At 43.4% G+C, this 72,089-nt stretch overlaps 1 long non-coding RNA gene across 1 annotated transcript; it reads left to right on the forward strand.

The window, feature by feature from the left end:
* Positions 1-13,751: 13,751 nt before the first annotated feature.
* Positions 13,752-16,889, forward strand: LOC144827761 (uncharacterized). The gene is made up of 6 exons (XR_013610351.1): positions 13,752-13,857; positions 15,102-15,217; positions 15,309-15,402; positions 15,494-15,613; positions 16,146-16,216; positions 16,675-16,889. It is a non-coding gene; the product is annotated as an uncharacterized LOC144827761 (long non-coding RNA).
* Positions 16,890-72,089: the final 55,200 nt, after the last annotated feature.

Here is a 72,089-nt window from a genome sequence, read left to right on the forward strand (position 1 = left end):
TGATTACAAATTCAGCGGTCCACAGGCTCATCTCAACCAGCAGGGGATCGTGGATTCCACAGTAGTAACATGGCGGTGGGAGGCACTAACATGCTAGCGGTACCACTGCAGCACCGCCAAGCATTTTAGGAGTTTGCTCACCGCTATGGTTTTCATGCTGGTGAGGCTTCCATGAAAACTGTGGCAGTGAGGAAAAGGCCCACCCCCTTATCTGCACGGCATGGACTGAACAGTCCATGCCGTGCAGGAATGGCCTTTGGCATTTCCATTGCAGTGACTTCTTAATGGGCACATTTGTGGGACTGCCAAAGCACCACCTGCAGACATGAGGAAAATCGTAATCTGGCAGGCGGGGTCAGTACGGCATAGGTTGTGTGAGAACAGGACGCTGGCATTGCAGCCCTCTCCCACACTGCCAAAGTCGTAATTATGCCCTTAATCAGTAGTATGAAATCCTTAATTTGCTCAGCGCTGAAATGCCCTATTTAGCTCTTTTAGGTAGATAAAAGCGATGGAGAAGAATGGTTGAATCAATCAGAAGCACTGGTAGGTACTGTGCATTTCACTCCATTGTCTTTTAGTTAATCTGTGGCATCACGAAAAATGCTATACTGTACCCATATCAGTCTTGATCTTGTTCCAGTAGTAAAAGTCCAGTCCAAACAACTATATTGCATCCATTCTAAAGGGGTACATAAGTAGCGCAGACAAGGTCAGTCCAATAGGAACAGTCCAATCTGAACAACTCAAAAATATTCCCTTTAAAGGGGAACAAAAGTAACCCAGGGAGGGTCGGTCTTGTTAGGACTCATCAGTGAAGTACAGTTTGAGTGGTTAATGGGGTAATGAGCAATTAAACCAGGTTGGGCATATTCATACCAATCATGGCAACTCTTCAGAAAGTATAAACATGAAGTATGGAAACGTCAACATTTATCTGAAGCACTGGATATTGCTCCAGGCACAATACATATTACTTTATTTTTAGCTTGTGTGTACCATAAGGGAAATAGACAAACCATATGCATATCAGTCCCAGTCCTGCTTCAGTAAGAGCAGTCCAGGAAAACTGCCAGGCCATGTCGCAAGCAAACCCACTAGGTTGAACCTAAGTCCATGTGGAACAGTGAGGAGCCAGATACCCATGTCTGGTTACATCAACACCACCTATGGTGATTAAGTTAGCAAGAAAAAGGGATAGATGAAAATGCTTGAATCTGAGCCACAGGTAAGGACTGTAGGCACATTCCAAAGCATTGTTTTTTTACTCATTGGTGCCATACCTGAGTGTAATCATTCATATGCAAATCAAGTTTATTTCTGCTCTAACGGGATATGTCCATTTTGAACTAATAGGCACATCCACCCATTACTGGGATAAGAAACAAGGCTTTGAGATCTCCTTGTATGATCACATACTGCATGCATGAATGAAAATAATTTTAAACAATATGGAAAATTGATGATGGGCAGTGGAAATTGAAATCCACTTGATATGAGTAGGTAACCTTATACTACAATTTGCATTAAATAATAACAGCTTCACTCCAAAAATAATGCAGTGGCTTCAAACTGATGGAACCAAGATTTAAGCCTGATAGGTTGCTAAAAATCAACATACTCATTTGGATCTTCCTGGAAAAACACAATTGAATAATTATCCATATATCCAATATTCAAGAAGGGGAGACATCTGTGCACATCAAAGGCACAACTGGGTATAAATACTGGACCTCTGATACCACCAACTCAGTACACTTCTGGACCTTCAGATACTCTGACAGGAAGAAGGACTGCTGTGCTTCTGCAAAGAGTACTACTCTGCTGGACTGATACTCTGCTGGACTGCTGGACTCCTGCTTTGCTGTGCTTACCCACTGCTCTCTTGCCTGTGTGAGAAGGACTGGACCTGTATCTCTTGCACCCAGAACCCAGAGTAACTCCAGGGGCTAGTTGCCTGGCCTCCTGATCTGAAGCCTCAAGAACACAACAGGTTTCCAACATCCTGGTATCTGCACCTGGACTCTGTTATCTGTGAGTCTACCTTATCTAGTGGTGCCACCCCAGTCCTGGACCCTTGGGAGTGGGCCTAAGGTGCTTACCAGTGGAACAAATGCGTCTTCTCTGCTGAGCGGCACATCCCGAGCCAAACTGACACATCTCCTTTGCTGAGCAGTGCATCCTCCAGCAGAAATTACATATCACTGCTGCTGTGTGGATTGGACCTAGTGCAGAAGGCCTGCATCACCCTTGCAACAAATGTTTCTCAGAATGCTTGGCAAATCTCCAGCTCAGGTACTCGCATTCCTCATCAATGGCAGTCCCGAGGAAGATGCCGTACTCTGCATTGCAGACTAACAACGCTTCAGAACCAATGCATCACCAGCTGTGTGCCACATCCCTGATGCCAGGACTTTGCATTGTAATCCCCGTGGATGGGATCCTCAACATCGACACAACAGGACCTTGCACTGCAGCCTTACCACATCTCGGAACCAACGCATGTCATTGGCTGCCTTGTGCTGCTTCGACCTGGATCCACGCAACATTCTGCAACCAGGATTTAAGGTACTTTTTTCAACTGGCCTGACTGGGTTCTTCTAGCCAGCCCGCACTCCATCACAGTCGGCCTAAACTTGTGACTTTGACCTGGTTTGGCACGACCAGATATCCCTTGTTGGCACTTTCTGCTTTATGGTGCTATTGCACCTTAAAACTTTAAAATTTAATATCTCCAGATTTACTGATTAGAGTTTAGTTGTTTTAGTCTTGTTTATTTTCTTACAAATTCTGTTGAGATTAAGATGAATTCATTTTAAATAGTGCTTCTTTTATTTCACAGCCCGTAGTAGCATAGTGTATGAATACAATTGCACTGTACAAAAGAAAAACCTCTTATTCAGAGATATTGTGTTTCTGTAAGCACAAATGAATATTTAGTCAGGTACATTTCTATGATGAGTAGTGGGTTTAATAATATGAACAACAAACAACCTAACTCTGTGATAAGGACATAAGGACATAAGACAAAGTATACTTGCATTTCAATGCCAGAATCATTAAATGTTTGAGATAAAAAATTATTATTATATGCAGCTAGTTAACTCCTTTCATTCATTGGAATGGTGATTCTGGTTAAAATGTGTTAACAATCGAAAGACAGGACTCCAAACAGACAGCAAATATCTACAATTTGTGTGATCATTCCTAAAACGTCTCTGTTGGCTGATATAGGTTTGCAACATACACTATACACTATACACATTCTTAGGATGCCTTCACCTGGTATTTTATGAATATAATTTGGAGATAAGTCCCACAGTACATATTTACTTGTAGCCCTGAGAAAGATATCCTTAATCCATTTCGAACCTAATTCTTTGAGTTATAAATTGGTTAGCCTTTGTTTACAAAAATGTATGTTTTAGTAGGGAAGAAAATAATCTGAAACACTTTAGAGAACTAAATGCTATAATTTCATGAGTTTATGTTTCAGGGTGTCAATGGCAAATTGATATGAGTAAGTGATAATGAAGACTTTGAAGATGCAGGAGAAATAATTTCACCTTAGCCTTTATATAGATGGACAGTTGACTCTCTAACCAACAGTTCCTGGAAACCAAATACACATTTCGTCTCTGTGTATATCCAATCTAGCATCAGCACTGAATTATGATGTGACACACTATCTGGAGGCCCCATGTTTTGATGATTCTGTTTATTGCAAATACTGTAAATGTGGGGTTGATAGCATTTACCAAATGCTGTATACTTCTGTATGTAATTGACACAATCGACCCAGTCTCTAGCACCTTTCCCATTATTTAAGGCATTAGGAAACCACCCAGGTGTAGGAGTCACATTTTCTCCCTCATAGCTCACAGAGATACATTAGAAGGATAGCATTTTATGAACTACAATTAACAAAAGGATCTCTGTTAAAGAATTAACCCTCCTACCTATTTTTATTTTTGCAGAGTTTTATATAGCGCGAACTAGAACCTAACCGAATCAGTTATCAGAGCGCTTTACATAGCACCAGTTACGTTACATGAGGACGGACACACATTCATTTTTAGGCACGGGGAGATTAAGTGATTTGCCCAGAATCACAGGGGGTTTTTGGCGTCGTTACCGAGACTCGAACCGAGTTCGCCAGGTCCGAGGTCGAGCGCCTTAGCCGTTAGGCCAACCCCTCTCCCCTACCTGTCTACATAAAATCTGTAATTAGCATGTTACACAATGTGCGTTGCAAGGTACATATTGACCCTCTATGCTACCCTTAGTCAAAATTGTGATCAGACGAAGCACTGATCTCTTCAGTAAATGCATTAGCCACCAGAGTTATCTCACCATGTAATACTCCCTGAGATTTACTGAACACACAAAGAAGCCTGCAGCAGGTGACTTAACCCCATAAGATATTTTAAAATGCAGGCATTAGGACCAATTAAGCCAAAACAGATTTACTGTCATATTTATCCTTGTTGCTAATTGCTTTGTGCACAGTAAAAAAAAATGCATAATTTGAGGCCCAGATTCACAAAAATTGTGCATCAGGGTTGCGTATTTTTTATGGCATAGCCCCAACACAAACTCTAGTTTGGGATTAGGAAACTCAGACAAATGTCGATTTTAGTTGCTTTGTAAAAAAAATGGGGAAAGTTACTCAAGGGAGCACACAGCACTGCCTTGAGTTACCTTCCAACAGGTAAGTATCATATGGGTAGTGCCTGGGCTCTCTGGTGCATCCGCCCGTTTTTTTTTTAATGAATAGCCATATTTACAAAGACTTGTAAACAAGGATTTACACCAAAATGGTTTACCTATCTGAGGCTGGAGTAATGACAACATTTTTTTTATTTCTCCTTATTGTTTCCTCCTTGCATGTGTTCTGCATTCTCCTACACACATACAGAGAGGATATAGCCTTAAAGGATATTTCTTTTAGATGAAGGCATCCCTTCCTGCACACAAACTATTTTGACAACAATGCTGGCACCCTTGTGCCATGACACAATGGTGGCTGCATAGGCGCTAGGCAATCACAAGTGCACCGGTGTTAGGAGAGAGCAGAACTGCTCAGTGTCTGAAAATAGGCTGCAATTCTTCTCTTGTTTTTACATAGTGCAACAACTTCATGCATAAATGCAAGTCACTTGACATGTTCACCTTATGTGGCCTAGATTTTTTTTATAAATGGGACAACATTCTAGTTGATGAAATTACACAAACGTTATTTCCATATCACTCTTAGCTTAGCCCCAGTTCAGCACTCCACTCATTGCTGTATGTTTGTGAAAGTGCATAGATCGATGTATGTATGTTACACTTCTCAACTTGAACCAATCATTTCATGTTTGGCCGGGACCACAGATTGATGTGCACTTATTTGCCAACTTGTGAAAAACGTGTGCTTGCTTTTTCTGTCATCCTTGCTGCACCTGTGTATTTTTCAATTCAAATATTCACTATCTCGCATAATCCTGTTTACTCTGCCATGTCTCAAATATTTCAATTTGTGCAGAAGTATCTAAATCTCTCAAACCACAACATACATTTATTTCCAAACATTCAAAAGAATGTGCTTTATTTGCCAATTCTAATCACCTATTGCTGTAGCTGTTTTCCTTGAAAGGAAGATACGTTGCTTTTTTATAGCTCTGGAATTTTGAGAGCTCTTGATATGGTCATGTTAAAGTTTGCCAAGTTGTTGCAATGCCTGGTGTGACTTGTCCTGTTCTGTGCCTTACTCACACCTACCTACTGCAGAGGTGCTGCAGAGTTTGTGATGAACTGCATTATAACACAATGTGTCCCAGTATTACCAAAGCTTCCCTCCATTAACAATAAATCTGCCTCCCCAAAGCGGATCTATTACTCCCCAGAAATGCACAATCTTTTGTGTTAGGGGATGTAAACCCAAAACATTATTGCAGAAAAACAACCCCTCATTTCAAATATGTATACGCAGTGACCCTCATTATTTTCAGCTTCATTTACACATGTTGATCGATAGCCTTAACAGAGAATCTAATACATTAGATTTCCTATCTAGACATGTTCTTGTGTATCACAATTTATGCACTTGAATGTAAATAAATGTAAATGTGTTGGATTTGTAAAGCGCACAGCTGCCCATAAGCGTCCCGGCGCTGGAGACCGCTGGGGAACCCGTCCTGGCTTTCCTTGTGAGATGGTCCCTTCTGGGTATCTCCAAGGTGAAACCAGGCATCCCCGGCATCTGTGGGGGGCCGTTGTAGAGATGAGGCAAGCTTAATGACCAGACTTGCCGAGTGTGATCCCTGGTTAGAGTAGGCCCCAAGGCGAGAATTGTCAAGTCCGCTGACCCTGGTCCACGACCCTGCCGCGTCGGGAATTGAACCCTGGTCCCGGGCCGTTTTCTGCTTCCGGGTCTGCCGCCTCTAACCAGTGAGCCACACCACTCCACTTGAGTGAGATCATGACTGCTCCCCATAGTGTCTCCTGGTCCAGACCCAGCCTTTCCCATCTCCTTAGGGGAGGACCCCACCTTCCCACACCTCTTCCTGGGGCACACCTCCGCAGGGCCCGCCTCCCACCAGGATACCTACCTCGTTCACCCCCTACACCCATCACTAATTCCCCCAAGGGGCAATGCTAGCTTCATGCCAATTGCGCCTGCTTGTGTGATTGACCAGAATGACCAGATGCCAGAGATCGCTTGGAGCTCCCCTCAACACAAGCATGAGGCAACAGTTAAAAACTGGCCTTTCTGGGCAGTATGGCCCTGTGGGGACTTGTGCCTTAGACCAGGCTAAAAGATGCCCAAACCCTACCCTAGCACCAATGGGCTCAGCTGTGTTGCAAATGAAAGGAAGATTATACCAGGAGGAAGATCCAGGACAAATATGTCAGTATATGTACAATCCAAAAGTATACCTAAAACGCCCACAATGACCCACCATTCACCAGCTAAATGTCCCAAAATGATGCCACCAAGCAGGTGCCCCCAATAATCAGGTCCCCGCCAGCCACAACGCACCAGAACGAAATTCACGAGAAATCACCCACAATGTCCACAAATTAGTAGCCCCCACTGCTTCCACAGAAAAAAATGCTCCAAAATGCCAGTGATGTCACCTGCAATGACCGCCGCCCCTGCAGCAACAGTGATCCCCAGCCCAAGCCACTACCAAATACACCTTTACTCAGGTTAGGTGAGATGAGCTCCAACCTGCACGGCCCCCGGGCAGGAGAAGGCGCGCTGCTGCTGTACCAAAGTGCAGAGCACACTGGACCTAGAAAGGGAAAAGCACAGAAAAAAGAAAATCCCTCATTGTCCGCAGGGTAGGGAGCAGGCGGCATCCTTGCAAGGCAGAGATCAGAAGCAAAAGGACCCACTGTCTGCCCCTTTAATGTGTGGGGCCTGATGTGTGCGTTAGGATGCGTGGGCGGGAAGCACTTAAAGTGCTTTCGGGGGTCACGGCTTCACTGACTGCCAATGGCCAACAGCTTTAAGGTGCCGCCAACCTCCAATGCCAGCCCGGAGAGAACCGACATATGTGACGCTCCCCCGATATGGGGGAAGACTTTCCTATAACACAGGCAAGCTTTGCTGTTATAATGCTCTTAGATCTGGAAGACTGATGTAATTTAAAGTTATGCTATATATGAAATAAAGAACATGTGTGCTTAGAGGGGCTGGCTCCTTCAGGATGAGGTTAAAGGGAACAGGTGAGCCCATAGGTCAGTGTTACAGTAAACAAGTAGGCTTTCTCCAGTGTACCATGTTGGCAGTGTAACAACATGTCTAGGATGTGCACTGTTTTTATAAGTGAGCATTGTCTAATGTAGTTTCAGATTACTGGCCATAGTTTGTGGTGTCTTTCACCGTTCGTACATCTCCACACTTGTGTAGTTATTCTATGCAAACTATCAATATTTCCTTGCTAAGGTCACTATTTTCTTGAAAGTGCTTCTTGGGACTGTAATTGCATGTGCCTCTTTCTTGTGAGTTAACTTTATCATAATTTCCTTTTATCCTTATATATTGGATGGCTCAAACTTACTTTGATGTGGAGCTGATGCCTCTTACTGTGAAATGTATGGTCCACTCTTTGTGTGGGTATTCTGATGGTACTGATTCCAGGGCTATCTGTCCTTCAGGTGTGCTGGTGAACATGAGGGTGGTTTGGATGTAGTTATTCCAACAATAAGAACAAGAGACATGTTGGCTGCTAAGGAGGTGAGAACATTTTGGGGGCAGTGTGAAATTTGTAAAAACATGAATGCGGAGCTCAAAACTGTTTCTTTTGGTCCCATTTCTGAATCCCAAGGTTACCATTACTTATTTCTTTCACTACCCTACACTGGGATTGCCTTCATTTTTATCATCCCTTTGTATGCCATCATCATTGTTTTCCTATCTCTCTTTAATTTTCTTTTCTACCTTTCCTCTTTCTCTCTTGCTTGGTTTTCAGTTTGTTGGTGAAAAACGAGCCTCAATCTCCTAAATGAGTGCAGGTGTCCACCACTGACACATTAAGTGGTGGGTAAGGCTGGGTAACCTCACTTCGCATAGGAGAGCAGTCTTACCTCTGGAGAGCGCATGCAGCTAAAGCGATCAATTCTACATAGAAATGTGCTGCACATGGAATAGTACTCCCATTTTAGTGGTCTGATGATAAAGTTAGTTTAATAAATCCTTGGGTAAAGGAAGTTTTACTCCGATTGTTTTATGTATAGCATATGTCTTCTGTCTACATCAGGAATGTTTGTGCATATACTTTTTGTCTCTTGGTTTCATATTTCACTTCACAATCTCTGCAAACTCTCTGGATGGTTTCCAAACATGGCAAGGATAGAGCTCACTTTGTGGCCCATGCCTTGTCTGCTTATGTGCCTGACAAGTTCAGCACTGTTTTCTGCAGACACCAAGGTCTCACCCTAGACAATCTACCAACAATATAAATTCAGATGTTATTAATTCAACTCTGTGGTTCTAATTACATCAATTTTCCACAATGGTGAAAGTTTGATGTGGCAGGTCTATGATTCAAACAAATCTGCATGCTACACATAGGTTTCGGCAGAAGTAGACTTTTAACTCAGGCAGCTAAATGATCAGCTTCCAACCCTGTTAAATGTCGTACTTTGTGTATTTAAGGCCTTTAGGGATTTAAAAATCCCCCTAATTTTGTTCTCTTTATTTACTGATGTCAACCACTTGATTCTTTGGTGCAGAAATGTTCATCCTGTTTCATTTTACTACTTTTTCCTAGAATATTTTAAGATGTGGGTGTGAAGCTGAAGAAGTTCCACCACAGAGCATGTATTGGTAACTTATGCTTTCTAAGTAAGTGCTGTTTTTTTCAATATGCGCAAGTACCTTGGGAACATCTGCATGTATTTCCATCATGTAACAGCTACACTAATGGCTGCAGAAACGCCTTCCAAGCTGAACACAATTGTACAAGAGAGTAATTTTGCGGATGTGTAGTTTGTGGAAGTGTATGTACCTGAGCAGGAGATTCTATCTTAATTAAAAAAACACATATATGGTTTCAAAGGCTATCGTGGCAATGTTGGGAATGAGATTACACAACAATTTAAATCTGTTTTGAGGGAAATAAGCACACTACCAATGTTGGAAAGTGGATTATTAGTAGTGGTAAATATATATCTACCACTGACACTGAAGCCACTAACACAGTCTAGGGTTCAGAATAGGTCTCAGAAAATTATTCCCATGCTCAACCCTTGGTAGCTTGGCTGCAAGCAGGCAGGCCTAACTTCAGGGATAGGTATGTAAAGCATTTAAATACATCAAATCAGTAAATAATTTTGGCACATCATACAATAAAAATCCATCACCAATTTTTGAAGATAGGACATAGTTTTATCTTTAGAATGATACCAAAATGAAAAATCTCTCATGTAGAGAACCCGTGATAAGAATTTTCAAAGATTTTGCACTATGTAGCACATAAAAATCTATAGCGCCAATTGGGATATCTGGCCAAGCTAGGGCAGAACAAAGTCAAAGTTTCAGGCTGACCATGATGGAGCCCTGCGTGGCTACTCATGGAGGTAGGCAATGGTCACAGTTTTTAACTTCTGACAGAAAATCTTTTCTTTAGCTTTTTCTGTTGGGGTCCCTGAGGCTCTCCACCAGGCCAGGATCGATGAGGGTTGTCCGGCTTGCCTTTCAATGAGCTCCTGGTCAAACTTTGGAACTCAGAACTCTGGAGCTTTCCAGGGGGACAAACCAGGGATGCAGGCAAGCATGGGGTTGATGGTCGGTGGCATGAGTCTTGCGGTTGACCCTGTCAAGACTTTTACCTTTGGACTTAAAAACTTTGCAAGCTTTTTCTCCAGGAGTCACTTGATGGTCTTCACCAGGCTGGTTTCGGTAAGGTTAAGACAACTTGGGATTCAAAGAGCTACCGGTCAACATCTGGAAGTCGGACCTCTGGGGCTTTTCAGTGGGACAAATCTGTAGATCAGGCCAGCTCACAGTTGAGGGTTGTCAGCTTGATTGGCCAAGTCGAGTCGGTCCACTAATGGAGCTTTTTTCCAAAGTTGCTCCAAACTTATGGAACTTCTTCCTGAAGTTTCTCTGAGGGTACCAACATGTCCAAAACTTACTCCAAGGGTGTGAAAGCTCCAAGATTATCCTTGAAAGTTTGGGATTTCAGTTCCCACAATTCACTGGGACAAATCCCATACAAATGTACTGGAGTCACTCCAGGCTGGGGATTCTTGGTGGTGATGGGCCAAGTGTGCTATGTTAACTTGTAGCTTGTAGGGAGTTCACTCTTTATTCCTCTTGAAGCCAGCTAGGTCCACAGGGCTGTAGTTCCAGATTGCGCAACAGGCGCAGTCAGTCAGAGTGCAGCGCCTGGGTGCTGCAAATCAAACTTCCAGCATGGACCCTTCTTCTGTGAATTCAAGTAGCAGATCAGAGAGGCTCTGCCCCTCTCAGATACTTATTCAGTGTTTCCTGGGGTCAATCAGGAGGACATGCCTGTCCAATGAGGTGCAGGGCAACACCCCAGGTCATGACCATTCACTCCAAAGTGTGGCACAGCAGTCTCTGAGAAAACACTTTTTCTCCAAAATTCAATATGGCTGAAGTATCAGCAGAGAAACATGAGCTACCTAAACCAACCGCCAGGAAGTTTCTCTTCAATAACTCCTCTCCCTCATACATCTGCAAATTCCTTCCTTAAGTCTGCCATCTGACTAGGTTCAGAGTGTAAATGGGATGGATGGACTTGACTGTCTGTGCCTGTCTCCTTCTACCTCTGAAGCTGAAGCTTTATGACCCTTCCCCCTGCTCAGGCATTCCTATGGAGCAGGGCCCAATTACAAGAGACAGCCTTTTTTCCCTGGGCAGCCATGGACCGTGCAGCTAAGAGCATTGGGGCAAATAAAGTATTTATTTAATTTTCCCTCGTGGTCATCTGTCGAAATCCCCCCCTCCCCATCAGGCTCCACCACCCATCACTCTTACCTGCACGGGCCGCTGCTGTCCCTGGGTGCCCCTTAACAATTCATCAAAGTAGATTGCGTAATCTACTTAACTCTGATCAATCAGGGCAGACAACTATAAGGCTGAATTTCGTCTTACAGGCATGAAAGTCTAATAACTTATTTTCTGTACATTTTAGGATAAATTCTACAGCATATTGTTGGATTCATCGAATACCATTCTCCTAAGTCCTTGAATTATATTTTTTGGTTGTCCTTTGAGGTATTTATGGATTCATAAACTATTGCGATGTTAACCTATGTTGCTAAGGACCTAGAGTAGAGAAAATGAAATGTCCAATTTCTCCAGCCCCAGGGCCTATACAAATGGCTTTATAAGGACTCGGCTTATACCAACATATCCCCTACCCCTGGGACATCTAGGGGAAGACTGTAGGGGTTCTGAATATATAAAGATAATGTAGATCCTCACTCCACAGTGCTCTTAGCACAAAAGCCGATTTTGGGAAGCACTTTACTACAATGAGAGAAGTGAAAAATGAAATATCTCTATACCCATGGCATATAAAACCCCTTTTATAAGGACCTCCTTAGGGGTCTCTAACACCCCACCCCATGGACCCTGAGAGGAAACTCTGGGGTTGGGGGTACCTAATATGCTAGAATATTGTTGTTTTTCAATTTTGTAAGTGCCCCAAACACAAAAGTTGATTTTGGGCACGATTTACATTTTAAAAGCAGTCCTGCAACAAAGGGCTGCTTTTAAATTGACCTCAAGCTCTTAGCAATGCCCACATGCAAGTGCCGAAAGGGCTGGTGGCTTCTTAACTGCCATGACCTACAATATACTAGGGACGTAAAGGTAGTTTTAAACTTTTAATCCCACTGTCCTATTATGTATAAGGGCCTTATAGGAGGGGGCATGCCAATCATAGGGGTAAACTAACCCGTAGAGTACCCTAGACTGTGAAGGTGTTTTCCTTGTATTCGGGGCAGTCAGACTCAGTTACCACCAATACCAGTCAGCAGAAAATGGGGGTGCCCAGGATGTCTCTTCAACAATCAGTTACTTAAAGTGTCTGCGAAAGAGGTTTCAGCACCTTGAACTTGATAATGTCACCCTTACTAGACTGTCTTAGTATCGAACAATTGTATTCATTAATATTCATTCATAGTTCTCATGGACCCTCTTCTGCCTCTTTTGAATTCATTCCCATATGTGAACATCTTATGGATTCAATTATGTAAAATGACTCATTTATTACCCATTTCTTTTGGTTAAGCATCCTGTGGCAAATAGCATGGTCCATAATATCTGAATTAAACTATGTGCACAATATTCTGTTATAACTGTATCTAACACGGGGAATATTGTGCCATGCTCAGAATACCAAATGCAGCGTGCAAGTGCATTTGTTTTTGATAATGGTCAAAGTGTGCTAAAATTGTCGGAGTATATAATGGTGTTATGTTCGCTAGGTAAATGAATCTTTTCGTTTTGATATTCACTGTTGCGGTTTCTAGCATTTATATTGCATTGCATGAACTATGTTTTGTTTTTGCTGCGAAGTTTAGTGCGCCGATCTGACTTAGTGGCTGGTCCACTGTAATTAGTCCGACTTATGCACACTTATCCACATTTGGACTGGTAATTCCTTGAAACAGAGAACTAAATTCAAAGGCTTAAGTACTGATCCGAATTCCTTTTTTTAAATCTTGTAATGTTTTCAAATGTATTCACGATAGACCTGCTCAACGTATGTGCCCCAGGAAACATGAACGTTAGCAGCTACACGTGGGTAGGACCTCTTTGGAAACTGTGCATTGCATACTTTGCAGAGGAAAGCTATTATCATTAGACACATACATTCTGGGTTTGTAAGACCAGGTGCCCATAAATTCCAATACAATTAAATATCCTACGCTAAATCTGAAATGAATGTACTGCTGCGCAACCTCATTAATCCTGCAAGATATTCTTAAAAGTTCTTCTTGCCGATGTAGCGGCAGGTTTGACAGCCGGGCCTCTTCAGTGCTGCTTTTCAAACAATCAGCGCCGGGGCCGATAAAACAGCAGGCGCAGAAGCGCCCCGTTCTCCGCTGCAGCTCCCGCCTGTGTGTGGAATTAATTGGGGCTTTGCTGGCTGCTTTTGTGAATTGACAACAAGTGAGTGAGTCATGGCGGCGCTTCTGACCTCCTCACCTGGGCGGCCTCAGCGGACACCTGTCTCTCATAATTAAGATCTATTGCGCTATTTGCATATCCTGATTTGTATCTCGGACTGGCGGAAACAAAGAGAGACGTTTGTTGGAGTGAAATGATGGATAGAATTGGGCTTTTAGAGTCCAGCGAGCATTGACAGCTGCCTGTGCTTGAAGGAGGTAGCCAACTTGAAACACCGAAGTGCTTCTATTAAAAAAAAAAGTGTGTGATTGAAATTTGAAGGAATCACGTGTGTCTCTTGTGCAGATAATGTTATTTTCACGAGGCAAAAACCTCAAACAAGCTGCTGTACTTTAAACTGTTTGGATCGGTAACTATTTTATTTATTCATTTTTATTTCAAAAGTTTTATGTAGCGCTGGCTAGCACTGAGGAAGTTTAAAAAAATAGTGTTGAATTAAATGTGGGACGATTTTTAAAACCTATAGAGACTTCTAAGTGTACGGAATGGTTTTTTTTTTCTTCTCTAACTGCTATTCAACAGGTTGGGGCGGATTGTTACAGGAGCTGCATTTGATCAGAAAAGCTGCGGCGAAATGATGCAATCTGAATTATAAGTCTGTGCTTAATTCTGGAGCCGATTTAGACTGCAAATTAATTCAATTAAGTGCTGGCCTACAAATTACCACAAGGCAGAGTACCTGAACCGCGACTTAAGCGTTGTGAATGTAGGGTCGCCCGTTGTCTGCATGTCACCGGGACACCACTGTTCCATTTCTGAATTGAACTTAGCTTTCAGGTATCATTGTTATCAGATGTGGTGGTATAATTGGCTCACATAAAATGAACCAAGACTACAATTCCCAGAATGCACTGATATGTAAAAGCAAAGACCAGAAATAGAGATGTGATGTCCAGGTCACCCTATGTGTGTGGTAATACTGCAGAGCAACAACCATTGTTTTGAAGTACCTGCTGGTGCTATTTGGGGTCTATAGCCTTGGTGATAGTCTGGCCCATCCTGGGTGACAAAGCATGGCTGCCAAGTAGCACACATTGCGTTTCTGGACTTCGAGTTTCAATTGTAACCATAGCTGCCAAGTTTCTGAGGACCATGCGCGATGTGCTACACTAGTCCAGGCTTTTTTTTATTCTGGAACTTGTAGTCCGGTTTTACAATGACTACAAGTCCCATAATTCAAATAAAACATGGACTTGAGCAACACATCATGTATGTATTTGGGAAATGTGGCAGATCTCTATAACATTATTGGTGTGGGATCATATATCTCAGCTTTCAAAGTGCTGTAAATGAAAATTGGACAGACTGATCATGTAAAGCTTGACATGGGGTCACTTGGCAGCTATTTTGGCCCTACAGGAGTTAGAACACATGCCGGAATATCAGTTTTTATCATTACACTTACTGCGCTCACTAATACCCTCAATTTAACTTTCCCCAGACAGCCATCCATCTATTTGATCTTCATTTCGATCTGATAACCGCCGTTTTGAGCAGGGGGCTTGTTTAAAACCCAGAACACACCTGTCACCATTTACAGGATCGACCAAAAGACAGGTAACCGCCGTAAACTCAGTGTTACAACCGACAATACCAGACGCCTTTTCAATCATGCTTGTTTAAATAAAGATTATATATTCTATTTTAGGCAGTCACCAACTTACAGCCATTAGTACAACAGCCACTTTACTCGGAAGCTAATCGCTAATAGAAAAGGGTCTTCGCACTGCTTACTCGGCCAGGTAATTTATAATAAATTTTACTTTGAAGATCGCAACCATTAGAGTATTATCCTCTTAATTATTGATAGGATGCATTTTCATATTTCTTTAGAACATTCGCCTCATAACCTTGGCCCTGATCACGCTCTTTACCGGTGAACACCGGCGCTCGACTTTCCAGCACACGGCAATTACAGGATACAGAAAGGCCTTTTTCGAATATTTATCGCAGGTACACACGAGAGTCCCACCTCCTTTTTCTTCTCTTCTTATTTTGTTATCAGTCAGGATATTGTCCTCCCTTCATGACTCAGATACAAACAGTAATTACTGCAAGCACACAGACTGAAAAAAGCCATGACCTGCTCTTTTAGCATACTATGTAAGCATCAACGCCAACTTTTTCTACATTTGGGCTTCATAATATAGGGAACTATTGGCCCCCTGCCTCAATTTAGACACCATAGATCATAAGATTTCTCACCAAGCATGTCCATCCTTCGTGAGGCAAATTAAGTAATAGATCCTAGGTTCTCCTGTAGTTTTGGCTTTACAGCAATTAATAACGCTTCCTCTTTAAAATCGGTTGTCTGCTGCTAATATCGACATTGTGTTCCACAATAAGGCAGTAAATACATTCCTCCTACAAGTGCATTCCAGGTACCTTTGGCAAATCAGGGTCTATTAATTAAATTGTACCTCTTTTTTCTTAATAACAATACTGATACCGAGGTTGTTTTGCCTTTTTTCAAATATTTCAACAGACAGAGAGAGGCTTCTGTAACTAACTTCAGCTGAATTAATCACCAAGTTTGGCTTCCCTCGTGCTCACTAGGTAAGCCATTATCACTACTTGAATCACTTGTCACTAGATCTTTATCCTCCACTATTCCTATTTTAGTACACTCTGTTACCTACCTTAATGTACTCTAATAGGTCATTTTGGAAAACTTTTATACCCATCAGCAGGCCTTGATATTAATAAGTGCCCCTATATATCAGCACCAGTATCTGTCTTTTAGCGTCCTGTGTTATCACATTCCATTTTCCTTCTTCTCTCCTGGTTTCCTAAATATTTTATCTCTTCCTTTATTCTTTTCACTGTATGGTCAAATTCTAAATGTATTATGTAAATGTACACTTATGTTTTTTATTATTGTGTGTCTCAACAATACAAGTGGTACATCATATTTTGCTATCATCTCTGGCATATGAGTTCAAGAAACGAGTATAATGTTGTGCACTACCTAATATATAGACATTATTTTAATATGACTGTTTATCTATTCATAGCAATAAGAAGGTACTGTCCTGATGAAGACACACACGTGTCGAAACGCGTAGACGGACGAAATTCATTCCATGTACCACTGGGAATATATTTTTCTACTATTAGACATCATGTATAGTTCTTGTAAAAAAACTGTTTTATAATGGAATTTTTGTATATATTGTTTATATCAATAAATGCTTTCATGACTTTTTATCTTATGTATCAGATGTATTAAATTGTATCCTTCATGCTATTTTAGTGCCTTTTCATTTTTTACTTGAACCTTGCCAGTTTATTCTGTTTTGCCTGGGTGAGATTATTTGTCACATGGAATATCAGTTGACTCCATGTCACCATGACACAAGTAATGCATTCTCATACTTTTCCAGTACTAATAATGTTTTTAGGTATGTTAGTCTAAGTGTGGTAATTAAAAAGCCTAGAATATCTTGGGTTGTTTAATTAAGTCAGAAATGAAAACAGGTGTTCTGAAGACATCTCTCACCTGCTAGTACAAGTCACAGGGCTCTCAGTTTCAACTGATGCTGTGTTTGATCCACTGGCAGCAATCGCGGGGCAGCACTTGCAGCCTGTGGCGAACTTGCTGACAGCAGGACCCTTTACGGTGGTAGACAGAATTCACTCTAAGTTCAAGGCCGAGAATGGGCTCAGGAAGAGGAAGAGGGGCATCAGCACGTTTTCTCTTCTCAGTGGCTCTTTGGACACTTTTGCTGCTGCTGCTCCAATTGTTCTGGTAAATATATTTTTAGCAAGCCCATTCCTTTACCTAAGTAGTGTTAATCGTCAATCAAATGCTCACATCTGCATTTGAAAGGCTGTTTCTGCCTTCTCACTCACAGGGCTGTTTAACCCATGATTGCCTACTGAAAAGAAAAGCAGAAATTGAATATTATAGTGCTTACTTCCCACATCCTCCCCACAGAAACTGACATATAACTAGGTCCACAGAAATTTTACGTTTTCTGCGGCTGCAGCATTCCACATAAACATGGATTTTCCTCATTTTCCACACAATGAACCTTCTGTTGCATAATGGGAGTATTTCTTCCAAAAAGAAATGTTGTTTCTAGCTTAAGTTTTATTAAACAAAAAGTGCTAAATGTAAATCTGAGCACTGGTACATAATTTACACATTTTTACCAGTCACTTTTCAGTTACTTTGCTACTGGGGGGCAACTTTCTCCAGATACTTTGAATAATTGCTTAAATTACTTATTAAAGGAATAATATTGCTACAAATGGTGTCTCATTATGCCATATATATTCCTTTTCCTATATGTATAGTTTTGTTAACCACGCCGCATATAATACCACCCACAATTCCTGGCTTTTCATTCAACAGCATGTTGCACTGTGGTATTGTGAGAACCCCTTTCGCAGGGCCGCATGGCAAACATGAGATACTGGGACTAAATGTGAGGTTGAAGCCCAAGGACGTAGTTTAGACAGTGAAATTCGGTTGGGGGGAGGGATGAATCTCGAATTTCCAAACTAAAAAAGCAGTGGGCCACAGAGTGAATGTGTGAGTGACCAAGGTTCGGGATAGACTGTTCCCATATGGAGCAGGGTCAGTACTGATTTACATTAATTGGGACTCTGAGGATGATTTAGAGTTTGTGTTTGAATCTTTTTCTAAGTAGCAAAACCAGCAAACAGGTACAATACAAAGTACATGTATTACCACAAACACAGTCATGAAAAAAAGAAGAAGAGATAGAGGAGGAGACAAAAATGAAACAACAGACCAATCCCATCACAAGGCGGGTAAGCCACCCCCACGAATGCCGGGCAAGCCCCTTGACCAGACTGGAAGGGAACATACAGAGAGTAATGATGACAGCTACAAGGGGGAAAGGACGTGTGTGGGATAGCTGGGAGTGGGTCGGAGAGGGCTCATTTGGCCAAAAACAGAGAAGAAAAGGCATCACTTGGGGGAAGAAGGGGGCTATGTGAGCAATAGGAGAAAAGGGTTGTTTGAGGGAAAAAAGAGATATACCCCAGGCAGAATCATCCATAGTGAGAAAAGAGCAGTAAAAGGAAAGGAGAAATCAGGAAGGCAGCAGTAAGACTGTTGGGTAGCAGGGCGGAGAAAGTGGGGGCGTCAGGAAGGGGAGGTGGGGGGCAGGAGTGAGGGAGAAATGCCTATGGAAACCAGCTAACCAACAAGCCAGTGGTCCCAACAAGCAACAAACACAGCAAAAGGAACAACAACATAGGAATGCCCCTCAGCCTGGGTCAGGGAAACTGGTATCCTGCAGCTCCGCCCCATGAAGAAGGTCATTCAGCTGGTATATCAGGCACTCATGTGCAACCGTGGTCGCCACTCTCAAGTCAGCCCTCTTGGGTAGGGACAGATGGGGTGGACCACTGGCAGAGGATGGACAACTTAGCAGCAACGTAAAGGGAGCCCACCTAGTAAACCTTGTGTGCGTTAAGAGCCAGCATGACCCAAGTGTCCTGGAGGATCACCAGAGGAGCGGAGTGGAGTGGTGTGACCAAGCATGTCCTGCAGGAGACTATCCTCCCCTGCTCCAAAAGGGCATGAGGGCTGGAAAAGACCAAATGTTAAGAAGAATGACACAGTTTGGAGCCTGACAGCACCAGCAGTCTGACATAGGCACCCACCGCTTTCTGTGGAGCTTGGCAAGCGACCATTGCCAGTTCTGTAAGACCTTAAATTAACAAACAGAAATTTATCCTGGGCACCCGGGGCCCCAATTGTGGGCTGTCAGGAGGCACCAATATTCTGGGGAGTAGTCATGGAGAAAAGGTTCTTGCTAGTGGAGCAGAGCAACATCCATCCACTGACTGACCTTCAAAGGCACTAATGCATTGACTCACAGACCCACTCGGACACTCATGCACCCACTCACAAACCCACTCAGACACTCAAGCACCCACTCACAGATCCACATAGGCACTCCTGCAACCACTTACACAGCCATTTACACACCTATACAGTCACTCAACACCCACTCAGCGACCGATACAGGCACACTCATACCAACAAACTCACTCACATGCATTCAGAGACCCATACATCCACTCACACAACCACTCACCTCTACATCCAATCACACAGCCCCTTTCAAAGGTCACAATTAGGAGATAACATTTTTAAAAATGTTGAAATTCACAAAAAATGCAAAGGTTAGATGGAAGATATAGTTAAGAAATAGAATTGAAAAAATCTTAGAAACTCACAGAAAAACCCAAAGGTTAGAGGGATGTTATACTTAGGATCAGATTTCACTTGTACAAAACCACTGGAATTCAGCGGTTAAAGTTACCTGACCTAACTATAATGTACGCCTGTGCAATGTACTGCTTATGACCTCACATATTACATCATTCATAACATGGTCAGTGACATCAATGATGACATCATTCATGACATCGCTTATTACATCACTAAAGGCATCATCCACAGAAACAATCATACACCCACTGACACACTCATGCAACCTCTCATTTACCCAGTCACACACCAAAACAACCACTCACATACCCATTCACAGTCCCATACAACTGCTGACACATACACTCCCTCACTCATACAGCCACTCACACAGCCAATCACTCACCCATACACCACTTACGGACCCATACAGCCATTCACAAACCAAAAAACAACTCATACACTCATTTGCATACCCATACAACCACTCATACACCCACTCACTAACCCAAACAGCCACTCACACAGTCACTCACCCATACAGCTACTAACAGAGTTACTCACCCATACACCTACCTACTCATTCATTTATCATCCACAAAACCACTTACATACTCATTCACAAATCAATACAAACACTCATGCTTCCACTAACTCATCGATACAGCCATTCACAGAAATAATTACTGGGCAAAACAGCCACTCATGCATCCACTCACTTACCCATACTCCCAGTCAAACAGACACTCTTTTATGCATACATCTACTTACACACACAGTCACTCACCCATAAAGTCATTCACACAGCCACTCAGTCACCCATACAGCCACTCACAAACACACTCATCCACCCATACAGCTACTCACACAACCATCACAGTCACTGATACAGCCACTCTCACACACTCACCCACCAATACAGCCACTCACACATTCATTCACTCACCAACACAGCTACTCACATCCCCACTTATTCAACCATACTGCCACTCATGCACCCATACAGCCACTGAGACACCCACTCCCACAATCATTTTCTGACTAAGGGATTACGCACCTGCAGGTCAGCTATCATAGGCTGTTTGGACTCTACGGACACACAAATTAACTGTAAGATTGTAAAGTTTCTGCTTGCCTTTGAAACACGCTTGTTAAATAACTAATACCTCTAACACTGTACTGTGACTTTTTGAAACTTCATTTACTTTGTCCTTTTAAAATGATTATATGAATTGTATCTTGATGTAAATTTTGAAGATGTATTTTAACTAATTTAAAATTTTAATATTGTGTCACAAGTGCAAAGGAAATTCTGTTATGGTCACAGTGCCACTGAGATGACATATCTTAGAAACAGTATCACTCAATGTTCAATTACCTTTCAAAAAGAAAGGTAATTGAACATATGCAGTAACTTAATATATATCTTATTATATATCTTTATCTCTAAGAAACCTTTACAAAACACTTAGGGCCTGATTATGAGTTTCGACCACCGTCTTTCGAGATGACTGCAGGGCCCACGGTGTGGTTGCAGCAGTCTTGCAGTGGTGGGCAATGGTTTTCCACATCCATTGATGCCTGTGTGTACATTTTGACTGAACATGTGTTGAATGCACAGATATGCATATTACATGTGGAAAAATACCACCTACCCACTGACGGAGTCTGGCCCATATATGACCAGTCCAGGTAATGCATTTTTGGTACAAAATGGATTTACTTATATTTTGCCAAAAACAGGGTCGCATTCTGCAGGGTGAAGATGCTGCTGTGAAGAGGGAACCCAGAGAAAGGGATCCACAGTGAACTATGATGGGTAGAACAGGAGAGGGTATAGTATGTACCCCAAATCCTTTGCTTCCGCTGACTCAAAGTCGTCGGTCTCACCGCCATGGTCGGCTCATTGGAAAGCCAACTTCTATCTATCAGGAATGGTTCCCAGGGCTGCAAATTCGTGGGAAAGCCCACAAAAGGGGTCTGGGTGGAGATACTCTGACTCCATGGTTGAGAAATGGGGGTGTTAGTGATAAAAGTTATGTGTCCAAAATGTATTTTTTTAAATGTGCGCTGTATTCGCATCGATGACTCGAGTGCCAGTGCGGCCCCTGTGTACTGTCATGAGGACACTGTGACTATCAACGTCTTTACGAATATTGGTGGATATATAAAAATATATCAGTGAATCATTAATATGCATTGTTATAGAGATACTGAGATTGTGATAAATGTTTTTATAGAGTTATTTAGATAGTGAGTTATCTATTGTGATGGTTAGAATTACTTATATAGCTCTCATTTTTTAATGTTGTGGTGGCTATTGAAATTCTGCTTTTGTTTTCCGTTTTTGTGATTTGTCAGGGTGGATCACGATTAAAGACATCATCGTGATCTCCAGAGTCACTGCAAACATATAAAATAGGTGTTAGAGATAATTTTTATAGAAACTCTCCAGAAAAAATCATGAGTTTAGAGAATATTGTAGAAACTCCTACTGTGTAAAATACTGTAGTATGTGTTGATATATGTGATTTACACTTGATAGAAAAGGCGTGATGGTCACAGTTAACGAAGTTATTGCGACATTTCGAATAACCCCATCAACAGAAAATTGGTCTGAAAGATGGTTGTTAAAGAAACTTAATACAAAAATATGAGTTTAAACATGCTTTGAAAGAAGTATGTATATGGTGATAGGTGTAGTGCAATGTTCAGATTGGATTTTTTGACATATTATTTTTGGATGTGTTGGTGATCATTAAATGTCTGCTTTTGTTTTCCGTTTCCATGACATGTCTGCGGGGATCGTGACGTCATCTCCAATTTAAAAATTGTAAAGAAAAAAACAACATTTATTAATCCACTGAAGACAATACAAGCTTATAAAAATACCCCTTATAGAGCCATTTTAGTTAGGAATTGCAACTTTGAAACCTTAAAAATTAAATGAGAAAATCATAGGTTACATGGACGTTAGAGAAGGGAAGTAGAATTTGAAAAAACTAAGAAATTCACTGAAAAAAACAAAGGTTACAGGGATGTTATACTGAGGATTTAGCATTTAAAAAACCTTAGAAATTCACAGAAAAATACAAAGGTTACAGGGGCGTTATAGTTAGGAAATAGAATTAAAAAAACCTTAAACATTCAGTGACAAAACCAAAGTTACAGGAATGTTATTGTTAGGCTGATACTTCAGTCATACAAAACCAGAGAAATTCTGCAGTTATGACTCCTTATGCCTTTATTTTTTCAGAACATTTCGAAGGTCTTTTAATGCTAAATCCTCACTATAATGTCCCTGTAACCTTGGTGGTGGTGGTTTTGGCTCCAAGGGGATACATACATATTTACACATACAGTTTAATAACATAAAATGTAGGCAATTAATAGGTCATAAACAGATGCAGCAAGAGAAGCAAAAATATTTTTCAAGACTTGCTTTGTTTCAAGAAATCCATAAAACATATTGTTGGTCTAAAGTATTTCTAAAGGTGAATTCCTATTGGCGATCAAACATGCCAGTGATGATATTGAATAGGCCCAATTAAAATATGTGGTATAAAAATAAGCTGGAATTCAAAAAGTCTAGTAAAAGAAAATACTTTCTTTAGTTCATTTTCCTTGATGGAATTGTAACATATATGATTAGCTCAATTCTCATTGAAGAAAATGTCTACATCATTGGGTGCATGTGCAGCACACAGATGATCTTTAAGGAAGTCATATAAAATGTTCATTTTCATTAATTCACCTTGGATCAGCAATTGGTTGCATGTTTGGGGCACTTGGTGGTGATTGCCACTTTTCTCTAAGAGCCTTGAAGGATAATTGCAAATAAAGCCACTCCACAAAAGATGTGTCAAAAAGTGCTACTGGTGACATTGCTCCATCATAGGAAGCATTCTGTAAAAGGAACAGATTTATTGCTCTGTATTGTCTCTGGTGCTCTCGTGGAGGTTGAATTATTTCTTCCATAGTGCGATAAGTGACTGGGGGTTGTTCCAGCTGAATGTCCAAGATGATTTTATGTAGCAGTATACAGGTTTCACTTGTGTGGCATTCATTTTGTGAAAGGTGAGCACTGTGTGCTTGCTGAGTTCAGATAGCCAAGCATGTCCCATATACCTTGCTAGAATCTCAGTACCTTGGTACAGCTGGATTTATGTACTCCATATTGCAGATGTCTTTGTCATAATAGGAGAAAGATGATGATCCCACAGGCGATTTGCAGTATGATGATGGGGAATCCTCTGAACCGGGTAGAGTACAACGAGTGAAAAAACAATAGACTCAGTACAAATACTGCTTTAAATCCAGTCACCATACCCGACCCAATATTCTTGAACAGATGCACAACACTAGTTCTCAAAGACGAACTAAATATTGTTGGACGATATCAGAAAAGTGTGTCAAATACTGGTTGTGTAACAGTTTCTGAATTTCTAAAGCACTTCTGGCTGTCTGCATGTTATAGCTTTCAACCGCTTCAGTCAAAGGGACCTCTTTTTGTAATGAAATAGACAATAGCTTGATTAGATCAGCAAAACACATGGATTTTGCATTTAAACTAAGCCAAGGGATGTTCCTGATTATGTGTCAAGCTGGTGGGTACAAAGATCTTCATTAACACTGTATAGTTTCAGAAACTGTTATCAAGTATGACTAGTCAGGTTCCAACCTGCAGCAAGTAATATTTGTTGGAAATAAATGAGAACTGTTGTTCAGGAGTTCATGATGTGCTGCAATGCATATCCTGGTGGAAACAGATAGAACACAACTTAACCCTGGCATCACAGTACTACACTTTCCAAGTAACCATATAGTATCACACAGAAGGGAGTGTCCAAAAGTATTCTGCAATTTTCTTTAATATTATACACAGGGCCATCTTAACTTTTGTTCAAACAAATGTAGCAAAAAGGAAACTTACCTGAATGGAACAATTGTGAATTATGCATAGTTTCATACCAGACAATACATTATTATTTTGGGCAATCATGAAGTGAAACTCAATAATGGGTAACACAATGACACCATGTATTAACCTGGTAAAAGGTGAAGCATCACTCACTTTTAATGGTGCATCTACAACTTGTTCTATACTCACTAGTGTGTATATAGAGTCTTTCTTTGCCATTCTCAGTAAGTGTAAAATTATACGGTTCAAACATGGCTGTTTCATGGAACAAAACCTGCTTGAAGTGTTTGTAATGCCCAATTTAATTGTATATTAGCTCTTAATTGAGCCTGTCCATGTTGTAACACACCCAGATCTCCTTTTATGAGGTCGAAAGCCGAAGACAGAAAATGATTGAAAGAATACATTAGCTTTGAAAGCTAGTGCATCCCATTGTCAATAACTTTAATATATTCCTGTAGCCAGGAATCTTTTATTTCTTTTAGGACATGGTCCCAGTAGAAAGTCAGAAAAATCCATGTTTTTGTTAAGGAAGAAAACATTTTCTTTTACAGCTAGAAGACTGGAATGTTGCAGCCAGTGCTGGCATGGCTTACCTACACTGTAAGTGGTAGTTACTGCAGGTATTTGTGTGTTATAACATGGGTCATGGTGATTAGTTTTGAGTCCAGGAGCGTTGGGAAGAAATTGATGCATATAGGTGTCATAAATATTTGCTCATATGGCTAAATCTTCACTAGGGCATTGAGTTGAAGCATGAGTTCTGTTCTGAATCATCTCATCTATATCTGATTCTGACATATTTATTTGCAAGTGCAAATTATTAAACAGGGTCAAATTGACTTCAAGCATAGAGGTTTCATTAAATCCTTCATTGTTCTCAATCCGGACAGGAAATCTGATGGATTGATTTGTTCAGAAAAAGTATTTCCTTCTGTATTACCTATGCTCAAAAGCAGGCTTTTTTGCCGAAATTTGGTTCCCCAAATACTTGTGTCATCAACATTTGCTTTCCAATGCTCATATTCTTGAAAATCCATATTTTGACTAAACTCAGCAGAGTAAATCGGCTTGTTAGTAGTGATCAGAGTTTTTGGACGCTATTGCAGTTGCTGTGTGAAACAGAAAGATGAAGGGTGTTATCTGTGAGCACACTGTAAATAATTGAATTTCTTTAAGAAATTAGGATGACTATTAGGAGGCGGCACCTCCTGATGTTCTCACTATGTGTAATTGTGGATTTCTCTAGGATCGCTAGTTCTGTGTATGCAATAATGTGCATAGTTATGATAGCAAAACAGTTTTTTATAATTAGCTGAATTAAAATAAGGATCTTCATTATTCAAGGTAGCACATGCCTGTAAATTAGAAGTCTTCCCAGTCATCTGTAATAACACCGGGTACTATCAAATCAGTCATTGAAACTTTGATCACATATGGCAATTGCAATATCTCAGTAGGTCCCAGAATCTGAAAACGTTACCCAATCTTTTCCATCAGGCACGGGATAAACTGTGATATTTGCAGCATAGAGATCTCTTCAGACTTTGTGGCTGAAGTTCACCCACCACAGGTGATGCAATTGTTCTCGCAGGGAAGAAATTTCCGTTGAGTAGCAATAGAACAAAGAGAATCATTGACAACCACATAATGAAAAGAAACATTTACAAAGCAATCCATGCATAGGTCTATTGATAAGCATGAAGCAGTCTTTAGCTGTGGGTGACTGCAGAAGTGGTTCAATAGTCCTCTGTATATCATTGGTCTCTCAAGGTTCACGAAAAGACACCAGTTCAAATGATGTAGCATGAGGTGAAATTTCATAGTACACCATGGAATCATGTTGAATTAGCAGCATCAGGTATGTTTGTGGAACTCAGGATTCTACATAAAGCATGGCACTCAAATATCCCAGACTGGGAACTCAATTTAGTAATGTTTCTACTCTGTTCAGGGAGTATGGTATTCAGAGTAGGTAGAGGTTGAGAGGCACTACTCTGAATCCTTCTTAGTCTCTGTGAGGGCCTGCTTTCGAGGACTTGCCACATAGTGCTTCTTTACATGATCAATGGACACCTGTCTGTTTATCCTTGAGCCAGGCACAGGAGGCAGAATAACAGTTATATTTCCTTTTAGGAACAGTGGCTGGTCATCTGTTGGATGATGCAAAAATGTACTTGTCATGGATGTTTTCACAAACCAGGTCCCCAACTCTGCGAACCCACCCTTCAGCAGCAGTGATAATCTTCTCTTCGCAGGTGCTAGAGTCAGAATGATTCTCATTAAGACAGCTTGTCTCTGACTTATGGATTCTCTGTATATCATTCTAACATTTCTCCAAATCAAAAAAAAAATTCTTCCACCATCTTCCTAGGAATATCTAGTCAAGGACATACATAGGAACTCTGAAGAAAACCTTGTATAGAGTATGTCCTCCCAATAGTCAGGTAGGCAAGTTATTCAATGCTTTCTGAACTCCTTACAGATTATGGTGCCAACTAATAGCTGAACTTAGTTACCCTAGCAGTTGCGGCTTGTTTAATCATGCCATTACCATGTTCAACAACGTCATTCAATTCAGCTATGAACAGGTTTCTGAACTTAGACAAATTCCCAGAGCAGACATTGGATCCCTGTAAACTGTATAAGCAAACACAGGACCGTTATTTGATTGAAATGAATTGAACTGCCCCAATCACTGCCAGACGCTACAATCACTTTCCTACGCTGAAGCACTAGCATTTCCTTGTGGCCACATCCATAGGAATAGAGAACATGAAGAGATTTCCACCAATATGTTTTTATATCAGTATGTTGAGTAAATGGGACCGATGTGATTCAAATAAATTATCTGAAATGGGATGTTGAGGATTGTGAAGGGAGTTAGCAATGATCTTTTGACAGGAGGGGGTTTAATCTGCTGACAAATATCAAACTGCCTAACATAATCCCTGGTTTGTTCATACAAAAGCAGGCGATTAGTAGTGTTGCTGTAGAATTGCTACGGTTGTGCTGGACCCCCTGCCTGTGCAGATGCCAATCCCTTATGGGCTTCTTGGATTAAATCTACAGTAGACAGATTATTAAGTACTATCCTGTCTCCCAATCTTCTTAGTGTGACTACAGAAGTGTTGTGTGAATTAAGGGTGTATAACTATATTGGGGGAAAGCCTGCTGAACTGTTCCCACCTTGCTTGGCTGGATTTACAGCTGTTAAGATATTTGTGTCAATTTTCGTTTGACTGCTACTATAACCTAATGACTCGCAGACCTTTTCACTAGGTCGGCTGCATGGTTCCCTTTGATATTAATGGCAACAGGCTGATGACCCTAACTGTGCCTTGTGTGAACCAGTGGAAGCTGATTGGCTAATACAGCTACCTTTGCCCAGAGCCATTTATTTTTTATAGGTATTCGCTTTGACTCCTTGAATCCATTCAAACACTAATGCTGCAAGTCAACATTGTAATCCTGCAGACAAAAGGATGAGTCAGACACAATAAGTGTGGGCATCGATGAATCAACCTTTTGTAGTGCAAGTAATAGAGCATGTACTTCTGTCAGACACAATAAGTGTTGAAACTGATGAGTCAACCTTTTGTAGTGCAAGTAACAGAGCATGCAGTTATGCATGCTGTGCAGTGCTGTCTCCTAAGATTATAGTGCTTGTGAACTTTGGAAGGAATTCACCACCCTTCACTACATCCTGCACTGCCACGCAGGCTGGGGAGTATTTATATTTTGATCCTACCACCGGTTGAGCAGAGCTATCCTTACAGAAGACACTCTCATAAGACTTAAAGGGTAAAGCGACTGGAGTAGGAGCAACTTTACATCCACTGAACTTAAGGACGAGGCCCACTGCATACACCTGGGTGTAGGGCGAAAGCATTAGGAATCCTTGCGTTGGTGGCCACTTCTAGTACTGGAGAAAGAACAATGATAGGTTTTCCATGCGCCAAAGGGGGCTCCTTTAAAACAGATGTTTGTTCAGCTGTAAAGACTTTGTCTGTGGAAGCAAAGAGTGCTTCAGTTAAAGAATAATGGGACCTGTAAGCGATAGAAACGACCTGTCCTTCATTTTAAGTCACAAAGGCATTAGTGTAATGACTGGGTATGGCTCTGATAACTTGGCTACTTTGATATTCCCTAGTTTGTAAATATTTAGTCTCAAGTATGTCTTCTTGTAGAGTATGCACAATATCATTATGCGCGCCCCAGCAATTGTTTAGATGAAAACGTGAAAGAAATCAGGTCATACTAGAGCTTAACACACTCTGCATAGTAAGGCAAGTAAGTACGTCCAAAGTTCAGAAACCCCAGCATGGATCAGAATTTTTTCAGAGTATCAGGAGGCTGCAAGGAAGCACACTTCTGAAGGAAGTCTGGAGCTAGACCCTTGCTCTCACTGGATAACTCATGTCTTAGGAAAGTCACCGTCCGGAAAGCAATTATTTATTTCCTAAAGTAGATTTTGTAACCATGTGATGTTAATATGGTCACAACCCTGGAAAAACTAGTTAGGTGTAGATCTAAATCATAATTGGTAAGATATTATCATCAATGGATGAAAATACCTTAGAATCTCAATGTAAGGTCTGCATGTTTCATGCCGAAAATAAGCCAGGACTGTTCTTATAGCCCATAAGCACACATCAAAATGAGAACTGCAACCTATAGAAACTAAAGGCAGTTAGGTACTCACTTTTAGGTGCCATCATTTCACTAGAAAACCCATTAGAAATATCCAGGGTTGTTTTGAAAGATTCCAGCACCAGGTTTGGTCATTAAACCCATGCTATGCGTAATGTGGACCACCTAGGTTGGCATGTACGAATGTAGAATCCTAAAGACTGAAACTTTTCTATAGGAGACATCTGGTTTGGAAATGGGAAAATGGATGCATTCATTGGTGAAAGACAAGGTGCTTTTATACTCTGATATTGCAACTGATCTTGAATGGCTTTTATATTACATTTAGCTTCTGGTTTTATAGGGTATTGTGTTTGTGGCTGAGAATTGCTGCATAAGAGTAAGACATGTGGACTTAAGTGTTTGCCCCACACTGCTTGATTTTCTCTAGAAGGTCAGAACATTTCTGACAGCCCATTCACTGGTGTAGATTTCTCTGATATCTTCAGGTACTCTGAGAGAAAAAGCCACCCTTATGACTTCCTCCCCTTGGGTGCAGTGGCGTAACAAAAATGAGAGGGCCTCCTGCAAGATATGCTTAAGGGGCCCCTCAAATGCACATCAGCTGAGGGGGGTCCCATTCAGCATGAGTAAGCCTGGGCTACCCCCGCACCGCGGGGGCTGCAGATACTTTTGTTATGCCCCTGCTTGGACGCCTCTCAAATAAAGACTGGAGGCCAGTCTTCTCCCGCTAGGATGATATCATAATCATTGGACAATTGTGACCAGAAGACTGCTTTAATGGTCCTTGGTTCAGCCTCTTCAATATGTATGCACAATTTCAAAACCCATCAGAAGGATTTAAAAGTTTATCTGGAGTCTCTACTTGTATATCATCATCAGCTGGATTTCTGAAGTGTCTTCTGCGGTGCTGTCTAGAAGCGCTCTTGCCCAAGTCCTTTTTCACAGGAGGACTCGTAGTTGTAGCAGCATATTTCTTAGAAAGTCCTGCTACTTCTTTCTTCTTTACTGGGATTTTAGAGTCCAATCCTTTCTCTTCCTCTTTATGCTGAAGTCAGGCTAACTTCCTGCCTCAATTTTCCTACTGTAGTCCTATTTTCTTTGGTACTTGGATCAGCTCTCCCGCTCTGTTCTTTTACCATCAGTGTCCTGAAAATAACTTGAAGAGCGGCTATCAGAATAATCATACCATTAAGATTTTTACATTTTTTTAGGATCTCTTAGATTCCCACCACCCCTACTGGATTCCAGAGAAGTGGGCGATCTAGTCCATTTTTTTCTTTGTCCCTCTGTTTCTTCTTCCCTTCTGTTGCAGATTGCTTCTTAATGGAATCTTCTGTGTCCAGCTTGAGTTTTAAACTGTTAAGTACAGGTATCGGCTAATGGCCGAAAAGTCCATTTGTGTCCATGGCTGCTGGTACAAAGGAGTTTGACAGCGTGAGTTTTTGGATAATTAGAGGCGCCTGCCTGCCTCGCTGTGGACCTCCATCATGAGAGGTATATATATATGTTCACAGTTGCCCCCAAGGCGAAGCGCACTCCAAGTTCGGCATGTCTCCGGTTTGGAAAGCAAGGCACACTCGGCGTCTGCAGTGCCTGACGTGTTTCGGGTCTTACACCCTCCTTCATAGGCTCTCTGCTCCCCCAATGACTGCCAACATATGGATTTGCCAGACTGTGTCCCAAATTTATTCACACCAAACAATCACAGGTAAGTTCCTTTGTTACAGATGCATTATGGGGCTGGAAGTCCGAAAATAACACCCCAGTGGGCTGGAAGCAGTTCAAAGGAGTAAAATAAAATAAAATATCACGGGTGTGCCCCCTGCATCTTCCAATTGTATACTGTTGGAACTGGCCCTTCTTGCAGGGTCATCCTCAAACTTTTTGCTTCTTCCTCCCTTGTTTTTCATGACCCGTGGCTGTTGGCAATAGGACTCTGCACACTTTACCACTGCTGATCAGTGCTAAAGTGCATATGCTCTCTATGTAAAGTGTTATTCTAATTGGATATACATGTTTGACATATTTGTATCACCATGAAGTCCCTAGTAAAGTGCACTGGGTGTGCCAGGGCTGGTGATGACAAATGCTACTAGTGGGCCTGCAGCACTGATTGTGCCACCCACAGGAGTAGCCCTAAAATGATGTCTCAGGCCTGACACTGCAGTGCATGTGTGCAGTTTAGAACTGCCATGTCCTCCTGGTCAGTGTCACCACTGACCAGGCCTAACCCTTCCCTTTTTGTGCACATCAGTCACCCCTAAGGAAGGCCAAGGTACCCCCCTGGGCAGGGTGCAGTGTATGTGAAAGGTAGAGCATGTACTGGTGCAGGTAACATGTTCTGGTAGTGAATTACAGCCATTTTCGTTTTTCTCTATTGTAAGGCTATCTTGCTCCATAGATTAACATGGGGGACGCTGGCTACAGTGGTTAACAGCATTTCTTCCCACAGGAACAAGCTAGGACATAAGTATCTAGTATCCCTGAACTCAGAATTTAATAACACATCTTTTAGGAAAGTTTGTTTTTAAATCCTGTGTTTGAGAATATTACTTTTAGAAAGTTGCTGTTCTCTTGTCTGACCCTTCTGTGTGCCTGGGCCTGTTTGTGTATTGACTGTCTGGTTTGAGAGTGACAGGGGCTGGGGAATTCCCCAGGAGGCTGGCTGAGTCAGCCCTAGGCTGAATGACTGCATTTGCAACTTGAGTGGTGGGAGGAGTTAGCACCTGGGCCTGAATAGGACTGTGCCCGCCCCCCACAGTGCTGGCTCCACCCCCTGTGGTGCGTCTGATGTCTCTGCCCTGCACTGTGAAAGGAGAGAAGGAATCATGTCAACAAAGTGCTCCAGGGCTGGGCTTTCCCCCCACAATGCTGGCTCCACCTCCTGCTGGGCGGCTGAGGACCCTGCCCCTCACTCTGAAAGGAAAGAAGCAGCCCGCAAAACAAAGTACTCAGGAAACACCCACCCAGAACTGGTTCCGACCGGGCTCAGGGCCCACATGCACAGAGAGAACAAAGACTTTAGGGGTATAAGTACAGGACCACTGACAACAGAAAATTAGATCATCCTGGAAATCAAGAAGGAACCTCTGCCAAGGAGAAAGCTGAACTGAAGAAGGAAGACTGTCCTGCTGTTGCTCTGCTGGACTGACCTGTTGCTTTGCTGCCAAGGAGAGGGGAAGGACTTTGCTGCTGAGCTGTGTCCCCTGTCTTGAAGGAATCTCCAAGGGCCTGAGTAGAGCTGGCTCCCTGTTTTGAAGTCCCAGGAACAAAAGGACTTCACCCCCAGCTTCCCTGAACTCTGCTGAGAGAGTTCTGTCCTTCCTAGAGTGCTTGATCCAGTTGTGGGGCCTCTGGAAGTTGTACCTGAGCTGGGAAGCTTGAAACTAAGCTTGAGAGACTTTTGAACTTGAAAAGTGTCGCATCGCTCGCTTGCGGAGCGCATCCCCGACAGTGCGAGAAGTTTCCTGCCGCTACGGAGGTCGAGATCGTCGCAGTGCCTGACGCCGCTGCCAGACACGTCGCATCCTTCATTTGCGGGACGCACCAGACCGGTGCGGGAGAATCGAACATCGCTGCGAGTATCGTCGCAGAGCCTGTCGTCGCTGGGTGAAATCGCCGCACCGCTTACTTGCGGACCGCATCACGTCGCTGCGAGCATCGTCGCAGAACCATCGCATCGAGGAGCTGCGAGAGAGAGGATCACCGCTGGACCACGCATCGTCGCCCCGGAGATCGTCGCAGCCCCTACGAGATCGTCGCATCGTGCCTTTGCGAGAACAGACTTCCTACGGAACCTACGCACCGGAATCCATACAAGTGGCCTTCCTCCCCATACAGACCGGATTCGTCGCAACACGCCCGCTGCTGCAGCGGGGCTGTCGCATCGCCTCCCCAGGGTCTCAGGAGCAACGCATCGCTTGTTTTCCACCGCACCAGCTTCTGCTTTTGGAACTTTGTTGCAACTAAAAGGTACTGTGAGTAAACGTGACGCAACTGTGAACTTTTCACGCATCAGTAGAGAATTCTATCACAACGTAGAGAATTCTAACGCAACCCTAAGAACTCTTTTTGAAACCATATTCTTGAACTGTGTATGTTGGATTTTTTTTTTTGTCGTTTTGGTCTTGTGTAGTTTAGATTAAAAATACCTTTATTTTTCTAAACTGTTGTGGAGTCAGTTTGTGGTGTTTTCACTGTGTTACTGTGAGTGTTGGTACAAATACTTTACGCATTGCCTCTGGTTAGCCTAGACTGCTCGTGCCAAGCAACCTAGAGGGTGAGCAGGGGTTATCTCAGAAGGTTATCTCCTTGCCCTGACTAGAAGCAAGGGTCCCTATTTGGACAGTGGTACCTACCTCTGCCAACTAGAGACCCCCAGATCTAACATTGGTGGTCAGGCGGTGGGATTTGAACTTGTATTTGTACTTGACCCACAGTAATTGGTGTACATCACTAGTGAGTGCAGACCACTACGCCACCACATACTGTTTGTTTTTTCCGGTGTCCTCCTGAAAGTAATTTTTGGATATTGAGACTCTGGCTAATGTTGCACCTGTAAAATCCTGCCAAAATGGAAGTCAACTTTTTCCACCTGTGCATCTACACAGAAGAGGAGATAAAAGCCTTTTGCAAGAAGAGGGGGCTGCCCGTGGAGAAAGGTTCCACAAGGAGGGATTTTGAGGCATGCCTGTATTCCCATGAGGCCAGAATTTGGGAAGCAACATTAGCAGATGATTCTGAGGAGGAGGACTTCTCTGACAGTGAGGAAGAGAAAGATGAGCGGCTCCTTGCTGCTGAGCAAAGGTGCAGAGAATTAGACCGGCTAACCAAGGAAGGTATGATCCGGTGGGCCTTAGCCCAGAAAGAAAAATGGGATGCTCAAGGAAGGAGCTTTGCTGAGTTGGAGGTGGAGTCCAGCTCAGATGGTGACGGCATGTTTATGATATCTAGTGCTGAGAGAAAGGTACAAACACCCAGAGATGTGGCGCCTGACTTGAGGGAGGGGGTCGACATACACCAGGGGGTTCAGGTTTATGATGTAGTTCCATTGGAGTGCAGTGTCCCTGAATTAGATTGGGGGACTGGCACAGGGGACCATATTCCTAGTGGTGGGAGGGACACTCTACTGACTCTATATGAGAGGTACAGGGAGAGGGGTTCCCCCATGGTAGAAACCTTGGTGTGTGTGTGTGAAGACCAGCCAGAAGAGTGTGGGTTGTGTGACAGAGACAGTCAGATACTGTCTTGCCAGTCTCAGGAGAGTGGTGTGGAGTACTTGTGTGAGGCACTGGAGGGTGAGGCAAAGGGTAGCTTGGTTAACAACTGTGGGGGGCTGTGTGATTCATTTGTTGGAGAGCATATTTTAAGTCCCTGTTTTCCAGAGCTATGCCAACACCCGGTGGAGTGTGAGTTCTCTGATCCCAGAGAGCTTGCGTTGGAGGCAGACCTCTTGGTGGATTCCAGAGAGTCTGAGGAGGCATTGGGGAGTGATCCCAAGGGGAGTGGCTTAGATATCTTCCAGACCTCTGAGGTGGAAGAGGTTCAGTGTAGCCCCGTTAGGTCCCAGTGTAGTGGGAGGAGTGTAGGGGCTCATGTCCGGTCTCAGTGGAGAAGGAGTGAGTGTGGGACGGTGTGTCTCACGGTGCCCGAAACCCAGTCTCAGGGCCTGGAGGGTTCCTTAAGGAAACACCAGGTTATGGACCTAGACTGTACTTGTAGGCCATTTGAGGAGGATCTCCTAGTGTCTGGTGAACGGGGAGTGCCTGTAACCAGGCCTCCATCAGTTCTGGTGTCTGGCAGTGCCGCTCCACTTGGGAGGGTACAGAAGTCCAGACTGAGGGGTGAGAGGGGGAAGGAGTCCCCAGTGGGAGAACCAGTGGGTCAGAGACCAGTCAGAAGGGCTGAGTCCCCAGTGAGTGACCATGGTGACCTCACTTCTGTCCTGGGGGATCTTCCCGCGCTGTCAGGTGGACAGGGGTCGGGAGATCTGCACCAGGCAGACTGTCACAGGACACATGAGTTGTGTGTCACCCTCAAGGGGGTACTATGTGAGTCCCCAGAAGTCCTGGCGTGCCAGGCAAATGCACAACCGCAGGATTTGGTCCCTGGGTTGGGAGGCCAGGTTCAGGATTTGCCTGACCTGGAAGGAAGGACATCTGTAACCAGTGTCCTGACCAATATGGTTCCCAGGGGTACCCCTCCAGTAGGGAGGGTGCAGCGCTCTGGAAGGGGGTGCAGAGGGAGGGAGTCCTCGCCCCTGACCCCGGTACAACCTGAGGGGTTAAACCCTAGGTTGGGAGACCAGTTGCTGGAGGGAGGTCCTGAACTGGTAGGAAAGTTGTGTTCTTGGTTGTCTTGGTGGACAGGGTTGCCCCTGGAAGGAGGTCAGGAGTCTCACCCTGGGGGTGGACTGGGCCACACCGTTGTGTTGGCCAGGTGGGTACTGTCTACCAGTATAGGCACCTCAGTGAGTGAAGTCCTGGTGCGCCAGGCAAGAGTTCCACTGCAGGGGTTAGTCCCTGGGTGGGGAAACCAGGTTCAGGTGTTGTTTGACCTGGAGGCTTGGGAGCCTAGGTTTGAGGGCCAGGCCCGGGGTATCCCCCCTGACCTGGAAAACCAGTTGCAGGATAGCACCCCTGAACTGGTGGATGAATGGTGCGGGACACCTGCCACAGGTGCCCTGGCTATTCTAGAAGGGTGTACCGCTCCAGGTGGGAGGGTACAGAGCCCCAAGGAAGAGAAGGACCGGGTGTGTGGAAGCCCACCACAGCCTCCTGTCCAGCCGCTGGATACAGGTCCAGGACTGGTGGGTCAGTGCCAGAGTGTCAGACCTGACCTGACAAGAGAGGGAGAGGACAAAGGGTGCCAAGCACCTGGGTCTACTGCCCCCCACCCTCTGACGCCACAGAGGTTTGAGCGCCCGAAGAGGCATGAGGCCTGGGTCTCATCCCTGATCACTGTTGGTGGTCACTGTGGCTTGCTGTCAGTCTGTTGGGACACACCTGTGAGGAAATTAAGGTTAGGTGCTGCACAGGTGGTGCCACAGGTGAGAAGGGTTCCACATGGATTGGCATGATGGACCCTGAGAGTATGGATAGAGTGATTGAACTGGGTTTAGGACGGCGTAGAACAGGACTGCCCTGCTGTGCGGGCCAGTTTCCGTGTTCTATCGCCTTAAGCAGGGAATACCATCGAGGTATCGTTTGGTCTACCCTGGCTTTAGGCTGGAAGGGGGTTGTGTTGGAACTGGCCCTTCTTGCAGGGTCATCCTCAAACTTTTTGCTTCTTCCTCCCATATTTTTCATGACCCGTGGCTGTTGGCAATAGGACTCTGCGCACTTTACCACTGCTGATCAGTGCTAAAGTGCATATGCTCTCTATGTAAAGTGTTATTCTAATTGGATATACATGTTTGACATATTTGTATCACCATGAAGTCCCTAGTAAAGTGCACTGGGTGTGCCAGGGCTGGTGATGACAAATGCTACTAGTGGGCCTGCAGCACTGATTGTGCCACCCACAGGAGTAGCCCTAAAATGATGTCTCAGGCCTGACACTGCAGTGCATGTGTGCAGTTTAGAACTGCAGTGTCCTCCTGGTCAGTGTCCCCACTGACCAGGCCTAACCCTTCCCTTTTTGTGCACATCAGTCACCCCTAAGGAAGGCCCAAGGTACCCCCCTGGGCAGGGTGCAGTGTATGTGAAAGGTAGAGCATGTACTGGTGCAGGTAACATGATCTGGTAGTGAATTACAGCCATTTTCGTTTTTCTCTATTGTAAGGCTATCTTGCTCCATAGATTAACATGGGGGACGCTGGCTACAGTGGTTAACAGCATTTCTTCCCACAGGAACAAGATAGGACATAAGTATCTAGTATCCCTGAACTCAGAATTTAATAACACATCTTTTAGGAAAGGTTGTTTTTAAATCCTGTGTTTGAGAACAGTACTTTTAGAAAGTTGCTGTTCTCTTGTCTGACCCTTCTGTGTGCCTGGGCCTGTTTGTGTATTGACTGTCTGGTTTGAGAGTGACAGGGGCTGGGGAATTCCCCAGGAGGCTGGCTGAGTCAGCCCTAGGCTGAATGACTGCATTTGCAACTTGAGTGGTGGGAGGAGTTAGCACCTGGGCCTGAATAGGACTGTGCCCGCCCCCCACAGTGCTGGCTCCACCCCCTGTGGTACGTCTGATGTCTCTGCCCTGCACTGTGAAAGGAGAGAAGGAATCATGTCAACAAAGTGCTCCAGGGCTGGGCTTTCCCCCCACAATGCTGGCTCCACCTCCTGCTGGGCGGCTGAGGACCCTGCCCCTCACTCTGAAAGGAAAGAAGCAGCCAGCAAAACAAAGCACTCAGGAAACACCCACAACTGGTTCCGACCGGGCTCAGGGCCCACATGCACAGAGAGAACAAAGACTTTAGGGGTATAAGTACAGGACCCCTGACAACAGAAAATTAGATCATCCTGGAAATCAAGAAGGAACCTTTGCCAAGGAGAAAGCTGAACTGAAGAAGGAAGACTGTCCTGCTGTTGCTCTGCTGGACTGACCTGTTGCTTTGCTGCCAAGGAAAGGGGAAGGACTTTGCTGCTGAGCTGTGTCCCCTGTCTTGAAGGAATCTCCAAGGACCTGAGTAGAGCTGGCTCCCTGTTTTGAAGTCCCAGGAACAAAAGGACTTCACCCCCAGCTTCCCTGAACTCTGCTGAGAGAGTTCTGTCCTTCCTAGAGTGCTTGATCCAGTTGTGGGGCCTCTGGAAGGTGTACCTGAGCTGGGAAGCTTGAAACTAAGCTTGAGAGACTTTTGAACTTGAAAAGTGTCACATCGCTCGCTTGTGGAGCGCATCCCCGACAGTGCGAGAAGTTTCCCGCCGCTACGGAGGTCGAGATCGTCGCAGCGCCTGACGCCGCTGCCAGAGACGTCGCATCCTTCATTTGCGGGACGCACCAGACCGGTGCGGGAGAATCGAACATCGCTGCGAGTATCGTCGCAGAGCCTGTCGTCGCTGGGTGAAATCGCCGCACCGCTTACTTGCGGACCGCATCACGTCGCTGCGAGCATCGTCGCAGAACCATCGCATCGAGGAGCTGCGAGAGAGAGGATCACCGCTGGACCGCGCATCGTCGCCCCGGAGATCATCGCAGCCCCTACGAGATCGTCGCATCGTGCCTTTACGAGAACAGACTTCCTACGGAACCTACGCACCGGAATCCATGCAAGTGGCCTTCCTCCCCATACAGACCGGATTCGTCGCAACACGCCCGCTGCTGCAGCGGGGCTGTCGCATCGCCTCCCCAGGGTCTCAGGAGCAACGCATCGCTTGTTTTCCACCGCACCAGCTTCTGCTTTCGGAACTTTGTTGCAACTAAAAGGTACTGTGAGTAAACGTGACGCAACTGTGAACTTTTCACGCATCAGTAGAGAATTCTATCGCAACGTAGAGAATTTTAACGCAACCCTAAGAACTCTTTTTGAAACCATATTCTTGAACTGTGTATGTTGGATTTTTATTTGTCGTTTTGGTCTTGTGTAGTTTAGATTAAAAATACTTTTATTTTTCTAAACTGTTGTGGAGTCAGTTTGTGGTGTTTTCACTGTGTTACTGTGAGTGTTGGTGCAAATACTTTACGCATTGCCTCTGGTTAGCCTAGACTGCTCGTGCCAAGCTACCTAGAGGGTGAGCAGGGGTTATCTCAGAAGGTTATCTCCTTGCCCTGACTAGAAGCAAGGGTCCCTATTTGGACAGTGGTACCTACCTCTGCCAACTAGAGACCCCCAGATCTAACATATACCATATGCCGGGGTAGTCTCTGCGCTGAACAAAATCCAGCAGCGGAACCGTTACAATCAACGGCGGTGCGCTTCACGGCCGGGCCGGCCGTTAAATATTGAAGTTCACAGTTGCCCCCAAGGCGAAGCACACTCCAAGTTCGGCATGTCCCCGGTTTGGAAAGCAAGGCACACTCGGCGTCTGCAGTGCCTGACGCGTTTCGGGTCTTACACCCTTCTTCATAGGCTCTCTGCTCCCCCAATGACTGCCAACATACGGATTTGCCAGACTGTGTCCCAAATTTATTCACACCAAACAATCACAGGTAAGTTCCTTTGTTACAGATGCATTATGGGGCTGGAAGTCCGAAAATAACGCCCCAGTGGGCTGGAAGCAGTTCCAAGGAGTAAAATAAAATAAAATATCACGGGTGTGCCCCCTCCATCTTCCCATTGTATACCATATGCCGGGGTAGTTTCTGCGCTGAACAAAATCCAGCAGCGGAACCGTTACAATCAACGGTGGTGCGCTTCACGGCCGGGCCGGCCGTTAAATATTGGAGTTCACAGTTGCCCCCAAGGCGAAGCGCACTCCAAGTTCGGCATGTCTCCGGTTTGGAAAGCAAGGCACACTCGGCGTCTGCAGTGCCTGACGCGTTTCGGGTCTTACACCCTTCTTCATAGGCTCTCTGCTCCCCCAATGACTGCCAACATACGGATTTGCCAGACTTTGTCCCAAATTTATTCACACCAAACAATCACAGGTAAGTTCCTTTGTTACAGATGCATTATGGGGCTGGAAGTCCGAAAATAACACGACAGTGGGCTGGAAGCAGTTCAAAGGAGTAAAATAAAATAAAATATCACGGGTGTGCCCCCTGCATCTTCCCATTGTATACCATATGCCGGGGTAGTCTCTGCGCTGAACAAAATCCAGCAGCGGAACCGTTACAATCAACGGCGGTGCGCTTCACGGCCGGGCCGGCCGTTAAATATTGAAGTTCACAGTTGCCCCCAAGGCGAAGCGCACTCCAAGTTCGGCATGTCTCCGGTTTGGAAAGCAAGGCACACTCGGCGCCTGCAGTGCCTGACGCGTTTCGGGTCTTACACCCTTCTTCATAGGCTCTCTGCTCCCCCAATGACTGCCAACATACGGATTTGCCAGACTGTGTCCCAAATTTATTCACACCAAACAATCAAAGGTAAGTTCCTTTGTTACAGATGCATTATGGGGCTGGAAGTCCGAAAATAACACCCCAGTGGGCTGGAAGCAGTTTAAAGGAGTAAAATTAAATAACATATCACGGGTGTGCCCCCTTCATCTTCCTATTGTATACCATATGCCGGGGTAGTCTCTGCGCTGAACAAAATCCAGCAGCGGAACCGTTACAATCAACGGCGGTGCGCTTCACGGCAGGGCCGGCCGTTAAATATTGAAGTTCACAGTTTCCCCCAAGGCGAAGCGCACTCCAAGTTCGGCATGTCTCCGGTTAGGATAGCAAGGCACACTCGGCGTCTGCAGTGCCTGACGCGTTTCGAGTCTTACACTCTTCTTCATAGGCTCTCTGCTCCCCCAATGACTGCCAACATACGGATTTGCCAGACTGTGTCCCAAATATATTCACACCAAACAATCACAGGTAAGTTCCTTTGTTACAGATGCATTATAGGGCTGGAAGTCCAAAAATAACACCCCAGTGGGCTGGAAGCAGTTCAAAGGAGTAAAATAAAATAAAATATCACGGGTGTGCCCCCTGCATCTTCCCATTGTATACCATATGCAGGGGTAGTCTCTGCGCTGAACAAAATCCAGCAGCGGAACCGTTACAATCAACGGCGGTGCGCTTCACGGCCGGGCCGGCCGTTAAATATTGAAGTTCACAGTTGCCCCCAAGGCGAAGCGCACTCCAAGTTCGGCATGTCTCCGGTTTGGAAAGCAAGGCACACTCGGCGTCTGCAGTGCCTGACGCGTTTCGGGTCTTACACCCTTCTTCATAGGCTCTCTGCTCCCCCAATGACTGCCAACATACGGATTTGCCAGACTGTGTCCCAAATTTATTCACACCAAACAATCACAGGTAAGTTCCTTTGTTACAGATGCATTATGGGGCTGGAAGTCCGAAAATAACACCCCAGTGGGCTGGAAGCAGTTCAAAGGAGTAAAATAAAATAAAATATCACGGGTGTGCCCCCTGCATCTTCCCATTGTATACCATATGCCGGGGTAGTCTCTGCGCTGAACAAAATCCAGCAGCGGAACCGTTACAATCAACGGCAGTGCACTTCACGGCCGGGCCGGCCGTTAAATATTGAAGTTCACAGTTGCCCCCAAGGCGAAGCGCACTCCAAGTTCGGCATGTCTCCGGTTTGGAAAGCAAGGCACACTCGGCGTCTGCAGTGCCTGACGCGTTTCGGGTCTTACACCCTTCTTCATAGGCTCTCTGCTCCCCCAATGACTGCCAACATACAGATTTGCCAGACTGTGTCCCAAAGTTATTCACACCAAACAATCACAGGTAAGTTCCTTTGTTACAGATGCATTATGGGGCTGGAAGTCCGAAAATAACACCCCAGTGGGCTGGAAGCAGTTCAAAGGAGTAAAATAAAATAAAATATCACGGGTGTGCCCCCTGCATCTTCCCATTGTATACCATATGCTTGGAGTGCGCTTCGCCTTGGGGGCAACTGTGAACTTCAATATATATTTATATATATATATATTCACTGAAAAAACCATAGGTTATAAACCATATATAGTTAGGAATTAGCATTTAAAAAACCTTACTTTACTCACACAAAACCATTGAAATTCCATATATAGTTAGTTGTACTAACTATATATCGCGCACCCGCAATCCACTGCTGATCATGTCACATATTACATCATTCATGACATGGTCAGTGACATCACTGATGACATCACTGATGACATCACTGATGATATCTCAAATGACATCACTGATGACATCACTGATGACATCTCATTTGACATTATTGATCACATCACTGATGACATCATTCATGTGATAATACGATGAACCTCTTCAGACTCTAATATAACCTTAGATGCACTCAGTGTAAACACAGACTCACAGATTGTCACTCATCCATGAAGTTACACACACACCTAGTCAGTCATGCAAACAATCAATCACACCTCCATTTCCTTAACTATACAGTTAAACACACCTTACTCATTCAAACATATACTAAAACATATTTACTCACTTATACAATCCTGGATACAAGTTCACAATGATCCATACAGCCACTCACACATTCACTGGCTCTTATGCACAGTTATTTATATATGTCAACTCTCACATGTACTGTATTTTACATATGTACTTACTTTGACATGTAGCACTGAGATATCTATTCACTCACCAATACAGTCATGCACACAGTCAACCCCCCATACAGCTGTTTCCACATGCACTTTTGAACCCATACATCTATGCAGAGAGTCATACACCTCCCAGCCACCCATACACACTCTCAGTCTCCCATACAAATACTTGGGCAACCAATCAATAACCCATATAGTTAATCATATAGCTACTGATCAACACATGCAGCAGTTTACAGAACAACAGACATAATGATGCACAAATTAAGACAGTTTAGTCACTAACCCATGCACTCAGTGAGACACATTTAATCACTCACTCATACAGTCAGTCATGCACCTACTAAATCCTTTGTTCAGACACTTCTACATCCACTCATTCTTCAATATGTAAGACATATTTTAACTTTACAGAAACATACAGTCACTGGATGTTGTCATCAGTGATGTCATCAGTGATGTCATTTGAGATGTCATCAGTGATGTCATCAGTGATGTCATTTGAGATGTCATCAGTGATGTCATCAGTGATGTCACTGACCATGTCATGAATGATGTAATATGTGACATGATCAGCAGTGGATTGCGGGTGCGCGATATATAGTTAGTACAACTAACTATATATGGAATTTCAATGGTTTTGTGTGAGTAAAGTAAGGTTTTTTAAATGCTAATTCCTAACTATATATGGTTTATAACCTATGGTTTTTTCAGTGAATTTTCAAGGTTTTGTAAATGCTAATTCCTAACTATATATGGTCTATAACCTATGGTTTTTTCAGTGAATATATATATATATATATATATATATATATATATATATATATATATATTCACTGAAAAAACCATAGGTTATAGACCATATATAGTTAGGAATTAGCATTTAAAAAACCTTATTTTACTCACACAAAACCATTGAAATTCCATATATAGTTAGTTGCACTAACTATATATCGCGCACCTGCAATCCACTGCTGATCATGTCACATATTACATCATTCATGACATGGTCAGTGACATCACTGATGACATCACTGATGACATCTCAAATGACATCACTGATGACATCACTGATGACAACATCCAGTGACTGTATGTTTCTGTAAAGTTAAAATATGTCTTACATATTGAAGAATGAGTGGATGTATAAGTGTCTGGATGAAGGATTTAGTAGGTGCGTGACTGACTGTATGAGTGAGTGATTAAATGTGTCTCACTGAATGCATGGGTTAGTGACTAAACTGTCTTAATTTGTGCATCATTATGTCTGTTGTTCTGTAAACTGCTGCATGTGTTGATCATTAGCTATACGAGAGGCTATATGTGTTATTAATTGGTTGCCCAAGTATTTCTATGGGAGATTGAGTTTGTGTGGGGGTGGCTGGAAGGTGTGTGACTCTATGCATAGATGTGTGAACAGTTTATTCACTAGGTGTATGAGTTCAAGAGTGCATGTGGAAACAGCTACATGGGCAGTTGACTGTGTGCATGAGTGTATTGATGAGTGAATGGATATCTCAATGCTACATGTCATAGTAAGTACATATGTAAAACACAGTACATGTGAGAGTTGGCATATATAAATAACTGTGCATGAGAGCCACTGAATGAGTGAGTGGTTGTATCGATCATTGTGAACTTGTATCAGGGATTGTATAAGAGAGTAAATATGTGTTAGTATATGTTTCAATAAGTAAGGTGTGTTTAACTGTATAGTTGAAGAAATGGAGATGAGATTGTTTCTTTGCATGACTGACTGGGTGTGTGAGTAACTCCATGGATGAGTGGCAGTGTGTGAGTGTCTGTATACACTGAGTGTATCTAAGGTTATATTAGAGTCTGAAGAGGTTTATCATATTAGCACAAGAATGATGTCAAATGAGATGTCATCAGTGATGTCATCAGTGATGTCATTTGAGATGTCATCAGTGATGTCATCAGTGATGTCACTGACCATGTCATGAATGATGTAATATGTGACATGATCAGCAGTGGATTGCAGGTGCGCGATATATAGTTAGTGCAACTAACTATATATGGAATTTCAATGGTTTTGTGTGAGTAAAATAAGGTTTTTTAAATGCTAATTCCTAACTATATATGGTCTATAACCTATGGTTTTTTCAGTGAATTTTCAAGGTTTTGTAAATGCTAATTCCTAACTATATATGGTCTATAACCTATGGTTTTTTCAGTGAATTTCAATGGTTTTTTAATAGCAAATATCATAAGCTGTCGAATGTCAAGTACGTGGTAAGTGAAAACATTTTCGTGTTCATGCACACTGATCTGCTTTGAATGGTGCCCCCCCCCCCTCATTTCTATTAGGAGTACTCTCTCTTTGCAGATAGTGAAAGGTAGTTAACGCAGGTCTTTGCCCCCATTGTAATCCGTCGTGCCTGCTTCTCTCTCCATTTGATTGATTGTTATCCAAGTATTTACTGTTTTAGAATTAGTTCTCTTTGGTTCATTCTCTATTTACAAACAAACACAGAGTCGCAATACTCTGTTTAGTCTTTGCAGATAACGAAAAATCGTGTAAAAAAAAAAGAAAAGGAATCGAGCAAAATCAGTAGGCCACTAATGGGATCTCTTTTTGACCTCGCTAAAATAGAAACATTAGGAACAACCCCTCATGACAAATACAAAACTAATGAGATGAACTGAACTCCACACAATGATGGCTGCAAAACAGCTCGGCTCCGCCACCCACCCCGCCCAAAATAACGATAAAGAACGGCTGCCATGATTGGTTGCGGAATGACCACGACGGAGCTACGAAATGGTGCTGCTCTCATGCTAACCCCAGCTTCAGTCTGAAACATCCAGAAACACTGTAGACTACCAATTCGATCAGTTCCGGTAGCGCCCCAATGTAACCCGGTAGAGAAGAACTAGCTCTCCCCTCTTTGACTGATGGTTCTTGTTGCCTGTCCCTTCTGTTGTCATTTAACAGAACTATTTAGCCTGCTGAAAGGGGTTGTGTTCCGACCGCTGGTTGGTGGAGACATTTTGACTATATTCTGTACCTGCGTTGTCGCGTAATGCGTCATATGACGCGCCGCGTTAGCGCATCCGGAAGTCATCCGGGGCGCGCAGCGCGTAACGTAAGCATAACAAGTCATGTGACTTCTTAATAAAACTTTTCATTGGTTCATTTTACTTTTCTTATTGTAATGATGAAAGGCTTGGTCATATGACCTAAAAATTACGCTTTTCATTACTTCCGAACATTATTTTTTCTTAAATATATGTTATAATGTTCCAGGCTAATGTACTTTCCCGGAAATTTTACAACTGTCCTGCAAGTAAAATATATTCTTTTTTCGAGAAAAAGAGCGTTTCTTCGTCCCATGACGGAGCCGTTGAGCAAAAGAGGGTCGACCTGCTGTCTTAGTCGCCGATACGCCTGAATATGAGATTCTTATCGATCACTTTATGTTGCAGGAATAGAAAACACAACAGCCCTTGACCATTTATCTTTACTGCGTTCCTTCGTATTATACCTTTTACCCTTCATGTAATTGGTCTGCTTTATTTCACTTGCCTTTTAATGATTCTAAAACAGTCACTATTATTAAAAACGTTACCAATGTATATACTACTACCATGTTTTCTTTTAAAAACCTTTATTGTGAAAATTTCATTATACAAATACGAGCCTATAACCACGTGGGCCTGCCACAGAGCAAACTGTAATCCTATATGATGAATAGACATTTACACTGTAGAGGAACGTAACGGGCGGGCCATTAGGTTGCAAGAACTAAGGTGTCTAACAGTTACGGAATCGGTGGACGTACATTTTATAATTAAAATACGACAGGGCCAGTTACAATAAAATTATCTAGATATACATTTGCGGGCAAGTACCATGGGTGACGTTAATTCGAACTTTCAACAGTACAGTAATCAATAACACATCAGAACTTAATATCAATAGGGATGTCGAAATATTCAATCAATTCTCGTCCCCGCCCGCCATGTGCTTCAAAACTGCATACTTATCTCGTGATTTCAAGGTTCTGCAACCAGTACACAACAAGGAGTTACGAGTCCCATTTATTCCGGCGCCATTTTGGGCGAGGACGGGCAGGTCCAGGATATAGTCAAAATGTCTCTACCAACCATCGACTATGATGATGTTCATATGCTGTATTTATTAGAGTAACACTCATCTGTCCACATGAAATTAATTTGCCACAATCTAAACATGTCATTTTAATCTTTCCAAAGTTCTTCTAAATATTTGGGACCGTTTCCCTTGCCTCTGAAGCTCTCAGTGCCACTTCTTTGATGAATGTACTAGCAGGTCAGGGGTTCTCCTCCAAATCTCTCTTTTATGCAGCACTATAATTAATTGGTGCCACCTCTCCATATGACGATGCATGGTATAGTTACCACAACTATATTTTTTTTCGGTTCCTCTGGAGAGTTCATCGTGGCAGATGAAGCGTGTAACGTACCGGGCATTTACCTTTTTTTGCATGTACAGGAAAGGAAAAGAAAATCGAGCGTCCGAGTTCTAAGGTGTCCCAGGGCCATTTTAGTGGACCAGGCCCAAATCCAAAGAACAGGCCGCCATTTTGAGAGTCCTCTTGCAGCCGCCTGTCGCTGTAGCATCAAGAGCAGCCGAAACTCAGCTGAATGGCAACTGAAACGGTAAAGGGGCGCCCCACTACAGCAGACGAGCCTCCACCTAGGAAGGCCCATTCACGCCGGCTCCCCCCCCCTTCGGGCACCCCACGCCGTTATTCGGAGCAGTATTGTAGGATGGCCACACCAGTGCGGCAACTTGCTAGACATCACCTCGGTGGTAACCGAATCTCAACGCCTTGTGGTGTCTCCTATTCAGAAAACATTGTTATGCTGCCTTCGACCTATTCGCCGCAAGTGCGCACACAACTCAACTGCATAGCTTGCTAGACACCACCTCGGTGCCATCCGGATCTTGGAATGTCAGCACCTTTTGGTGTCTTCTCTTCAGAAAATATTGTTGCGCTGCCTTTGGCCCCATTCGCACATCGGTCCGCTACTGACGCCATCTCACAGGCTAATGGGGCGCCCCACGCCGAGTTTCAGCATTGTAGAATAACCACACCAGTACAGCAACTTGCTAGACATCACCTCGGTGCCATCCGGATCTCGGCGCCCCACTGCAGATGAAGTGCCTCTCAACTATGAAACCACCACGGTGACATCCGGATCTTGGCGCGTTGTGCTGCCTTCGGCCTATTCGCACATCGGTCCGCTACTGACGCCATCTCACAGGCTAATGGGGCGACCCACGCCGAGTTTCAGCATTGTAGGATGACCACACCAGTACAGCAACTTGCTAGACATCACCTCGGTGCCATCCGGATCTCGGCGCCCCACTGCAGATGAAGTGCCTCTCAACTATGAAACCACCACGGTGACATCCGGATCTTGGCGCGTTGTGCTGCCTTCGGCCTATTCGCACATCGGTCTGCTACTGACGCCATCTCACAGGCTAATGGGGCGACCCACGCCGAGTTTCAGCATTGTAGGATGACCACACCAACTTGCTAGACATCACCTCAGTGCCATCCGAATCTTGGCATCTCAACGCCTAGTGGTATCTTCCATACAAAAAATATTGTTACGCTGCCTTTGGCCCCATTCGCACATCAGTCCGCAACTTAGACATCACCTCGGTGCCATCCGGATCTTGGCATCTCAGCGCCTTGTGGTGTCAGTCAGAAAATATTGTTGCGCTGCCTTTGGCCCCATTCGCACATCGGTCCGCTACTGACGCCATCTCACAGGCCAACGTGGCGCCCCACGCCGACTTTCAACATTGTAGGATGGCCACAGAAGTGCGACAACTTACTAGACACCACCTCGGTGCCATCCGGATCTTGGCGCGTTGTGCTGCCTTCGGCCTATTCGCACATCGGTCCGCTACTGACGCAAACTCACAGGCCAACGGGGCGCCCCACGCCGACTTTCAGCATTGTAGGATGGCCACACCAGTGCTGCAACTTGCTGGACACCACCTCGGTGCCATCCGGATCTTGGCGCGTTGTATTGCCTTCGGCCTATTCGCACATCGGTCCGCTACTGACGCCGCCTCACGTGCCAACGTATTTTCTCCGCATTTTATACCCTATGCCGCATAACAGGTCATGTGACTTGTTTATAAAACTTTTCATTGGTTCATTTTACTTTTGGTTTCCGAATGATGGAAGGCTTGATCATATGACCTAAAAACAACACTTTTCATTGGATGAAAACTTTTTTTTTCCCCCAAACGATGAAAGCCCCACCTTGTTTCTGGATGTTTCAGACTAAACTGGCGTCAGCATGAGAGCACCACCATCTCGTAGCTCCGTCGTGGTCATTCCGCGAGCAATCATGGCAGCCGCTCCCCACCAGAAGCCTGCAGGAGTCGGGGCCCCCAAAACTTTTGATGAATTCTCAAGGCGGAGGGGACGCTTTCGAGAATGGGGTCCAAGACCTAGCAGACAAGCGTCCGATTTCCAAGGTGTCCCAGGGCCATTTCAGTGGACCACGCCCAAAAAGGAAAGAGCCTGCCGCCATTTTGAGAGTCCTGTGGCAGCCGCCTATCGCTGCACCGCAAGAGTGGGCGCAACTCAGCTGAATGGCGGATTTTGACACAGTGGACCAAAAGCGGACGGAATGGCAACTGAAACGGTAAAGGGGCGCCCCACTAAAACAGATGAGACTCCACCTGGAGAGGCCCGTTCACGCCGCCTCCCCCGGGGCGCCCCACGCCGTTATTCGGAGCAGCATTGTAGGATACCAAAACCAGTGCGGCAACTTACTGGACATCACCTTGGTGCCATCGTTCTGCTGCCTTGGAACTATTCGCACAACAGTTTGCTACTGATGACCCACCCCCCGCGACGCCCCACGCCGTTATTTGCTGGGTGGCAACTTACTAGACATCACTTTCGTGTCATCTAGATTTCGGCGCGTTCTGCTGCCTTGGAACTATTCGCACAACAGTTTGCTACTGATGACCCACCCCCAGCGACGCCCCACGCCGGAAATCTGGACGTTGTGCTGCGTTGGGACTATTCGCACAGCCGACCGCTACTTCGTTGTTTTTCCCTAAAAATGTTTATATGTTATTACTATTTTTGTTTTCTTGTATATATTTATAAATTATTAAAGTTTTATAATCTTACTACTTTGTCGGAGTGCTATATATTTTTAATGTGACACATAATTGTAAAAACTTTGATGTACAAAGAGTCATCCCTGGAATCTTCCGCTTCACGCTCGGTCCCCTCCCCAATCACAATACAGGATGGTTTTCAGATAATAGCAACGCTTCTGCTGTGACGGATCTCATCGAGTGTGGGCCTTGATCTACTATAACTCCTTTGAAGAGGGGTGATTCTTTACAGCTGTGGCCATAAACTACATCTGCAGGGCTAGCTGATAGCCTAGGACCGGCCTGGACAATCGGACACAGAGGAAAAGGAGTGTCAGAGGGTGCGGTAGTGAATAGGGCGAAAGGGAGGTGTCGGGCGGGCACAGGGTGTGATTCTCAGGGAAGAGCAGCGCAGATGGGGGGAGGTTTATTACCCATGCATAAGACAGAGAGCGGGGGTGACCACTGCCTGGGTGAGATGCTTGCGAGGGTGGGGAGCCATGCTAAGGATCGACAGCGTGCACAGAGTGGGTCTGGTCAAGGCATCTAAAATGGCTGCCGTGCACGACAAAAGTGTGGCATTTGAAAAAAGACAAGATGGCGCACACAATGTTTTTCAACAATTCCTGATTTCCTTCGAATCGAACGTTAACAGACGTTGGGGCATATTACCAAAGTTAAGCGATATTTATCCCTAACGATGCATTGCAAAGATTTTTTTACCGTCAGAAATTATCGCAGATAAACCTTGCTATTATCAAGGTTTATCGCAAATACGATAAAAAACGAGCGCAATGCATTAATATCGCTGAAAACTCCGCGATATTCATGCATTACCGAGCTAATGCTCTTAGCCATGTTATCCACCTCCCATTGGATAACATGGCTAAGAACTGCTCAGGGCAGCTGTTACTTTTTGGAGATATTCGCGCTTATCTCGAATATTTCCAAAAGTTGATAATAGGAGATAGCGATGTTAGCGACTGTTTCCAGTCGCTAACATCTTGGCATGCCCACTTTGCATGTCATTAGTGATAAATATCACTCACATGCAAAGTGGGACCCAAGATGGTCGCTATCTCCTACTAGCCGTCGCTAACTGGTGTTAGCAACAGCTAGGTAATACAGATATAATTTTATCTCCGCGAAGCGGAGCGCTGTTACAGATATATATCTTGTTTTTGAACGTTAATTTCTCAAAATGCACTGAAGCACATATATTGAGACATAGCAAAGGCACATCGGGCTACCAGTCCCTAGGAGATAGCGATGTTAGCGACTGTTTCCAGTCGCTAACATCTTGGCATGCCCACTTTGCATGTCATTAGTGATAAATATCACTCACATGCAAAGTGGGACCCAAGATGGTCGCTATCTCCTACTAGCCGTCGCTAACTGGTGTTAGCAACAGCTAGGTAATACAGATATAATTTTATCTCCGCGAAGCGGAGCGCTGTTACAGATATATATCTTGTTTTTGAACGTTAATTTCTCAAAATGCACTGAAGCACATATATTGAGACATAGCAAAGGCACATCGGGCTACCAGTCCCTAATATTTTACCAAGTTTCGTGCAAATCCATTCAGCCGTTCGATTATTATTATTATTATTTTTTTTTGCCCCGCGGGGCCCTTTTAAAACCTCCACATCAAACCTAGGGGGTCAGTGAGGATCTACTATGCCCCCTTATGGTCATTTGCCCCTTCGCTTTGGCCTCCTCTTGTCTCTCGATCCTACCGAGAGACAAGATGGCGGCCGCTACGTACTGTTTGGAATGTTTACAGACACCGGAGAGCCAATCAGCTTCGCTTCGCAAAGCTCCGTAACGCGAAAAGTACGCGAAGCGGTGCGCTGTTACAGATATATATCTTTTTTTTAACGTTAATTTCTCAAAATCCACTGAAGCACATATATTGAGACCTAGCAAAGGCACATCGGGCTACCAGTCCCTACAATTTTGCCAAGTTTCGTGCAAATCCATTCAGCCGTTCGATTATTATTATTATTTTTTTTTTTTTGCCCCGCGGGGCCCTTTTAAAACCTCCACATCAAACCTAGGGGGTCAGCGAGGATCTACTATTCCCCCTTATGGTCATTTGCCCCTTCGCTTTGGCCTCCTCTTGTCTCTCGATCCTACCGAGAGACAAGATGGCGGCCGCTACGGACTGTTTGGAATGTTGACAGACGCCAGAGAACCAATCAGCTTCGCTTCACAAAGCTCCGTTGCGCGAAAAGTACGCGTCCTGGGCCGCTGCCCGGTCCGCTGTTACAGATATATATCTTTTTTTAAACGTTAATTTCTCAAAATCCACTGGAGCACATATATTGAGACCTACAAAAGGCACATCGGGCTACCAGTCCCTACAATTTTGCCAAGTTTCGTGCAAATCCATTCAGCCGTTCGGGCTAAAAGTGAGGCCAACCGCCCTATGGAAAACTCAATGTTAAAAACACGTTTTGGGACCCCCCTTTTTTCTCGGCCCCCACTGGACGAACCCCCCCCAAATTTTCAAGGGCTGCTCAGAAACAAAATGTGCCATTTTCCTGAAAATTTCAGCCAATTCCGTCCACAAACGCCAAAGTTATTAGACATAGAATTTTCAAAAAACCCATAGAGAAAAAATCCTAACTATATATACCTACTGGCGACCGCCAGTGGGTAATATATATATATATATATATATTCACTGAAAAAACCATAGGTTATAGACCATATATAGTTAGGAATTAGCATTTACAAAACCTTGAAAATTCACTGAAAAAACCATAGGTTATAGACCATATATAGTTAGGAATTAGCATTTACAAAACCTTATTTTACTCACACAAAACCATTGAAATTCCATATATAGTTAGTTGCACTAACTATATATCGCGCACCCGCAATCCACTGCTGATGATGTCACATATTACATCATTCATGACATGGTCAGTGACATCACTGATGACATCACTGATGACATCTCAAATGACATCACTGATGACATCACTGATAACAACATCCAGTGATTTTTTGTTTCTATAAAGTTTAAATATGTCTTACATATTGAAGAATGAGTGGATGTGTAAGTGTCTGGACGAAGGATTTAGTAGGTGCATGACTGACTGTATGAGTGAGTGATTAAATGTGTCTCACTGACTGCATGGGTTAGTGACTAAACTGTCTTAATTTGTGCATCATTATGTCTGTTGTTCTGTAAACTGCTGCATGTGTTGATCAGTAGCTATATGAGTAACTATATGGGTTATTGATTGATTGCCCAAGTATTTGTATGGGAGACTGAGTGTGTGTGTGGCTAGCTGGGAGGTGTGTGACTCTGTGCAGATCAATCTGTACTTGTATCAATGATTGTATAAGAAGGTAAGTATGTGTTAGTATATGTTTGAAAATGTAAGGTGCTCTATGTTTAACTGTATAGACAAGAAAATGGAAGTGTCATTGATTCTTTACAGGACTGACTAGGTGTGTGAGTAACTCCATGGATGAGTGGCAGACTGTGAGTGTCTGTATAGGTGTATGAGTGCATATGATAGTGTTGTAAAGATGAGTGATTGTATGTATGAATGATTGTATGGGTGAATGAATGAAGGTGTGTGTAGACGTAGCAATCAGTGAGTGCGTATGTAGTAACTAGTATTGGTGTGTCAATGGTTTCAAAAATTATACTCTCTTTTTAACACTGGGTGAAACAGAGGTTATATTAAAATGTGAGGAGATGCATTGTATTGTCACATGAATGATATCATCAGTGATGTGGTCATTGATGTCAAATGAGATGTCATCAGTGATGTCATCAGTGATGTCATTTGAGATGTCATCAGTGATGTCATCAGTGATGTCACTGACCATGTCATGAATGATGTAATATGTGACATCATCAGCAGTGGATTGCGGGTGCGCGATATATAGTTAGTGCAACTAACTATATATGGAATTTCAATGGTTTTGTGTGAGTAAAATAAGGTTTTGTAAATGCTAATTCCTAACTATATATGGTCTATAACCTATGGTTTTTTCAGTGAATTTTCAAGGTTTTGTAAATGCTAATTCCTAACTATATATGGTCTATAACCTATGGTTTTTTCAGTGAATTTCATTGGTTTTTTAACAGCTAATATCTGTAGCTGTAAAATTTATTCTTCTTTAAATCCAAAAATATATTTTATATGTTTATGAATAATTATTTTTTTAAATATTTTTTTTTCTTCGTTCCCGCTTCGCGAATCGGGAAGCTTACAGTAAAAAAATGTTCAGAAAAATAAAAAAAAAAGTTCTTTTCAGAACTACCTCCCCGTTATTAAAAAATTGGTACAATATTTGGAACTGTGCCAACCTCTATTTCTCTTAGTTCGCTTCCTAGTTCGCTCGCTGGTACGCGAACTGGAAGCGAACCAAAAACAGTAAGTATAAGGGAAGGAAACACACACTTATGTTAAAAGAAAGACAGCTATAGGGGAGTAAACTAGAGATACTATTACCCATAATCCACTACTGATGATGTCACATATTACATCATTCATGACATGCTCAGTGACATCATCAGCAGAGGATTGCGGGTTTTTTCGCAACATGCCTTATCCACGGTTTAATAACGCTGCCTTTTGCTTTATATAAGTTTTCAAATTGTATGAAATATATACCAATAGGTCTTTATGAACCTTTAGGTAGTGCTTTTGTTCATGAGGTCTGGTCGCTTCCATACACATACAGATGTTTCAAAGATGATCAAGAAGTTTATCTGAATGGAGAGGAATGCACTGAGACGCCAGATCATTCACTAATGTGTAGGCACATACAGTTACACGATTCATGCAACAAACACCGACCAAATATGGCTTGCGTGTTGCAAGGCACGCCAGTTCCTGCTATCATCCCCACGTTCAAGTTGTTGGAAAATGGTAGTTATTTGATGCTCAATAATGAAGATTGTTCTGAGTTAATTAAAAGTATTCCTTTTATCGTAACAGTAAGTGAACGGGTTATTTGCTGCAGAAATGTTCTATTTCCTCCCACACATGAACATAGGGAGTTTTCAATCTGGCCACAAATACCAACCTTGGGACACGTTTCAACGGCATGACAAGAATAAGAGCTCTTTTGTCTCAGAGAGAGGTGTCCTTGAGTTCGGCCCGTGAAACTTTCGTACTTCACATAGCGAACACCCGTACACAGGTTTGCCTTTCAATTTCAGCAACATGTTTCCGACTATCTTTAACGCATCCTCCACAAAATCCCTGGCACACTTTTTTAAAGTTGTTACCAGTGGTCTCGTGACTTCATTTGAGAAAATCTTTGGAGTCATCCCTGCTCCCTTTCATTCCATTTTCTCCACTCTGGTTCGTGGATTGCATTTTTACTTGCATTACCAGCGGACGCTCTTGTGCTTTTTTACATTTTTAAATATGGATGTCCCTCCTATGCAACCTCCGACCCTGCAGCTGCTGACACTGTTCCGCAATCGCATGCTAGAATATTATGGCACAATGCCGTTGGCGATATTAAGCACGGCATATGGATTATCTTTTCGGTTCTCCTACTTCACCTGTGTCCAGCCTGTATTTCACTGCCTGACCTGTGATTTCGATTGGGCCATTGATTTGTGTCTCTGCGGACCGGTTTCTCCTGACGTCGACTTTAATCAGCTGATGACTCCTATCATTACTCACGAGTTGATTTGTCCTGGCAAAAGGATTATGGCTGTGGCATTGATGCATGGACTACTTGGTCCCTGGAATTTACTGGCGGCAGCACAGTCTTTCTTGGAACACAGCTTTCTTGAAAACCCACCGAGCTGTCCTCTGATGGTGATAGAGGATCCGGTGCTGGGAGAGCACGTATGTTCTTTTCCGCTTTTAAATTGGATGGCTGAACTGTTTTCGGATGAAGACGGTGACTTCCTGTTGGAGGCTGTTGCAGCTTATTTTGCATACACAGTTATGTCATAGACCTTTTTCATGTTTCATATGCTGAGTACTAGCATTTCATTGACAATTCATTGACTTATTTGTCAAGTTTTTATTATTTACCTTGCCTATTGGCTTAAGACTCGATAAAGTACTTGGCTGTTTTATTTTTCTTTAGCATTGAATTTTCCTAGTTTTTAATGCTTTACCTTGCGGACCGTCCACATATAAACTTGCAATCTGCTCTCATGAGATGGCACTTCTATTATCTTATTCAGTTCGTTTCCGGATCATGAGGAGGTGTCATCTAGGTCTTGGATATCTTTACACCGTGTTAAGTTAGCATGGGCTCATTACCGGTTTAAACGCCATTTTTCCTTTTTTGCAACTTCTGCACACGACATTTAGTTGTTGCTTTAGCTTTCCACCTAGTAGTTCATCGTGGTTTACATGAGAATAATATGTTATTGGTCTACTATCTGCTTTACTTGTTAAACTATATCTGTACAGCGAGTGCTAAAGTTTCAAGAACAACACGATACAGAATTGTTATGAGGTCTGATCTCCACGACTTCATACTCATAACATAAGTGCAACTTCTGCCAATTCTGGGCATGAGGCGGGTTTTATATTCCTTTGCCGAACACACATACACAACAGTTGATGCGGTTCACATGAAGAGAGAGCTGGTGTATGCTGATGTGATTCCTTCAAATCTAAGACACTAAAGTATGGGCACGCCCTAAACCAACACAAAGAGACCTTCTTAGCAAATAATATAATATGTGTATTAGGGAGGGTGAGATATAAGCAGCCGCGGGCCGTGGAGGGAGTTACGGTGAGGCAGGGAGGCGGGGAGGGGGAGAAGCAGGGTGGAGCCCTCTCTACCTTGCCCCTCCCCCTCCCCGCCTCCCTGCCCCACCGTAACTCCCTCCACGGCCCGCGGCTGCTTATAAGTGTTGCTAACTCTTATTCATTTACAGCATGTTAACATACTGTCACCATTCGCTTTTTATGTACTAGTAACTATGCTGGTAATTTTGCTACTGATAATATGTGTACTTGTATTCTCCACCCTGCTTCTCCCCCTCCCCGCCTCCCTGCCTCACCGTAACTCCCTCCACGGCCCGCGGCTGCTTATAAGTGTTGCTAACTCTTATTCATTTACAGCATGTTAACATACTATCACCATTCACTTTTTATGTACTAGTAACTATGCTGGTAATTTTGCTACTGATAATATGTGTACTTTTATTATCTAAGGTACTACGCCTGAGAAGACGGCATTAGTAAATAAACATTTCAAATACACATGTGTTCTTCTTAACTCCATGTTCTGGTTTCTAAGAAATATATAACGACCGACTGTTCATGAGTTCCACGTATCCTGAGGTACTATAAGTTCATATTCTGGATTGTCTAAACATTGAGAGTTTGTTATATCCAATGTGACACTGTACCTAGCTTGCTAAATAGTTTTTGATTACTAACGTGAGTTTTGGGACACCCTAATTCGCCGAGGTTCCAATCCTCTGTCCACAGTTCTGTGTGAGAACAGAAACCCTGCGACAGGGGCACCCCCGACCCTTGCTGGACCTTCATCACACTTGCGATACAACTCCAGCAATGCGCCACCTTTACGGCACAGATACATCACGCATCTGTGCTGTTTTTGCCCCATGATGCGCCGCATTGTAAATGCAGCACACCATAGGTGACGGAACAGCGGCACAGAATGACTAACACATCCCTGGTGATGCGCCAGTCATCATAAATCTATCCCTATGCTTCTTATCTTGTTAGAGATGAACCGCCATATGTATCATCAAAGTTATTTGCATTTCCTAAATAGCGAACTTTAAGGAATAAATAGCGATTCTTTACCATTCCTAGTTTGCGATGAGCTATTTGCTAATTAGCCGAATGTAGCCCAATGAAGCCCAATGTAGCCCAATGTAGCCCAAAGATGGCCGCCAGACACACAAAAAAACAAATGTAGCCCAAATATCAGCCAGATGTAGCCCAACTATAGCCCAGTGACAGAATGACCAATCAGCTTCGCAAACCTCCGTTACGCGAAGCGGAGCGCTGTTACAGATATATATCTTTTTTTGAACGTTAATTTCTCAAAATCCACTGGAGCACATATATTGAGACCTAGCAAAGGCACATCGGGCTACCAGTCCCTAATATTTTGCCAAGTTTCGTGCAAATCCATTCAGCCGTTCGATTATTATTATTTTGTTGTTTTTTTGCCCCGCGGGGCCCTTTTAAAACCTCCACATCAAACCTAGGGGGTCAGCGAGGATCTACTATGCCCCCTTATAGTTATTTCCCCCTTTGTTTTGACCTCCTCTTGTCTCTCGATCCTACCGAGAGACAAGATGGCGGCCGCTACGGACTGTTTGGAATGTTGACAGACGCCGGAGAACCAATCAGCTTCGCTTCACAAAGCTCCGTTGCGCGAAAAGTCCGCGAACCAGAGCGCTAACCGGTCCGCTGTTACAGATATATATCTTTTTTTAAACGTTAATTTCTCAAAATCCACTGGAGCACATATATTGAGACCTACAAAAGGCACATCGGGCTACCAGTCCCTACAATTTTGCCAAGTTTCGTGCAAATCCATTCAGCCGTTCGGGCTAAAAGTGAGGCCAACCGCCCTATGGAAAACTCAATGTTAAAAACACGTTTTGGGACCCCCCTTTTTTCTCGGCCCCCACTGGACGAACCCCCCCCAAATTTTCAAGGGCTGCTCAGAAACAAAATGTGCCATTTTCCTGAAAATTTCAGCCAATTCCGTCCACAAACGCCAAAGTTATTAGACATAGAATTTTCAAAAAACCCATAGAGAAAAAATCCTAACTATATATACCTACTGGCGACCGCCAGTAGGTAATATATATTTATATATATATATATATATATATAACATTTCTATGGCAAAATGAAACCCCTTATTTTGTTCCTTTTCAAATTAAATGTATTAAGTGTTACCACTTTATTCCAATCAAGATGACTTCAGGTGTGCCATACTTTTGTCATAAGTAAGACTGTTAGCGTTCTAGTTGTTCTTTAAAACACTCTGGGACATTCTGTCACTGGGCCATAGTTGGGCTACATCTGGCTGATATTTGGGCTACATTTGTTTTTTTTGTCTCTGGGGGCCATCTTTGGGCTACATTGGGCTTCATTGGGCTTCATTGGGCTACATTGGGCTACATTTGGGCTCCAACATATATATAGCCCAATGTAGCCCAATATATATTTTTCAAAGTTAATTTTCGTAAAAACCACTGGAGCATATATCTTGAGACATAGCAAAGGCACATCGGGCTACCAGTCCCTACAATTTTGCCAAGTTTCGTGGAAATCCATTCAGCCGTTCGAGCTAAAAGTGAGTCCAACCGCCCTATGGAAAACTCAATGTTAAAAACACGTTTTGGGACCCCCCTTTTTTCTCGGCCCCCGCTTGACGAAACCCCCCCAAATTATCAGGGGCTGCTCAGAAACAAAATGTTCCATTTTCCAGAAAATTTCAGCCAATTCCGTCCTCAAACGCCAAAGTTATTCAACATAGAATTTTCAAAAATCCCATAGGAAAAAAATCCTAACTATATATACCTACTGGCGACCGCCAGTAGGTAATATATATATATATATATATATATGTGTGTGGAATTATTGCCACGAAAATCAGAAAATACTGGCATCTTATATCTGAAGATCCGGATATTGGAATTATGATAGGAGATGGCCCAATGATCAGTTACAGGAAAACAGAATCATTACGGGACCAATTGGTCAAAATCCATTTTGAAACAAAAAATCCTAATGAAAAAACGAATTGGTTAACCAATCAACACAAAGGCTTCAGAAAATGTTACATATGTAAAGCCTGTAAAATTGGACAAAAAAATAGCTTTGAAGAACCAAATGGCAAAATAACAACAATAGAAGTGAAAATAAACTGCACATCCACACATGTGGTATATATCATCGACTGCAAATGCAAGATGCAATACATTGGAAGTACGACATGCATGTTGAAAAAGAGAATATTAGAGCACATAAGAGCAGTAAAGAACAAAGACATGTCTTATGCAACTGCTAAATATATGGCATCCTGTCAAATCAGTAATTGGAAATCCATGACGTATTATGGAATCTTCATGATAAAACCTAATGAAGGAGGAGGTGATAGACGGAAAAAGCTAAGACAAGCAGAGTCACACCTCATCATCAGATTAAAAACCAAGGGGCCAAGAGGGATGAACAATGACGAGGAGCTTTATGTACATCTCGAGTGATAAAGGAACAGCTACAACATCCGAATACAGATTTCCTGGTGATGTGATAGGGAATTAGAACTATACCCCAAAACACAGAGAAAATTGAAATGGAAAGAATAAGCTATTGGAAAGCTTATCAAATAAAATCTAAAGTGAATAACAGAACCAAAAGAATACAAAGACAAATATAATGAGTATATACATGAGGAAAATATGTATTGGTTGTCTTGAGTATATACATGAGAAAAATATGTATTGGTTGTCGAAAGAGCGCAGCACAATATCCAGTAGACATTACAAGGATTACATGTAAGATCAAAATCATCATCAAGACTGCCGATCGCACAATGAACTGGGTACTATACCCTATAAACAATACAAAAGCAAACTATAACAAAAATGAAAAAATGCACATGAAACAATCAAATGTCTGTTCATATTGTAAATAAAATGTAAATATGTAACTAAACTACATATCCTATAATGCCCCCTAATGGCACATGAGATATAAGGTAAACATAGATGATTACTCACTTACCGTGAACAAAGCCGAGGTTAGGCTGAAACGCGTTGGTTCGATTTGTTGCTGAATAAACTAAGCTGAACAACACCCAAGTCTGGAGTGCCGCATCCTTGGTGTAAAATTATTTGTTTGGGCCATGATCCGGCCCCTATGCAGAGCACCAGTAGCTGAGCGCAAACAAGGTCTGAAGGGTCACATTATGCACGAGATATATATATCTATATATAAATATATATATATACATACATATTACCTACTGGCGGTCGCCAGTAGGTAGTTATAGTTAGGACCTAGTTTCCATAGGAAATCCACAACATTCTATTTGGAATAACTTTGCCGCCGGTGGACGAATCTTCGCAAATTTCTCAAAGAAGATGGCCCGCTCCGCTCTGCTCCTTCCCTGAATGTTTTGGGGGGATTTGTCAAGTGGGGGCTGAGAAAAAAGGGGGGTCCCAAAATGTGTTATCCCCATGTTATTTTCCATAGGACGATTAGACACGGCTACAGCCCGAACTGCTGAACGGAATTACAAGAAATTTGGCAAAATGGTAGAGTCTGATTCCCAGTTCACGCTTTTGCTTAAATGGTGTAAATCCGTCCAGTAGTTCCTGAGAAAATCAAAAGAAAAAAGTATATATATCTAGCATTCCGAGCACGAGCTGCATGCTGATTGGCTGTCAACTGTCTGTCAACACTCCAAACCAGAAATTGTTGGCAGCCATCTTGGGACCAATATACATGATAGCACCTCATTAAAAAGCATTGCAGTTAATAGAAGGTTTTAAGACTTTAGTTACATTATAAATCATTTGTTGATAGTACCATACTAATTTTAGGAATTGTGGTGTGTTCTAAGGTGATTTTACCATGTGAAAAAGCCTTCTGCTGGGATATCATGAATCATGTTTTAGAGAAAACTATTTTCTCATGCTTTTCCTACAGAGGTTTGGAAGGTGATCTATAAGCTAAACAGAGAGCATATTTTCTGTAAATTCACATTATCTTTCTCAGACATGTGAGAATGAAGTTTGACATTCTCAGTAAAACATGTACATCCAACAAGAGCAGAGACTGTGAGTTGATTCCTTGGTGTTCTACTGCAGCTTCCCAGAGTGTTCTAAAGAACAACTAGAGCGCTAACAGTCCTACTTATGACAAACGTATGGCACACCTGAAGCCATCTTGATTGAAATAAAGTGGTTACTCTTAAAACATTTAATTTAAAAAGGAACAACATGAGGGGGTTCATTTTGCCATAGAAAGTATGATTAGTGCTGCAGAAAGAAAAATTAGGGCACATTTGGAGTGACTTTTCAAATCTTCTTCTATTCCATTAAGAAATTCTGACATGCAGACTGAAACATGCACTTTCAATACCAGCAGCATACTTCCCTAGTGAGCAGTAGCTTTACTACAGTGATCTAATAAGCAACTAGAGTGCTAACATTCTGAATTCATGGCAAATGTGTGACACATTTGAATGCCTCCTTGATGGAATCAAAGTAAAAAACTGAAAGTATTTTCTACTGAGGAGACTGTAGTAAATGAGGAAATTAGGAAACTTCATAAAAAAATACGTTTCCCAAGATGGCCACCAGAGACTAAAGAGCCCAAATGTAGCACAAATATCACCCAGATGTAGCCCAAATATAGCCCAATGACAGAATGTCCCAGAGTGTTCTAAAGAACAACTAGAACGCTAACAGTCTTACTTATGACAAAAGAATGGGACACCTTAAGCCATCTTGATTTGAATAAAGTGGTAACACTTAAAACATTTAATTTGCAAAGGAACAAAATGAGCGGGTTCATTTTGCCACAAAAATTATGATTAGTGCTGCAGAAAGAAAAATTAGGGCACATTTTGACTTCTCAAATCCTCTTCTATTTCATTAAAAAATTCTGAAATGCAGACTGGAACATGCACTTTGAATTCCAGCAGCTGATTTTCCTGGTGAGCAGTATCTTTACTACAGTGATCTGATGAGCAACTAGAGTGCTAACATTCCGAATTTATGGCAAATGTGTGACTCATCTGAATGCCTTCTTGATGGTACCAAAGTAAGCAAGCATTGAAAATATAATAGGTTTCGCCCTAGTTTAAGTTAAAGCAATTCTCTGTTTGTAATTAGGTGGCTTTTTAGCTTTGCTTGTATTTGTGTTTTTCAAACTTTCATGTACATAACATGCATTTGTATGCGTATATGTATATGTATGCATGCATTTATATTTGTATTTATATAGATATGCATTTTATATATATGTTTATATATGTATGTATATATATATATATATATATATATATATATATATATATATATATATATATATATACATATATATAAATGCAGTTGCATATATATGTGCATATTGATGCGTGTAGGGAGAGGTAGAGAGAGGTAGAGGTGTAGAGGTGTAGAGGTAGAGAGGTAGAGGTAGAGGTGTAGAGGTAGAGAGGTAGAGGTAGAGAGTAGTAGAGAGAGAGGTAGAGAGTAGATAGTGAGTATAAGAGAGTAGCGAGTGAGTATGAGCGTAGTAGTGAGAGTAGCAGAGAGTGAGTAGTAGAGTAAGTAGTAAAGAGTGAGTAGTAGAGTAGTAGAGAGTGAGTATTAGAGTGAGTAGTAGAAGAGAGTAGTAGAGAGTGAGTAGTAGAGAGTGAGTAGTAGAATGAGTAGTAGAGTGGGTAGTAGAGAGTGAGTAGTAGAGAGTAGTAGAGAGTAGTAGAGAGAGAGAGTAGTAGAGAGTGAGTAGTAGAGAGTAGTAGAGAGTGAGTAGTAGAGAGTAGTAGAGAGTGAGTAGTAGAGAGAGTAGTAGAGAGTATTAGAGAATGAGTAGTAGAGAGTAGTGGAGTAGTAGAGAGTGAGTAGTAGAGAGTGAGTAGTAGAGTGAGTAGTAGGGAGTAGTAGAGAGTGAGTAGTAGAGTGAGTAGTAGAGAGTAGTACAGAGCAAGTAGTAGAGTGTGTAGTAGAGATTGAGTAGTAGAGAGTAGTAGAGAGAGAGTAGTAGAGTGAGTAGTAGAGAGTGAGAAGTAGAGAGAGTAGTAGAGAGTGAGTAGTAGAGAGTAGTAGAGAGCGAGTAGTAGAGAGTGAGTAGTGGAGAGTGAGTAGTAGAGAGAAGTAGAGAGCGAGTAGTAGAGAGTGAGTAGTAGAGAGTGAGTAGTAGAGAGAGAGTAGTAGAGAGTGAGTAGTAGAGAGTAGTAGAGTGAGTAGTAGAGAGAGAGTAGTAGAGAGTGAGTAGTAGAGTAGTAGAGAGTGATTGGTAGAGAGTAGTAGAGAGTAGTAGAGAGTGAGTAGTAGAGAGCTAGTAGTAGAGAGCGAGTAGTAGAGAGAGTAGTAGAGAGCAGTAGCGTAGTAGAGAGTGAGTAGTAGAGAGCGAGTAGTAGAGATTGAGTAGTGGAGAGTGAGTAGTAGAGAGTAGTAGAGAGTGAGTAGTAGAGAGTGAATAGTAGAGAGTGAGTAGTAGAGAGGGGTAAAGAGAGTAGTGGAGAGTGAGTAGTAGAGAGAGAGTAGTAGTAAGTAGTAGAGAGTGAGTAGTAGAGTAGTAGAGGGGGTGTGGTAGAGAGTAGTAGAGAGTAGTAGTGAGTAGTAGAGAGTAGTAGAGAGTGAGTAGTAGAGAGTAGTAGTAGAGAGTAGTAGAGAGCGAGCAGTAGAGAGTAGGAGCGAATGAGTAGTAGAGAGTGAATAGTAGAGAGTGAGTAGTAGAGAGTGAGTACTAGTGAGAGAGTAGTAGAGAGTAGTAGAGAGTGAGTAGTAGAGAGTAGTAGAGTAGTAGAGAGTGGGTAGTAGAGTAGTAGAGAGTGAGTAGTAGAGAGAGAGTACTAGAAAGTAGTAGAGAGTGAGTAGTACAGAGTGAATAGTAGAGAGTAATAGAGAGAGAGTAGTAGAGTGAGTAGTAGAGAGTGAGTAGTAGAAAGTAGTAAAGAGTGAGTAGTAGAGAGTGAGTAGTAAAGATTAGTAGAGTAGTAGAGAGTGAGTAGTAGAGAGTGAGTAGTAGAGAGAGAGTAGTAGAGAGAGAGTAGTCAGTCAGTGTCAGTCAGTCAGTGTCAGTGTCAGTCAGTAAGTGTCAGTCAATCAGTGTCAGTCAGTGTCATTCAGTCAGTGTCAGTCAATCAGTGTCAGTCAGTCAGTGTCAGTCAATCAGTGTCAGTCAGTGTCAGTCGGTGTCAGTGTCGGTCAATCAGTGTCAGTCAGTGTCAATCAGTCAGTGTCAGTCAGTCAGTGTCAGCTAGAGCAGCTCTGCTGACCTGGTTCTCTGGCTCTAAAGCAGCTCTGCTGACCTGATTCTCCCCCTCTAAAGCAGCTCTGCTGACCTGGTTTCTCTGGCGCTACAGCAGGTCTGCTGACCTGGTTCTCTGGCTCTAGAGCAACTCAGCAGACCCAGGTCTTAGGTTACAGAGCAGCTCTGCTGATCTGGTTCTCTGGCTCTAAAGCATCTCTGCTGACCCGGTTCTATGGCTCTAAAGCAGTTCTGCTGACATGGTTCTCTGGCTCTAGAGCAGCTCTGCTGAACTAGTTCCCTCCACCTAGAGCAGCTCTGCTGATCTGGTTCTCTCCTTCTAAAGCAGCTCTACTGACCAGGTTTCTCTGGCTCTACAGCAGCTCTGCTGACCTGGTTCTCTGGCTCGAGAGCAGATCTGCTGGCCTGGTTCTTAGGCTCTAGAGCAGCTCTGCTGACCTGGTTCTCTGGCTCTAAAGCAGCTCTGCTGACCTGGTTCTCTGGCTCTAAGGCAGCTCTGCTGACCTGGTTCTCTGGCTCTAAAGTAGCTCTGCTGACCTGGTTCTCTGGCTCTAAAGCAGCTCTGCTGACTTGGTTCTCTGGCTCTAAAGCAGCTTTGCTGGCCAGGTTCTCTGGCTCTAAAGCAGCTCTGCTGACCTGGTTTCTCTGGCTATAGAGCAGCTCTGCTGACTTGGTCCCTTGGCTCTAAAGCAGCTCTGCTGACCTAGTTCTCTCCCTCTAAAGCAGCTCTGCTGACCTGTTTCTCTCGCTCTAAAGCAGCCCTACAGACCTGGTTTCTCTGGCTCTACATCAACTCTGCTGACCTGGTTCTCTGGCTCTAGAGCAGCTCTGCTGACCTGGTTCTTAGGCTCTAGAGCAGCTCTGCTGACCTGGTTCTGTGGCTCAAAAGCAGCTCTGCTGACCAGGTTCTGTGGCTCTAGAGCAGCTCTGCTGACCTGATTCTCTGGCTCTAGAGCAGCTCTGCTGACCTGGTTCTCTCCCTCTAAATCAGCTCTGCTGACTTGGCTTCTCTGGCTCTACAGCAGCTCTGCTGACCTGGTTCTCTGGCTCTAAAGCAGTTCTGCTGAACTTGTTCTCTGGCTCTAGAGCAGCTCTGCTGACTTGGTCCCATGGCTCTAAAGCAGCTTGCTGACCTGGTTCTCTCCCTCTAAAGCAGCTCTGCTGACCTGGTTCTCTCGCTCTAAAGCACCTCTACTGACCTGGTTTCTGTGGCTCTACAGCAACTCTGCTGACCTGGTTCTCTGGCTCGAGAGCAACTCTGCTGACCTGGTTCTTAGGCTATAGAGCAGCTCTGCTGACCTGGTTCTCTTGCTCAAAAGCAGCTCTACTGACCTGGTTCTGTGGCTCTAAAGCAGCTCTGCTGACCTGGTTCTCTCCTTCTAAATCAGCTCTGCTGACTTGGTTTCTCTGGCTCTACAGCAGCTCTGCTGACCTGGTTCTTAGTCACTAGAGCAGCTCTGCTGACCTGGTTCTCTGGCTCTAAAGCAGCTCTGCTGACCTGGTTCTGTGGCTCTAAAGCAGTTCTGCTGAACTTGTTCTTTGGCTCTAGAGCAGCTCTGCTGACTTGGTCCCTTGGCTCTAAAGCAGCTCTGGTGACCTGGTTCTCTCCCTCTAAAGCAGCTCTGCTGACCTGGATCTCTCGCTCTAAAGCAGCTCTACTGACCTGGTTTCTCTGGCTCTACAGCAACTCTGCTGACCTGGTTCTCTGGCTCTAGAGCAGCTCTGCTGACCTGGTTCTTAGGCTCTAGAGCAGCTCTGCTGACCTGGTTCTCTGGCTCAAAAGCAGCTCTCCTGACCTGGTTCTCTGGCTCTACATCAACTCTGCTGACCTGGTTCTCTGGCTCTAGAGCAGCTCTGCTGACCTGGTTCTTAGGCTCTAGAGCAGCTCTGCTGACCTGGTTCTGTGGCTCAAAAGCAGCTCTGCTGACCAGGTTCTGTGGCTCTAGAGCAGCTCTGCTGACCTGATTCTCTGGCTCTAGAGCAGCTCTGCTGACCTGGTTCTCTCCCTCTAAATCAGCTCTGCTGACTTGGCTTCTCTGGCTCTACAGCAGCTCTGCTGACCTGGTTCTCTGGCTCTAAAGCAGTTCTGCTGAACTTGTTCTCTGGCTCTAGAGCAGCTCTGCTGACTTGGTCCCATGGCTCTAAAGCAGCTTGCTGACCTGGTTCTCTCCCTCTAAAGCAGCTCTGCTGACCTGGTTCTCTCGCTCTAAAGCACCTCTACTGACCTGGTTTCTGTGGCTCTACAGCAACTCTGCTGACCTGGTTCTCTGGCTCGAGAGCAACTCTGCTGACCTGGTTCTTAGGCTATAGAGCAGCTCTGCTGACCTGGTTCTCTTGCTCAAAAGCAGCTCTACTGACCTGGTTCTGTGGCTCTAAAGCAGCTCTGCTGACCTGGTTCTCTCCTTCTAAATCAGCTCTGCTGACTTGGTTTCTCTGGCTCTACAGCAGCTCTGCTGACCTGGTTCTTAGTCACTAGAGCAGCTCTGCTGACCTGGTTCTCTGGCTCTAAAGCAGCTCTGCTGACCTGGTTCTGTGGCTCTAAAGCAGTTCTGCTGAACTTGTTCTTTGGCTCTAGAGCAGCTCTGCTGACTTGGTCCCTTGGCTCTAAAGCAGCTCTGGTGACCTGGTTCTCTCCCTCTAAAGCAGCTCTGCTGACCTGGATCTCTCGCTCTAAAGCAGCTCTACTGACCTGGTTTCTCTGGCTCTACAGCAACTCTGCTGACCTGGTTCTCTGGCTCTAGAGCAGCTCTGCTGACCTGGTTCTTAGGCTCTAGAGCAGCTCTGCTGACCTGGTTCTCTGGCTCAAAAGCAGCTCTCCTGACCTGGTTCTGTGGCTCTAGAGCAGCTCTGCTGACCTGATTCTCTGGCTCTAGAGCAGCTCTGCTGACCTGGCTCTCTCCCTGTAATTCAGCTCTGCTGACCTGGTTCTCTGCCTCTAGAGCAGCCCTGCTGATCCTGGTCAATGGCTCCAAAGCAGCTCTGCTGACCTGGTTTTCTGGCTCTGGAGCAGCTCTGCTGACCTTGTTTTCTGGCTCTAATGCAGTTCTGCTGATCTGGTTTCTCTGGCTCGAGAGCAGCTCTGCTGACCGTCTACTCTGGCTCTAAAGCAGCTCTACTGAGCTGGTTCTATCCCCCAAAAGCAGCTCTGTTGACCTTGTTCTCTGCCTCTAGAGCAGCTCTGCTGACCTGGTTCTCTGGGTCTAAAGCAGCTCTGCTGACCTGGTTCTATGGCTCCAAAGCAGCTCTTCTAACCTGGTTCTATGGGTCTAAAGCAGCTCTGCTGACCTGGGCCTCTGGCTGCAGAGCAGCTCTGCTGACCTGGTTCTCTGGCTCTAAAGCAGCTCTGCTGACCTGGTTCTCTCCCTCTAAAGAGCTCTGCTGACCTGGTTTCTCTGGGTCTACAGCAGATCTGCTGACCTGGTTCTCGGCCTCTAGAGCAGCTCTGCGTACCTGGGTCTCTGGCTCTAGAGCAGCTCTGTTGACCTGGGTCTCTGATTCTAGAGCAGCTCTGCTGACCTGCTTCTTAGGCTCTAGAGCAGCTCTGCTGACCTGGTTCTCTGGCTCTACAGCGGCTCTGCTGACCTGGTTTCTCTGGCTCTACAGCAGCTCTGCTGACCTGGTTCTCTGCGCTCACGATGCATGCACCCAACTTCTCGAAAATATATTTAAAAATAATATTTTATTTTAAGTACAAATATATTATTTGTATGAATATCTTGGATAATCTCTTGCCCTAACATGTATATTAAAGACACATACATATCATTTTGGAACATAATTTTTTTTTGCGGGAGTTGCGTATCCAGCGTGCCCCAGCACGTATATGACGTCACGCGGAACCCGCCACCATGCAAGCGTCTCGTACCGTAATGCGCATGTGTCGCGAATGCGCGGGAGCAGGACTCGCGGCTCGTCGCATACCAACCGTAATATTAAATGTATATGATGTAACTGAAAAACGCGCAGCTTTCGCACACCGTACGTGGATCCTTCACGACTTTTCTCAAATAGCGTCTAGAATCCACGCACCCACGGTGATGTGTACGCTTTGAGTGCGCAACTCCGAAAAAATTTTGGGAACTCTTTTTTTATTTAAAGAAAATATTATAAATATATTAAAATAAAAAATGAAAAGAAATAAATGCATCAATATTTCAGTTTGAATTTTTTAAAAATATTTTTTTGAAATTTTCAGAAAAATATATAGTGTTATTTAATGAACAAAATATTTATAAATAAACAGCTAAAAAACTAGAAAATCAGTACAAAAAAAAGGTATAACTGCTATCACACTTAAAAATTAGCATTAAAAAAACCTTTAAAATTCACTGAAAAAACCATAGGTTTCAGAGACGTTATAGTTAGAAATTAGCATTTAAAAAACCTTAGAATGTCACAGAAAAAAACATAGGTTTCACGGGTGTTATAGTTAGTTGGCCATTTTACTCGTACAAAACCATAGAAATTCCTCTGTTATAGTTAGTTCTGCTAACTATAACTTGTACGCCCGCAATGCACTGCTGATGATGTCACATATTGCATCATTCATGACATTGTCAGTGACATCATTGATGACATCTCAAATGACATCACTGATGACATCATCCACGTGAAAATCTGATACACCTCATCATACACAAGTATAACCTTTCATCACTCACTGTAAAATACAGAGTACCATATTTGAAACCATTGACACACCAATACCAGTTTCTAAAAACCCACTAAGTGATTCCTACATCTACAAACACATTTAAACACTTACCTATAGATTCACTCATACATGCTGTCAATGATCAATAGAACACTATTAAATATACTTATACACCTACATCGACATTACACACCAGCATACATCCTATTCACTTATGCAGTCATTTTACTCACTTATGAAAACAATTGATCATACTTACATTTACTAAGCTACACGCTTATACAAACACCACTGTATTTATTCGTATAGATAGTAACTTATACTTAGTGTGTTATAAAATTACTATTACAAGTATACAGTTTTCGATATGTATACTTATTTATATACAACTGTCACATACACTGCCTTTTATATTTCTAGTTTGTTAGACATGTATCATTGAGAAATATATTTACTCATCCCCATACCCATAGAGATTCACTCACCCAAACAACTGTTTCCACATACAGTCTTAACCTGATATACCTAGTAAATCAACTATTTACACATCTTTGGACAGTCACACACCTCCCACTCAACCACACACACATTCACTATCCCATACAAATACTCACTTAACTAATTAATAACTAAGATAGACTTTCACATAGCTAGTAACCAACTTATGAGGTAGTTTACACAACAAGAGATAGACTGATACAGGTATTCTCACAGGTTAATCACTATCCCATCTATTTAGTGAGACATTTTAAATTAGTTACTTAAACACTCAATCACATTGCTGCTAAATCCTCCATTCAGGCACTTATACATCCACTCAGTCTTCAAGGCAGATTGATATATATATATATATATTCACTGAAAAAAACATGGGTTTCACACACATTATAGTTAGGAATTAGCATTTAAAAAACCTTGCAAATTCATTGAAAAAACCATAGGTTTCACACATGTTATAGTTAGCTGGACATTTCACTCATAGAAAACCATTGAAATTCCTTAACCTTAGATTAAGTTGGTTACTGTTAATAGTGTCCACAAAGTTAATAACCTCTCCCTCAGTCCCTTTCCAAATGATGAAAATATCATCTATAAATCTCCATAACTGAATTATGTGATTTTCACACAGCTCACGATGCTCCCCCCTGAGGACATGCTCCTCCCACCAGCCCACATGTAAACATGCATAAATGGGGGAGAAGCATGCCCCCATCGCCACACCCTGTACCTGCCTATACACCCTGCCATCAAATAAAAACAAGTTATTATATAAACACCAGTGTATCATTTTCAACAACATTTTGTTGTGATTATGACATTCAATGTCTTTTTGTTTCAGAAAATGTTCCACTGCGTTAAGACCATCGGTGTGCTTGATGCAGGTATATAGAGATGTAATGTCCAGAGTCACTAGCAAATAATCATATATATTTATTACCTACTGGCGGTCACCAGGCGGCAGTTATAGTTAGGACCTAGTTACCATAGGAAAATGGCAACATTCTATTCCCAATAACTTTGGCACCGATTGACAAATCTTCGTGCAATTCTCAAAACTAATTCTTTGTTGATATCAGCTCCAATGTTGAAAGTTTGGGGGTTATTCATTAAGGGGGTAAAGAACAAAGGGGTGGTCCCAAAACGTGTTTTCTCCATGTTAATTTCCATAGGAAACTTTAGACAAGGCTACAGGTTGAATGGGTGAACGTAATTACCCCACATTTGGCAGGGAGAAGGATCTGGGACTAGAAAGCACGCTTTTGTTTATTTGGTGTAAATTTGTTCCGTAGTTTTTGAGAAATAACGAAATATACAGATATCGATATTTGAGAATTCTGCCATCTGATTGACTGAGGCGTTACTAGCACAAGCATGCTGCTGATTGGGTGCGAGCGGTTGCAACTAGGACGTGTTGGCCGCCATTTTGTGATTCCGTTGAAGCGAGTAAGGGGAAAAAAGGGAGAAAAAAGTGGGATAGAGGAGGGTAGGAGCGCTGTGAGGTTTGTAGAGTGGTTAGGGTGTGTTATAGAAAGAGTGTGAAGTGAAGTATTTACCCCTACTGGTGTGAAAGTGCTGTTTTGCCCACTGAGAGATTGTGCTGAGGTGAGGTGCCGGTACACTCGGGGATGAAACCGTGCACTTAAATGGTGAGCTGAGTGGTCTGTAGCATCCTGGCAGAACTAGAGTATTTACCCTTACCGGTGTGAAAGTGCTTTTTTGTCTAGAGTGAAATGGTGCAGAGCTGTGGTACCACTAAAATCGGCGATGAAACCGTGCGTATAAACTGTGAGCTGAGTGCTGTAAACTAATGTGCTCTGGGTGGTGTAGCATACTGGCCGAGGTGAAGTATTTACCCCTACCGGTGTGAAAGTGCTGTTTTGCCCATTGTGAGATGGTGCAGAGGTGAGGTGTCGGTACACTCGGGGATGAAAGCGTGTGCCTAAACTGTGAGTTGAGTGCTCTGTAGTATACTGGATGAAGCAAACTATTTACCCTTACCGGTGTGAAAGTGCTGTTTTGTCTAGAGTGAGATAGGGCACATGTGAGGTACTGCTAAACTCGGGGATGAACCCGTGCGCCTAAACTGTGAGCGGAGTGCTGTAAACTGATGTACTCTGGGCGGTGTAGCATAGTGGGTGTTGTAGCATATGTGTGCAGGTGATGTTAGTATGTGTTTAGAGTATAGCGGGAGTGGGAAGCAAAGTACTCTGTATTACCGGTCTGAAGACTCAGGAATGAAACTGTGAGTGTAAGTCGTGAGTTTATTGCTGTGAAGTGATGTGCTGTGGGCGCTG

The sequence above is a fragment of the Lissotriton helveticus genome, chromosome 4_1, assembly GCF_964261635.1.
Source record: "Lissotriton helveticus chromosome 4_1, aLisHel1.1, whole genome shotgun sequence".
NCBI classification, from domain to species: Eukaryota; Metazoa; Chordata; class Amphibia; order Caudata; family Salamandridae; genus Lissotriton; species Lissotriton helveticus.